This window comes from Amblyomma americanum, chromosome 5 (genome assembly GCF_052857255.1).
Source record: "Amblyomma americanum isolate KBUSLIRL-KWMA chromosome 5, ASM5285725v1, whole genome shotgun sequence".
NCBI lineage: Eukaryota > Metazoa > Arthropoda > Arachnida > Ixodida > Ixodidae > Amblyomma > Amblyomma americanum.
In genome coordinates, this window is record NC_135501.1 from 68,704,180 (window position 1) to 68,776,268 (window position 72,089).

At 45.8% G+C, this 72,089-nt stretch overlaps 1 long non-coding RNA gene across 1 annotated transcript; it reads left to right on the forward strand.

Annotated features, from left to right (window-relative positions):
- Positions 1-6,823: 6,823 nt before the first annotated feature.
- LOC144134767 (uncharacterized) lies at positions 6,824-34,951 on the forward strand. The gene is made up of 3 exons (XR_013315247.1): positions 6,824-6,971; positions 13,199-13,334; positions 34,833-34,951. It is a non-coding gene; the product is annotated as an uncharacterized LOC144134767 (long non-coding RNA).
- The last annotated feature ends 37,138 nt before the right edge of the window (positions 34,952-72,089 follow it).

Here is a 72,089-nt window from a genome sequence, read left to right on the forward strand (position 1 = left end):
TCAGACGCTGACGCCGTTGCGCTGGTCAGCCGCATCTCCCACTGCTCCAAAGCCGCATTGGGTGGCTTAGTTGGTGTTGTTTATGGTGCACATAGGCGAGATCTATCTTTGCATTCTTCCTATTGGTTCTTTGATTTGTTCTTTATTGTTGTGTGATCAATAGTCGCCACTCCCCAAACACCTTATCATAATGGCATCTTCCTATACCCTTTAAGGTAAATTGTAGTAAACCAATAAAGGAAGAAATTGAAACATTCCTACATGTTCGCGATGTTCCCCGTATGATGAAGGCTCTCGCAGCTGGGAAAGTTATTTCATAGCGCGAGTCACTGCCCCCTTCGTTTCGAAACGTCTCCCGCACACAGAGATGTCTCCCACTGTTTTGCCATTTATTGCTGATTGCTTTGCTGATCTGTTTATCTTTATTTTTGTAGTTTTATTGCCAAATCTTTAGCGAAAATACCTCAGCGTCCATTTGCTACCATTGAACTCAAATATTTGGTAGCTTGCAATATGACTTTGAAGAGGTCAGTGTTTCCCAATCGAAATTTATACTTGTAGCTTGTTATCGAAATTTGCACATGTAGCTTGCAACATGTTTAGCGTCAATACTTTGGCGTCCATTTGCTACCATTGAACTCAGATATTTGGTAGCTTGCACCAATAACTTTGAAGAGGTAAGTGTTTCCCAATCGAAATTTATACTGATAGCTGCGGCGGGTGAATGTCCGCAAACAAAAATGAATTCTTTTCCATAACCTAGCCGCCATTTCGCTTCGTCTTCGCCCTCATGCATGCACATGGCTTTAAGGGCTTGCCGCGGAAATTTATAAAGTATAGTACATGGTTTAAGACTGCCTTGTGGCTCGGTGCCATAATTTATAGGAAGAGAGGCGGAGGGATACGCATTGCTAGAGCATAATTGCTAACCGGAAAGGCTCTCGCAGCTGGGAAAGTTATTTCTTAGCGCTAGTCATTGCCCCCTGCTTTTAAAAACATTTCTCGCTGGTTTGCCAATTTTTGCTTATTGCTTTGCTGCTTTGTTTCTTTAGGTTTTTGTTGTTGCATTGCCACATGTTTAGCGAAAATACCTCAGCGTACATTCGCGACTATTGAACTCAAGTAGTTAGTAGCTTTCACCATGACTTTGTAGAGGTCAGTGTTGCCCAATCGAAATTTATACTTGTAGCTGCGGCGGGTCAATGTCTGCTAGTGAAAAGGTATTCTTTTACATAACGTATTCGCCATTTATGCCCCTTTGCCCTCATGCATGTATATGACATTGAAGGCTGGCTGCAGAAATTTATAAAGCATAATACATGGCGTAAGACTGCTGTGTCGCTCGCTGCCCGAGTTTATCGGGAGGGAGGGGAAGGGGTATGCGTTGCTAGAGCAAAATTGCTTACCGGATTTTGCCAAAATATTCTTATGCATTCGCTATCAGGAAGGAACCAACTCTAAACCAATTACGGGTGTGCTTTCCTGTCACCTAAAGACTACTAAACAGGTTACAAGGCTAACTCTGCTCACTTAACACGCCTGTGATCATCCCTCTCTTACCAAAGCACTCAGCGTGTAAATATGCACACTGTAAGACACAAGGGCGATAGGTATACACGACAGTCCGGGGAATAAGGCATTGTCACCGACAAACGCCGCAGGAAGCGGGAAGCATTGCCCTTTCCTACGGCGAGGATCACCCAACAGCCGCGCTCATTTTCGACAAAGAAGACGCTCGGCCACGCGACAGGAGACAACGTTCGGTCATCTGATGACTCCGGAAGAGTGTCAGCAGAGTGGCATTTACCACGCCCTTCCAAGAGGCATCGACTCGAGCCGCACGCGAGGGGCAAAAATATTGATAAGGCAGCAAGTTCACGGCGTGAGTGTTTACGGCCCCGAAGGTGGACCGCGGAAAGGGGCTAAAAGGAGTAATGCGGCTTCATTCGCGTCACATGGACTTCATCGGGCACCGGCTTTCGAGAGGACCGGACGGTTCCTTGAGAGAGAACCTCTTAGTTCACTGCGCTGAGGTGGCGTAACATCTGGTATGGGCCAAAGTGTCGCGAAGAAGATTCTCAGAGCGCCCTCGCAAACGTATCGGGCTCCTCACCAAGACTTCGTCGCCGGGCGTGTAAATCACCTCTCTGTGGCGGAGGTTGTAACACTCGGCGTCGCGTCTTTTTTGGCGTCGGCTTCGCTAGAGAGCCAGGCGGCGAGCGGCTTCTGCGTCACGAGGAAATTGGTCAGCGTTCACGACAGAAGAGTGAGCAGAATCCGGAAGAAGCATGACGTTCAGCGTGGTCAAGGACTCGCGACCATGCACCAAATGAAACGGAGTCAAGCGTGTCGTTTCGTGGATCGCAGTGTTGCACACGGACTTGATGTAAGGCTGTATGCGGTCTCAATTCCCATGGTTATCGTCGACATACATCGAAATCATATCGGCAATAGTATTATTAGGTCGCTCAGTCAGTCAGTTTGTTTGCGGATGGTAAGCTGTAGTCGCGACGACTGGTGCCACTGATTCGAAGTACCTTGCTCGTGAGTGCCGACGTAAACGCGGTTCCCGTGTTAGTTAATACGACTGCTGGGGCTCCGTGACGGAGCACAATGCTGTGAATTAAGGGATGTGCAACTTCGGCTGTGATAGTCAGTGGCAACTGCAAGTTTTCAGTGTTTTCCTATATCTGTTGATTGTGACTTAGAAACAGTATGGTGCTGTATAACTGTTGCTTTCAAAAAATTTGTCATTGGTGCCTGTTACCGCCCTCCCAATTGCAGCACGGCGTTTTGTGAAGGTATCCATGACTGTCTTAACCAAATAACTGTACAGTTTCCTGGTGCACCTATTTTTTTGCTTGGGGATTTTAACTTCCCAAGCATTGACTGGTCCAATCTTTGCGCTAGTTCTACTACCGCTGAAGCTTCTAACTTTGTCACTGTTTGTTCTGACTTCAGTTTATCTCAGCTTGTCAATCTACCAACACGTGTAACACCGTCGTCATCTTCTCTGATTGATCTAATACTTACATCAGCTCCTGACATCAGTTCTGCATTGTTACACGTACCAGGCTTCAGCGACCATGACATATTACACTTCTCGTTTTCAGTGCCATCTACGCGAGCAAAGCGACAAAAGAAACGTATCCGAGATTACAACAAAGCCAACTTTGACGCTATTAACATGGAGCTCTCCTCATTTCTCGATGACATTTTGCTAATCCACTCGAGGCTTTCGGTTTCCGAACTCTGGTCATCTTTCAAAAGTAAACTTCTCCATCTCAGTGACAAGTATATTCCGCTAAGAACGATCCATCACTCATCCAGTGCCCCCTGGTATAACACCTATCTAAAACGCTTATCCAATAAAAAAAAAAGGCTCTTTCGCCAAGCAAAAATGAGATGTAGTCCTAACCGATGGTGGTCAATATACAATCAGGCAGCACAAAACTACATAAACGCTCTGAAAACAGCTAAATTCAATTTCTTTAACACGACACTTCCTTCCTTAATAAGTACGAATCCAAAACAATTTTGGAACATTGTAAAGAGCTCCAACGATCGAACAATCACCCTGATTGACGAGTGTGGCAAACAGGTCCCTGAAAATTTATGCGCTGCCTTATTGAATAGCACCTTCTCTCTCTCGTTCACTAGTCCCTCAGCCACTCAATGCCCGCTTTTCCCTCACGCTCATTTTTCTCCAATGGACCCCATTGTTTTTGATCCCGCCGGAATCAGAACCATCATTAGTAAACTGAAACGATCATCGTCTTGTGGTGTCGATGGAATCACATCAAAATTCCTTCAGAACACTACTGAATACTGCTCTATTTTATTAAGCTTTATTTTTACCAAATCACTTACCGAGAGCTGTCTACCCAAAGACTGGAAAACAGGGAAAGTTGTTCCTATATACAAATCTAGCCATTCACACAAACCGTCTAACTATCGCCCCATTTCCTTGACATCAATACCCTGCAAAGTACTTGAGCACATAATTTTCACCAACCTCGTCAACTTTCTCGAATTAAACCAGTTTTTTCATCCCTCCCAGCATGGATTCCGCCAATTATACTCATGCGAAACACAGTTACTTATGTTCACCAATGATCTACATTCATTTTTAGACTCGGGGTTCATTACTGATTGTGCGTTTCTAGATTTTTCGAAGGCCTTTGATAAGATTAACCATCAACTTCTTATACTAAAACTCAGTCGCCTTAACATCGATCCTGTAGTACTTAACTGGATAATCGCATTTCTTTCAAACCGCACCCAGTATGTCACAGCTAACGAGACTGACTCCCTTGAGGTACCCGTCCAATCAGGAGTGACTCAGGGATCTGTCTTGGCTCCATTGCTTTTTATTATTTATATTAATGACTTACCCAAGTGTGTTTCTAGCTCTATTTGTCTTTTCGTTGATGACTGTGTAATTTACCGTAAAATAGCTAATGCTTCCGATGTGACTTTACTCCAGACTGACTTAAATAATATCGCTTCTTGGTGCTCCATTTGGCAGATGAAACTGAATGCTACAAAATGCAAAACAATGCGAATTTCCCGCAGTCAATCATCCTGTCCAAGCTATTGTATTAATGATTCTCCACTCGACTCCGTTTCAACTTATAAGTACCTTGGAGTACACATTGCGAATAACCTTTCCTGGAAGTTTCATATTAACTACGTAACAGCCAAAGCCAATCGCATGCTTGGGTATTTGAAACGTAACTTTTCACTAGCGCCGTCTCCACTTAAAAAACAGCTATATACTACCTATGTACGACCCAATCTCGAGTACGCTTCATCCATATGGGACCCTGGCCATGTATCACTGAATAAAACCTTGGAGAGCGTACAAAATCGCTCTGCTCGTTTTATTCTCAATAATTACTACCGCATAGCAAGCGTCACTAACATGAAACTAAGTCTAAATTTGCCCCCTCTCACTGTCCGTCGTAACATTGCTCGTATTTGCCTCTTCCATAAAATTTATCATCATAACCATCAACTCAGGATGCGCCTTATCACAGATGCTGCTCATGTTTCTGCCCGTGTAGATCACTGTTACAAAGTCGCCATACCTCGCCACAACACCACGACATATGCACATTCATTTCTACCAAAAACATCCAGTGACTGGAACCAACTACCTGCTGACCTGGTCGCTATCACTGACAACCACCGATTTCGTACTTGCCTTACTAACATATTTTGAAGCCCTTTTTTATTTTATTTTTAAAACTTGCACTGGCGCTTATCATGTTCTGTATGACTGTTCCTTCATTTTTTATTTATTTTTTTATGTTGATACTGTACTCTGCTGCATTCTGTTCAACCAAACTATGGCGCATTTGTAACCTGCCCGTGTGCTTTGAATACCTGCCGTTTTTGTTCTTTTTTCGTCGTTGTTGTTGTTGCCTTATTTTTTTTTCTCTGTTCCCTTTTATTAACCAAATTGCATAGTGTTCCTTGTATTTCTGCCCCTCCCCTCTACAATGCTTCTGTAAGCCCTGAGGGTAAAATAAATAAATAAATAAATAAATAAATAAATAAATAAATAAATAAATAAATACCGGTTACCCATGGAGGACGCCGGAAATGGGCCGAGGAAGTCTTTGGCGACCTGATGAAATGGGAGGCGCGGGGGGCCGATAGGCTGCAGGAGCCCGGCTGGTTTTGTCACCGGAATCTTCCGGCGCTGACCCTCAGGGCAGTCTCGCCTGTATCGTTGGACAACCACAGCAGCCCTGGACCAGTTCTAATTTTTGCGTATCCTTGGCAACGTGCGGGAAAACCCGAGGTGGCCCGAAGGAAGATGGTCGTGGCACGCACGCAGAACTTCGTCACGAAGCATTGTAGGAAATGCAAGCAGATATACAGTGTCCGTTGGGCCGTAGTTTTTTTTTTTTTGTAGAGGACACCATCGTGTAAGCAAAACGATGACAGTCTGCGTTTTAAGAGTCGAGGTGGAGATAGAGCGTTCCTTCGAGATACTCGACTTCGACATGCGCTCGAGATACTTCCAGCGTCAAGGATATCATCGGGGTCAGCGTACATGGGATGGTACCCTGCACGGCTCCACCAAATGTCCCCGACAAACGCAGCAGGAAGCGGAAAGCACAGCCGTTTACTGGGCGAGGCTTGCCGAACAGCCACGCTCATTTGAGACAAAGAAGACGTTCGGCCACGCGCTAGGAGACAAGATTCGGCCACCAGGTGGCGCCGGTAGTGTGTCTGCAGTGTGCCAATGTATTACAACACAGACATTTGGAAGTTAATTGTAGTTAGACGACATAATGCTTTATTTACATGAAGAGAGAAGTTGACCAGACAAGTAAAAAATTGAGTGAAATGACACATTTCGTTGATGCGGTCAATGTAGGATCTGCAAGGAAGAAAATTTCACTGAACGTATTTAAGTTGCTGTTTATGATATGCTGTTTTCTATATGCGATGTTTCCATGAAGAGAGAAGTTGATTAGAGAAGCAAAAATTGGCTGAAATGACACATGATATTGTTGCGCTTTATGTAGAATCTGCAGTGAAGAAAATTTCACTGAACATACCTAAAGCTGTTGTTTTCTCTTTCGGGCTGCTTCTAGCAGCATTCCACAATGAATGGCACTGACTGCAGCTGTGCCATCGAACCTTGACAATGCGATCTGAAGGCATCTCATTCTTTTGCAAGGTGCATCTAAGACTTCCATATGATCTGAATGCCTGCTGTAGTTGATGGCGGTATGGAACGACGACCGGAGAACAGGCTAACAAAAAGACTCCTTGCTACAATATGCAGCGAGTGCAAGCTGCTGCTAAGCGAGGTACATCCCAGCAGACACAATACGATCGGCCGGCCTCTTCGGCATTCAGTTTTCTCATTCCAGTCTAGAGTTCGGTTCCGCACAACCACTCAAGGGCCAATTCCTTGATACTTTCTAGAGCCAGCTTTTGCAAGACTGAAGGCAAGTGAACTTCACCATAAAAAACATATTTTTGCAATTCGTGCTTCGACATGCTGTAGCTGGCAGTCACACGCGAGAAAAGAAAATGCGTATGAAAAAGGATTGTGAACTGTAACGGACAGCAGTGCCCTGCATCGAAGCTGCCCCACTTGGTCTCTTGATTACGCCAGCATAGCGCATTTCTTTGCTGCTTTCACTCGACTGTTCAGGGCGCAATCCAACACTCGGACAGAGATTGCTTCTAACTGCCTCAGTCATTTCGGAGCTGGCGAAAATATTAAGACGTTTAGTTTACTTACATGGCGTCCGTTATGATTTGAAATGCATTTAATTACGACCCGATTTACTCAAGTGCTTCGCATCGCGGAATTTTCTCGACTTTTCTTACAAAACGGTGAGCCTGCTACATGGTTTATTCATGGTTAAGCATCGTATAGTTATAAAAGACTTTATAAATCAATGTTCTCCTGCCTAAGACGAAATAGCCAGAGAGCTTTTCGTGTATGCTGGCCAATTGATGAATCTCCTTGACTCTTTCCACAGTGCAAAATTTACAACAGTGCATCCACGTGCATAAGGAACCAAGTTTGTGATCCCGTAGTACTTTTTTCTGTTGATGTTGAACTTCACTCTCTTCAGAGTCTAATGTCAGTGTTCTACGTCGTTATATTGTGCAGCCGTTGAAAAACGGGATTGTTACCTTTAGGTAGTCGCTGTGCTCTCGAAGACATATAGAACCCTGGCTTTCGCCGAATCAAGAAAATGAACAAGCTTTATTCATTTTGCGTGTGCAGTATGTGTTGGACATCATCGCAAGTCACCAAGATTCAATCGTACACGCATCTGCAAACAGTTTGCAAAGACAGTGACTCGATAACAATAACATGTCAATTCAAGGTTTTGCATCTTGCCCATAACTGAAAAAGCTCTGAGAGTCTTTGGTGCTCCTAAACTTTCATCTCCACTTTCCTCCGAAACCCGTGCAGCTCCACACTGCTCTGCGGATTGTTCTGGCTACCAGAATAGATACACGACACACGAGTACACTGACGACACCGCCTCTGCATTCGCTGCTGCCAAGAAGGCGCTTGTAGACACCACAGTGCCCATACATCCTGTTCCTGACGCTCGTTTTCTTGTCTCGATGCCGCGATCCCTACAATAGGTGCACTTCGAGAAGCCCGTCTATGGCTGGGGGCCTCTAGGTTTCTTTTCACAGGAGTTTGGATTACCTAAATCGAAATACGGTAGATTCATTGGAGAACTGCTTGCGGTGTACTTGGCCATGAAGCACTTTCGCCGCTTCCTGGAGGGCGGGGAGTTTCACATCGTCATGGGCCATGAGCCCTTGGTGTTTGAATTCCAGGGGAATCACAGCACCTACACTGCACGTGCAATCTTTCAACCGTGCTTTAAATAATAGTTTACAGCGGATTTTCGTCACGTTCAACGGCCGAAAAACGCGGGCACTGACCCAACCTCTCACGTCTCTGCTGCGGCGTTCCAACCACCAGTGAACCATATGCTGGCAACCACCAATGGCAACGAACCACAGCTGCACCGTCTTCGATCCTCTCTAGGTTCCTCTCTTTTCTTTCCTCCACAGCCGCCTCAATGGCTCATTGGTTATGGCATTCGGCTGCTGAACAGAAAGACGCAGGTTTGGTTCCGGCCGCAGTGGTACAATATCGATGGAGGCGAAATGCTAGAGGCCACTGTACTGTGGGATGCAGTGCACGTCACAGAACCCCTGGTGGCCGAAACTACTAAGCCCTTCCTCTAGGCGTGCCACATAGCTTGAGTCGCTTAGGAAACTTAAACGCCTGTGAATCATGAACCATATTTTCCTCTACATTGATATCACTTGGACCGTCAGCTGATGTCCCGCACCCTATATTGGCTATTGCATTCCATCGCACAATTTTGCATAAACTGCGCGACATGAACCTAACCCGGTATTCGTCCGACGGAGAAACCAGTTCACCGCTGGCTTCCTCTGACCAGGCATGAATGCTGAAGTCCGTCGCTGAGCTCGAACCTGTCTTCAACGGAAACATGCCAAAGTTCATCAGCATACGAGCATGCCTGCCCCCTTTTTGGGCCCAAGACACGCAGTTCTGCCACATTCATACAGACTTTGTCAGCCCCCCTGCAGTAACGGAGGGCCTGTTGGCTGCTCATACCCGGAAATTGTAGATAAGCTCATTGCTCAACTGGAGGTTTTTTTCAAGCGCACTGTTTCTGTCTGGCATATGGTTTATGAGGGTTTAATGTCCCAAAGCGACTCAGGCTATGAGAGACGCTGTAGTGAATGGCTCCAAAAATTTCGACCACATTGGGTTTTTTAACGTGCACTGATATCGCACAGTACAGGGACGTCTAGAATTCAGCCACCATCAGAATTCGGGCGCTGCGGCAAGGATCGAAACGCGTTTTCGGGTCAGCAGTCGAGTGCCATAACCACTGAGCCACTCATGTGGCGTGAAATTTAAACTGGATAAATGAAAATATTTGCAGATCTCTCCTCGCCAGCCAGGCTTGCATTTCTTTGCATTCAGTGTGTTTGCTATCGCCAGAAGCGTTCCTTATTGGCGTTGTTTTGCAGTCTTCATCACTTGACGTGAGCGATGAACAACCTTCAAAAATATATATTTTGCTAGGCAGAGATTGAATGGATGGTTACCTCAGATATTTAAAAAACAATAGCTTACAATACTTCACAGTTGCCTCACAAGTAAAAAAAAAATGTGGATTGAATAAAACGTTTGGTTTAGGGCGTTGACCTTTATTGCTTTCACTGCAAAAAGAGTTGCTGCTGCCTGCATGACTGCCTGGGTGCCCGTTTTTGGCTGTTTCCCTGTTCTAACAAGCGACCGCGATCGGCTCTCTCAGTCGGCTCTCTTCATCGCACTTGCCAAAATCCTGGTCGTCCGCCACATCATACGTTGCCAACTTCTGCTAGCCGCTCAACAACGTGGCCGCGTCGTCTTGAAGTGATTGTTCTGATTTTATGTGGTGAAGCTCATCGAAGCCTAGACACGCACTACACGTAAACTAAAACATAGTATTTACCTTGAGCAAAGCTTTCCCATAGTGTTTTCTCTATCTAAGAAAAAGAAACATCAGTCTTTTTCACTATGAAAAGCTTAAAATAACACTTCAGATTCTTAATATACTGTAGCTCTTCAAGGGACTCTAAAGGAGAATATCAAACTAATCAAGACAGATAAAATATAACTCAGAAATACTGCCCACGTTTTTTTCTAAGCTTAATGGTGGCGCTTTATTGAGAAAATAACAAATGAAAGTCATTAAACGCTTTGACATTCAAAGCGCCTGCGAAACATGAATGGTCTTCAACCCATATCTTTGACATCTTTGCAATGAAGGTTTCCGCCCAATCGGAAGCGCCAGTAAAGTCCGGAAACACGATAGACAACCGCAAGTCAGCAGATAGTGGTCTCGGCGGCACTGTCTCGGCGGAATGTGTAAATGCTGGCCGCCTAAGCCCCAATTATTTCTATGGGGGCTCCCCGCCGTATCACGGTAGAAACAGGCTCCGTGGAGGCAATAGAAACTCCGTGAAGTTTTCGCGGGCCGCCGTAGACTTCTAAAGAAAGTGCTGATCGCACTCACGCATGTATACATTGACGCCGATATCGCGAATGTGTGACTTTCAGTGGGTTGTGTACTGTCTGGAAGAGTGAGCATAAGCTTTGAGGGATGTTCAAATTTATGGGAGCAGCTGTCACGGTCAAATGGACTTCATCCAAAGCCACATCTGGCGCAAAAAAACGAATGGTCGTTTCTCATCAAACATCGCACTATGGATTATTCTACCGCGTGTTTTCTTTTTATAAACTATGTGCAATTTTATTTACACCCTTAGCGAAAAAAGGCTCTGCCCTGTCACGTGCATCTGGCGAAGCGGTGGTCCCTGGGCCGCGGTCGGAGCAGCGGCACGTCGGCTGCAGCTGCGGCTAGTCACGTGGTTTGATCTCATAGCCACGCCTCCGGCGCTCCTCCTTGTGAACATCAAACTTAATACGCGCTGACCTTGGCGAATCATTACGTAGTGGAGCTCGCGCTCCAAAAAATTAGGCGCGGAGTGAAGTCCCTAAGCGACAAGCCAAAAATTGCCGCAGCTCAACTCAGCTAAGCCAGGTTATACGGAGCGGAAGCTCTGTTTAACAACTGCGGCTTCGTGCCGCTCTTTGTCATAGGGATCGCTAGAAGCAGCTCGGCGCCTCCATAGCTATGTCGAAGAAATAGTTCCGGCGACCGGTTGTGGTCCCATATCTTTGCGTTGTCTAGGCTGTGGTTGTTGTTGCACGGGCCTGCCGCCTAGCTCAATGTTAAGCCACCTTCACTGTCTCTTGCGGATAGAGGAGTTAGAAGATAGGGGAACGAGGAGAAAGAGAGAAGAAGAGAGGAAGGAGTCGCGCCTCGCAACAGCCATCGTCTAGCCGGCGAAGCGGCTAGGGTGACGACGGCATGCACAACAGATACACCCGGTTGCAAGAGGACCTCCGCCGTCTTTTGATTTCGCAGCCCAATAGGGCCAGGAGCAGACCTCCTGTATAGAAAGAGCTAGTCACTGGTGAACCACGTGACACAGCTAGCGAGAGCCAACGGTCGGAGCGGTGGTCGGCACGGCGGCGGACGTGACTGCAAAGGTCAAAGCTGTGGCGGCGGAGCGCCTCCCGTTCGAAGTCATTTGCGGAACAGATTTTACTTTCAGCTCTACATGCAAGAAGTGGAGCTTCGCTCCAAAACTTTTTGCAGGCTGTTGGAGCTCATGCTTATTTCAACCGCTCAGAGAGGGGACCGAGGAGGACAGGTTCTCTGTGAAGACGGAAAGTGTGGACTCGGCGTGCAGTGAAATGCAGCTTGTATGAGATACGGCGGTCTCTTCTTTCTTGCAAAGCAGACGATTGTTGTAACAAGCGTTCAAAAATATCTTCCCCCCTTTTCTCTCGTCTACCGCGAGCATTTGGGGTAGTGTCGCTCGGAGCGGGAAAATTTTTGGAAGCGTTGGTGCTAAATCTTCTGACTTTTCTGATTCACTAGCAGTCGCTGAACAAGCGGCAGCACAAGGTTTATTAAGAAATGATGTAAGCCTTATTATAAACAAAGTCCTCTCAACTCTGCACTGCGTCCTAGGTCAAGAGCAGTGTAAAAGAAAATATGAATTCGCCTCTCCAAGTAAACAGGTACTGCTCGCAGAGCGTACACACCTGCTGTTACCGTCGCTTTGTTTCGTAATATCTTTGTATCGTAAAAGCAATGCTGAGTTCTGAACAACTTTGGAGTCTTGACACTGCTGTAGAAAATGTATACGGTTGTGGACGAGTGTTTTCTCTTTTTCTTAACGCACTTTTGGTCAGATGCTGTTCTGCAGGAATGAACATCTTGTCTATGGCATAATGTGGCAATCCGAAATTATTTTTCAAGCCTCTCTTTACATGCGACCTTCTGATGCATATTCTTTCAAATGTATTTCTTCAAGACGTTCATATTTCTAGATCCACAAAGAAAAACAAGGAGAGTTTTCTGCCCTGAATTGCTGATCGCGAACATGGCCAACGGAGATGTCTAGGGTGGTGACTTTTGCGATGATGAAACGAATTCGAAACGTAATATGAAATGAATGCTTTATGCGTTATATGCCTATATGCTTCTTATGCTGATATGTTTCATGCTTCACATGCTAAAAAGCAAGATGTGGCTGCTTTTTGCGTAGAATGGTTATTCGGAAGCTTGGATCCCGCCGCATGTGCAGCCGCTGAAGAACGCCACCATCTCACCAATACCTGAGTGCGGTCGATCACGCAACATGTTGCGGAACAGAGCGTAACCGAGACGCCAATCTTTTCAAGAGTAACACACATAAGACTAATTGTCTAGCACATTTTTTTTCATAAATTAACATCAGCGTCTATCGATAAGTTCATAAATTTATGAACGGGCTAGGGTGCATGTGCACACTCATCGTATTTGAGGTTTCTTGTTCCGAAATACGAACGAAAAAGGACGGAAAAGTTTTCGTAATTCTCGCCCTCCACTTGCTGCAGGCATCTGATTAATGTATTTGACAGAAATAATTTTTCCCGCCGCGCATTTAAAAGCAATACCTTGTTGTCGCCGTTCCTCTGCACTTGCGATAGCTTCGGTTTTTTGTTTCAAACAAGCATTAACATAAATTTCTGCAATCTTTCACATTGCAGGTTGTCCATGGCAGCAAACGATTGTTTTCACCATTGCGGGCTCCTGTGGTATCTCTTTATTGCGGTCAAAGCAATAGATCCTGGACCGATGTACACAAAGGTTGCGGATATCTATAGTTACCAGGACCCAAGCAGGGTAAGCCCCACCAATCTAAAGCTATATCTCATTAGATTTAACCTTCTTCTGTGCGGCCTTTAATGGTTATAGCTGTTTGACGCATAGCAAGGCGTTTCCGCTCAGCTAATGCGGCGCAGACCTCTTTACGTCATTAACCACATAACACAAATTGGAGTGCAAGTGCTATATCTCTTCGTAAGGTAAATTTTACTTCGCTGGACACCTTTGGTCTGAGCGACTCTGTTGCCAGCAGAGGCTTTGAAAGAAGAGATAAATGCAGTAATGCCACTCAGGCTCGTTATCGCTGCCACGCATGAATTCTGCCAGGTGAATCAGTATAATCGGTTCGGCGTTTCTCTCCCCGAGCAGCTGCAGCTTAGAAACGAAGTGCTGGGTGAGAGAAAGCTCATCCGGTATTGCCTCTTTAGGCAGCCTGAAAAAAGAAAACTTGACAGATGCTTCAGCTCGCCTTAAGAGTGAAACGCGATTGCGCCTGCTCTTTATACCATCCACGTGATGGTATCACCTCACAGAGCTTCTAGAGGCACCCGTGCGCATTTTAGAAACTTTGCACACCGCTTCCAGGAGGACGAAATAGCGACGTGTCGCTCTCTCACAGCGCTCATGGTGGTCAGTGCGGAGAGTGGAAAGCTTGCGCAACGTCTTTCCCGCACTAACTGCGCGACGGAGCCGTGGCAGCAGGGGAAGCCATTGTGGCGACAGTGACGTGGGGATTTCCGCCTCACCAGCTCTTTGACGCTGTCGCGTTAATAAAAAAAGATAACCCTGGAGGCGCGGATGGTTCAGCTGCTTCCCATTTATTATCCTTTATCATTATTCTCAATAGAAAGATATATATATATATATATATATATATATATATATATATATATATATATATATATATATATATATATATATATATATATATATATATATATATATATATATATATTAATGAAATTAAATTGATATCATTAGACGGTCGGGTTTAAAGCCAATGAAAAATAAATTAAAAGGACGCTTGTCGTGCTGATATTCGCGAGGCTTGATGTTTACAAGACCTTGTTGCCCAGTGCTGCGTTGAAGAGAGAATAGAAGCGAGCATAGAAAGCGTAAACGCTAAGCAGCCACCATCGCCCAGCAGCCGGCTACCGTCGGTCAATTCACTGGGGCATTCTCTACATTAGCCATTTTTATCTCTACAGTGTAAACAAAAGTGTCGCTCAAGTTAAACTAGACTGAAAAATTATGCTGAAGTATTTATGCTGAAAAAAACTGTTAAATCTATATTATTTTGTATCGACATCAAATTTATTGTACTGGATTGCTGGCGTCGCAACTCATGGAGGTGGATAAAGAAGGCTCATGCATTACATAATTAAAGCGAAACGTTTACTACACCAGCCAGCTCGGCTCGTCGCGTGGTCGCACTTCAGTCGTATGACCGTGGCCAACGAACGACTTTGAGCCGCCGTTGCCAAGCAACGCCGCAGCCGCGCTCCAACAGATGGCACCGCAGTCGACGCCGCTGCCGTCGCTGCTCGCTCCGCCAGATGTGTTCCGCTGGGGTAGACGGAGAGGAGGTGTCGCCTCGCGGTATATATATATATATATATATATATATATATATATACTTTTATTTATCAACGTTTCGACCGCGGTGCGGTCTTCTGGTCGAAACGTTGATAAATAAAAGTATCTTTATAGAAGTGAACACTTCTCTTAAATCTTTATTCTGCGGAGCTAACGCAACCTATGTTCGTAACATATATATATATATATATATATATATATATATATATATATATATATATATATATATATATATATATATATATATATGTGTGTGTATATGGTTTGCTTTATGGGCGTTTAACGTCCCAAAGCGACTCAGGCTATGAGAGACGCCGTAGTGATGTGCTCCGGAAACGTCGACCACCTGGGGTTGTGCACTGACATCGCACAGTGCTCGGGCCTCTAGAATTTCGCCTTCATCGAAATTCGACCGCTGCGGCCCGGATCGAACCCACATATTTCGGGCCGGCAGCCGAGCGTCGTAACCCCTTAGCCACCGCGTGTGTATATATATATATATATATATATATATATATATATATATATATATATATATATATATATACATACATTCGCTTTGCCTCAGTGGCTTCTAGTCGTTATGGAGAGCGCGAAAGAGAGGCAACAACGAAAGAACGAAGCAAGAAAGAGACAATGCGCTCAAGAAATGCCAGAAGAAGGTGCCTGCTGCACGACTCGAGAAGCGTCGTAACGAACATGCGGCTGGATGAAGTCATGCCACGTCCCGGTGTGGCTCTTCAACTGCGGAAGAGACCGGTTTGTGTTCTCGAGAACGTCGGAATAAGACGCTGCGTTGACGTGCCCAGGAAACGAAGCTTTCGCCATTCAACTAGGGTTAACCAGAGCTGAATCGCAGCAATTTTTAATATCACAACCAGGCACTTTATTTCGGTTTTAGATATAACGTGAAAGTAATTATTATTAAGAAGTATATATTGTTCAACTAAAGCTAATTGAAAACTGAAATAGCAGGTGCCCTTGGAGCTAGAAAAAGTTACTTTTTCTCAGTGGTTGGGGCTCCGTGGTTTGTGCGCCCGAAATCTCAGCCAAATGGGCTGCCTTCCAAATTGGTTGTTTTTGTTGATACTTCATGTTTCAGTAATCACTGAAAAATGGTCCTTCGAAATTAAGGAAATGAGTACTTTTCCCTGATTCAAGGCCAGGCGGTAAATACAGCATGGCTGTGTGGACTTCTTTATTTTCTTTATTATTCTTTATTCAAGAGTTACCCCGCATTTGCCCGAAGGAGGAGGAGGAGGAAAACTTTTATTTCTATTTACAGTGAGAGGTCGATGGGGCGAGCCGGAAGGGCCCGTCCCTTACAAACACTAGGAGGGAGCCCTAGTCCGGGATCCCTGTAGCTTCCGCAGCGGCTCGGGCTCTAGCTACCAATGCCTGTTGGGCACGGAGTTCGGAGCAGCCGCGCAGGGCAGCTTCCCAGGCCTCTCGAGTGGGGTGGAGGTGGGGTGGGTAGGCAGGATTGGAAGGGCATGCCCACACCATGTGGTAGGTGTCCGAAAACTCCTCCTCACAGTGTGGGCACGCGCCCGAGAAAGAAGAATTGAAGTGCTTAAGTACTGCCGGGCACAGTACAGTATTGGTATAGAGGCGGAGAAGCCAGCGCTCCTCCACCCTGGTGAGGCCTTTACAGGGAGGGGGATAGAGACCATGAAAATTTTGATAAAGAGAGGTGATCTCTTTAAAGGTGATGGCCGGATTGAAATTGAATTCCGGATCAGGCTGCGGATGAGGCGACGCCCGGTGAGTAAGCGCGCGGGCGGCAGCGTCGGCTGCCTCGTTCCCCTCAAGACCCGCATGAGCCGGAGCCCACACGATGGTACGATGGGTCGGAAACCCTGTGTAATCGCATGCGTGGAGAATTTTGAAAGCACGGTCTGGAATGTACCCTTGCTCAATATTGCGGCAGGCGCCCCTGGAGTCCGTAATAATGACTCGGGACTCTGGATCTGCGGCGGCCAGTGCAATGGCGATCTCTTCCGCAAATGTAATGTTTGGGGCACGGAAAGTAAGGCCCTGAACTGTAGTGTTTTGGTGGATGACGGCCGCCGTGTACCAACCCCCATGGTGTGGGCCGGCCGCATCCACATAGAAGACACCTGGCTTGTGGCCATATTGTTGAGAAATAGCCTCCGCCCGCGCGAGACGGCGACCATCATGGGTTTCTGCAGTCATGTTCTTCGGAAGGGGTCGCACCTGGAGTGCAAAGCGCCAGGCTTCAGGGATGCGGACCCGTTCTTCTGTATGTGTTGCGTAGGAATTGTGTAAGCGGGTTAGAAGGCGGCTCCCCGCAGGTGTTTTGCTTAGGCGCAAGTATTGATTGTTAAGATGAGCTTCTCGTAACTCCCCAAAGGTGTTGGTCATCCCCAGACCGAGGAGACGCTTGTTGGACGTCGTTATGGGGAGGTCGAGCGCTCTCTTATAAATCTTCTAATCTTATAATCTCATCGCATTTGCGTAGGTGGAGGTAGGGAGCCGAATATAAAATCCGGCTGGTCACGGATGCATTGGCCAGCCGCAGGGCATCTTTGCATCGTAGTCTCCCCCTTTTATTGGACACCCGGCGGAGCATCCGACCCACCTGGTCCCCCACCTTACGTAACTTGTTTAGGGTAGTGTCTATCTTGCGCCTATGATGAATGAAAAGCCCCAGTACCCGGATCTCCGCGTGTTCAGGTGTCGGTCCGCTAAGTAGGGAAAGGGCAATTTTGGTTGTGCACTTTGAGTTGGGGCGTATGTGCACAAATTCAGATTTGCTCGGGGAGCATTCAAGACCACAGCGACGAGCGTATTCGTCCACTATAGCTGCCGCTTGTTGCAGGTTGGTCTCGATGTCTCCAACCGATTGTTGTGTTGCCCAGAGGGTGATGTCGTCCGCATACAGAGCGTGCTGCACACCGGCGACCTCCGCCAGCTGGGTAGGGAGCTTCATCATGGCCAGATTAAATAGTAATGGCGAGAGGACAGCTCCCTGTGGGGTCCCTCGTGTACCAAGTTGATATGGGCCATATTCTGTGTCTTGTAGCCGGATATAGGATTGGCGATCTGTAAGGAATTGTTTGATATAATTGAAAGTATTGCGCCCACAATGTGTTTGCGACAAGTGGGATAGGATGATCTCGTGGGTCACATTGTCGAAAGCCCCCCGCAGGTCAAGTGCGACGACTACTTTATCATTGCTGGGGTGCTCGACGGGGTCGAGAATCTCCTTGTGAAGTTGCAACAGGACATCTTGTGCGGACCGGTGTGGGCGGAAACCGTACATGGTGTCTGCGAAAATGTTTTGTTGTTCCAGGAAAGCCGACAATCTGTCGCGGACCATAGTCTCCATCAGCTTCCCCACACACGAAGTGAGGGAGATGGGCCGGAGGTTGTCGGTGTTAATGGCTTTACCTGGCTTGGGAATGAAAGTTACTAGTGCCGTTTTCCAATCTATGGGGAGTGGTGTGCTTCCAATCCAGATAGTGTTGAAGTAATCGAGGAGAGTTTCGTAGGCGGGATCTGGGAGGTTGGCAATAAGCTTCACCGTCACCTTGTCCCGGCCTGGTGCTGTACCTCGCTTCATTTTAGCCAGGGCTGCTTTTAGGTCATGGAGCTGGAACGGTTGATCCAAATCCGCGTTCTCGGAACCGGCATACGAGTACGCCTGACCACGGGGATCCTGGTGTATACTCAAATATTGGTCGCGGAGCGCATCGGCCAGTTTGGCCGTGTCTCCAGTGAAGTTATGTATAGCCCTTTGAAGCTGTTTTTGTGTCTCAGTACTGGTTTGTGCCGGATCAATAAGAGCGCGGAAGAGGCGCCACGTACTCCGACTCGACATTTGCCGAGCTGCAGTGTTGCATCGGTGCACCCAATTGGAGTCGGCGAGTTGGGCCGCGTATTGTGCCGCCTGTTGGGTGATATCCGCAATTCGAATTTTGAGTTTCCGATTGTGTTTTTGACGACGCCAGCGGCGGACTAGACTGCGTCGTGCCTCCCAGAGGTGGAGGAGGTGGTTATCCACCGCCGGGCTCGCCTCTGAGAGTTGAACATTTTGCTCGACTGATTTCAAGTGGGATACTAGGTGTTGGGACCACGTTGAGTATCCTTGGTCCATTATCGATTGAGGATTGGTGTAACTGTTCCTAAATTTGGTCCAGTCGGGTAGTTTTGCATTGGCCTGTGGTCTTGTGAGTGGCTTGGTATGGATTGTAGTGGTAATTATGCAGTGGTCACTACCGAGGGATTCCTCGGTGTTCCTCCAATCTGCATAGCGAATATTTTTCGTAAAGGTGAGGTCCGGACACGTATCGCGTGTAACGGAGTTACCTATACGAGTGGGTTGCGCGGGATCCGTGTGAAGAGTAAGGCCCAGTGTGGAAACAAGCTCCGCCAACTTGCGTCCGCGTTTCTCTTCACGTGTGTACCCCCATAAGGTGCTGGGAGCATTAAAGTCCCCAACGATTATGAGGGGATCCCGATTCGCGACCTTCAAAGCCCGGCTGAAGATATCTGCGAATGTAACATTTGGTAGCTTTGGGGGACAGTAAATGTTGAGTATGTGCAATGGGGGTCCTGTTTGCGTAGCGGAAGGATCGTCACCATTACATAGGAGAAAGTAGCGCTAAGATCCAGGTCAACCTGGGAGGCCGTGTAATTTTTATGTACGCAGAGGCAGCTATGCGCATCCTGCTGGTACACCGTGTAACTGGCAAGGGTGGCGCCATTTCCTGGCTCCTGAAGGGCCACCACAGCAGGTAATTCTGGGAACGTTGTAAGGAAAAGGCGTATATCGGCTCGCTTTGTGCGTGCCTTGAATCCGCGACAGTTCCACTGTACAATTTGAATAGGGATCGAATTGCTTCGCGGATGCTTCCTATTTCTAGGGGCGCCCGCCATGATCAAGGGTAGAGTTGTGAGTTTGGAGAGAGGAGGCTTGAGAGCCAGTGGCTCCAAAGAGAGGAGCGTTCTCTGTACTGAGGATGGCACAAGGGACCTCTTCTTCTTCTCCGGCGATTCGACGCCTAGACGCTTTGAGCTGCCGGCCTGCGGAGGTTTTGAGCGGGCCAGCGCGCTTGGGAGCGCGGGTGAGTTGAGCGAACTGAGCGGTTATGAGGTTCGGGATAGATGCCGCAAGGTGGCTAATTTTGTTGAGTGCCGCCGTAAGTGTGGCATTGATTTGCGTTTCCAATGCGGATATTCTGTTGTTAACTTGAGTTTCGAGCGCGCTCACTCTCGCCTCGAGTGCCGTGAGGGCATGCGCAGCCTGTCCTGAAGGGGTTGCGTCGCTTTCCATTGCCTCTGCTGCGGGTGAGGCAGAGGTGTGGTTGGGGGAATTTTGGCGGGCCTCCGCTATTGCGAGGCGCTTTTGAAAATTTGCAACCTGCTCGCGGAGAGCAGATATTTCTTTTTGTTCGGCAGAGATTGGCCGTTGTTGGGATTGGGAAGGGGGAGCGAAGGGAGAAGCTGCCCTGCCGGCGCCGCTCACCTGGGAGTGTTGCTTGACAACGTTTGCCCACGTCTTGGAGCCGCCGTTTTGGGGAGGTCCGAGGGGCTTCGCTGCACCGGCTTGAGGCGGCGGTGGCGCAGCTGGAGGTTTCCCTTGGCTCCCAGTAGAGGAATTCACAGGCTGGTCCATGGCTTGGTCGGCAGCCTTGGCCTTCAGCTTGTCCGGGCGACGCTTGCCACGCTTGCGTCGGTTTCGCTTCGATTTACGCCCGCGCTCAGCCTGCGTGGGCTGGATAGCGCGATATTTAGCAGTACACGCTGGGCCCCCCGTGGCATGGGCCGCGCCGCACACTGAACACTTTGGGTTGCACCGGTGAGGGGCCCGCACCCCCTCAACGAGTAGAGCCTGCTGTCCGCACAGGCCGCACCGGTCCAGCCTCTGGCCGGGGCAGGCGTCCACGCGGTGGCCGACCACACCGCAATGTCGGCAGGCTGGAATGGTTCGCTGGTAAGGCCTAACTTGTACAAGCTCCGAGTCGTAGTGCACGAAACGTGGCTTCTCTGTTCCGGCGAAAGTCAGTCTCGCTTTGTTGGATGTCCCAAATTTTCGCACTTCCACGATGGTGCCGAAGCGCCATTGGAGCCTAGTACGGAGCGAGTCCGTAGTTTCAGAGTTACAGACGGTAATGACGCCGTAGCAGACGTCCTTGTCGTCTTGGCGCAGGTGCCCCACAAGGGGGACCTTCCCGTCGGGTCCATTAAGTTCAAATTCGCCGATGATACGGTCGGCTAGCTCAGGTTTCGCAGTGTGAACAATAATGAGGTTTTGTTCTCTTACCGGTATTATGGTAAGATCTGTTGCGGGTTGCGCGCCCAGGAGAGCCGTGAACGCCCGGCCGTAGCCGGTCTCCTGGAAAGTCTCGTACAACGAGACGCGGGTCCAGGGCTTGATGACGACGGAGTAGTCGTCTGGAGCAGGCTTGGGAATAACAGGCGGTTTCCACTTCGTGAGCAGTCGCCGACTGCGGCCCGCCGCGCGCGGGGCGGGTGACTGCTGGTTTCCGGCGTGAACGCCGGCCGCGTCTACGGACGCCGGCTTTAAGGCTTGGTCTTGCGCTCGGCGCAGCACTGCGGCGTTCAACGCGGCGCTGCGAAATCTTGCCGAATCTGGGCCTCCGGGTGCCGCTGGGGTAACCGTTGCCGAAACTGGGCCTTCGGTTTCCGCTGGGTTAACCGTTGTCCAGTGCATGTTCTCGGCGTCGTAGCCTCGGCAGGAGATTTGCGTAGCAGCCATACTGGCGTCAGTGGCCAGAGGCCCCGATGTGCCGGGTACCGGTTCGGCCGTTAGGCCTAGCCGCGCCACCGGCCCGATCGGGCCATGTGTTGCCCGAAAAGGGGGTTTAACCGGGCCCACCTTGGAAAAAACTGGTGTCCAGATGTTCCCGACAGCTTTCGGTGCACGTTGGGGATGATCTTGCTAGGGTCAGGCGGAAACTTCCGCTGCTCCGGCTGAAAAGTCGCCGGAGCCGACGACCAGCACGTCTGACTCCCCGTGCGAACGCACGCGTTCCCCTGGAATCGAGGACGCTCGTGAAATCCTGCCCGAAGGCGTTATAGCAGAGGGGTTACAGATTGGCAAAAAATACATCTTTACTTGCAGAGCACACTTGCTCCTCGGAAAGCCGGTTCCACTGTTGCACTGTTTTAACAAAAAATGAATTTGCAAACAAGTTCGTCCTGGTACGGTACTCTCTAATTTTACGGGAATGGTCATGTCGTTGAGAAACGTAAAATGGCTGTTTTAAGTAATTATCAAAATCAATCCCCGTTTTTCCGTGAACCATTAAGTACAGCAATTTTAGCCTCAATTTTCTTCTACGGGAAGTGAGTGGTTCCCATTGCAATTCTTTTTTCATTGCTGTACAACTATCCCTTCTCCCGTACCTGCCCAAGACGAACCTTGCTGCTCTGTTATGAATTTGTTCAAGTTTTTCAATTAACACCCGATGTGCAGGGTCCCATACAATACAGGCATATTCAATGATAGGTCGAACACAAGAGAGAAAAGCAGTTTTCTTGAGGTTTGGCTGCGAAGACCTTAAACTCCGCTGTAAGAAATTTAGTGCCCTACCGGCTTTGGTAACCACATGATCCACGTGAGCATTCCAGGAACAGTCATCCGTTAGTATAACACCTACATATCTGTAAGTACATTTCTGTGTGATCAATTCATTACTTATGCGATACTGAGCTTGGACTTTGATTTTTTTTCGTGAAAAACAAAGATGAGCGCATTTCTCCGTATTCAAAGACATTTTCCATTTCAGACACCAATCGTGGATAAGTGTTAAGTCAGTTTGGAGTTGAACGACGTCATTGGCATTGTTAATTTTTCTGTACAAAACGCAGTCATCTGCAAACAGACGTATACTTGAGGAGATACCGAGTGAAATATCATTTATATAGATTAAGAACAGGACTGGCCCCAGGACCGACCCCTGTGGGACCCCTGATGTCACATCAACGTGATCTGAACATACACCATTAAGGACTACACGTTGGCGGCGGCCGAGCAAATAATTTTGAATCCATACTATAACAGCTGTGTCCAGATTCAACATTTTTAGTTTATAGAGAAGGAGTGGGTGTGACACAGTCTCAAACGCTTTCCGGAAATCCAGAAATATGCAGTCTGTTTGGCCCCCGCGCTCAACTTCAGATACAAGTTCGTGATAAAATTCAACAAGTTGAGTAGTACATGATAAACCTTTCCGGAACCCATGTTGTTCCTTCATCAGCAAATCATTCTTTACCAGGTGGTTCATTATTTCTGTGTATAAGATGTGCTCAAAAATTTTGCATGAAACTGATGTTAGAGAAATAGGCCTGTAATTTGATACATCTTTTCTTGATCCGCCTTTGTGAATCGGGACCACATGAGCTATCTTCCAGTCGTGTGGTAAAAGACCTATATCCAAAGATTTTTTATAAATAAGGCATAGATACTGTGAGATAGGATAAGCACAGTTCTTTAGCAACCGGGGTGATATGCCGTCGGGACCACAGGCCTTTGATTCATCTATATCCTCTAGGAGCGCTAGAATCCCTCTTACACTTATTTCGACTGGCGGCATTGCTGGCGCATAACTTGTGTAATGTTGGTGACTGTTGATATGGTTAGGGGAGAAAACAGACTTGAAGTGATTATTAAAACACGTTGCCTTCTCTAAGTCACCTGAGATGACCTGTTGATTATAAACGATTTCACCTACACCAGATGAATCTGTTCCACACTCCCTTAAGTAGCGCCAAAAAAGTTTAGGGTTTTTCTTCATTTTAACGTCCAGCGTTTTAAAGTACTCCTCTTTCGCAGTTTTTAGTTTTTCTTTGTGCTCACGCGTTAGTACAAGTAATCTGCTGAAGTCATCTTCACGTTTTGTTCTCTTAAACTTGAGGTACGCACGCCTTCTTTTCCTTATCATTTTTATCAAACTGGCAGTCACCCACGGCTTTCTGCGTTTCTTCAGTCTAGCTGAATCTATACTTGGCACGTGTGCATCCCTCAGTTCAAAAAGTTTTTGCTCAAATAAACGCCATAATTCATGAATATCGCCCTCATCATAAAAGCACTCAAAAACGGGCAAGTGATTTTGTAATTTTTCGGACATTCTAGCATAGTCACCTTTATCGTAAAAAAAGACTCGCCTTGACTCACATTTCTTTTGTCTACTATGCGATGCTTTTATGCATGCAATGACCGCCTGATGATCACTAATGCCTAGAATAACATGAACAGCATTAACTTGATCCGGAGAGTTGGAAAAGAAAAGATCTAAAACATTTTTATCCCTAGTTGGTTCCTGAACGTACTGTACTAAGCCAAAAGTATCTATGATGCTCTTCATTTCTATATCGATTCCACAACCTGTTGTGGTTACACACATGCCATCACCCCAGTGCAGATCCGGCAGATTGAAATCACCCCCGAGCAATATCGGTTTTTGGGAAACCTCGGAAATGATTTCATAAAGTGATTGCAAAGTGCTCAGATCAGAACCGGGAGGGCGATAAAATGATCCAACAGAGTATGACCGTTTAACGAACTGTTCTGTAACTTAATTCACATCAGCAGCAAACAATTTGCCCAAGGCCCAAAGAAGGCCCAAAGAAGTTGCGCCCACTAAACATATAGCTGAAAAAAAAAAGGTGAGTGGAATTGTAGCTGCTCATTCCTAATAAAACATAATAAAACATGAACCTTTTAATACCGGACTTGTTTCGAAATCCCCGTGGTCAAAAGCAGGATTTGACCCAGTTATTATGCACGACAGAAGCGCTACAAGCTACGATATGCACCCACACAAATTTTCTCCTCCCAAAGGGGACATTAAGCACTAGAACTACTCTTTTACCATTTATGTCCAAAGGTTTGCTCTAAGAATTGTCAAAAACTAATTGAAACGTGCACTGCCAAAAAAAAATCCAAACGCAAAGTATTGCAGGAAGGGCAATTACAAAAAGATATTCAACGCATTATATTTTTGATCCGGGCTGTGAAGTTTTCTTGGACGAGGTTGGAGATACATTCTTTCTTGGTTTGGTTTTTGGTTTATGAGGATTTAGCGTCGCAAGGCGACGCAGGTTATGAGGGACAGCATAGTGAAGGGCTCCGGAACTTTCGACCACCTGGGGCTCTTTAACATGCACTCACACCGCACAGTACACGGGCCTCAAGAATTTTGCCTGCATCGAAATTTGACCGTCGCGTGCTTGATCGAACCCACGTCTTTCGGTCCATCAGCCCAGCGCCATAATCACTGAGCCACCGTGGCCGCTCATTATTTCTCTTCATTAGTAAAGTATATTAGATGGCAAGCTATAATAAAGCTTGATTTGCACAGTCATGTGCAGCACTTTCGAGAAAACCTGCCCATATAATACTATAAGAGTATTCCTGATGAGCTAGGTAGTCCGTCTCTTGCAACAATTTTTTGTGTGGGAATGAACTAATATTCATGGTAACTGTTTAATTTTTAGAAATTCCTTTTAAAAACTTGCGAAGAAATTTATTTCAAAAACTCTGGGCGATACGTCGGCGGGATCTGCTGAGCTGGATTCTACACAAAGACTGGCATATGTACCTCATAGGAATCAATGATGGGCCGAATAATTAATTTAAAATAACTAATATTCTAGCTGTTAATTGATTTATTTCCAAAATCATGGCCACCAACGTGGAAGGTTGGCTCTGTTTTGCAATTTTGTTAATGGGTAATGTATTTCGAATGATCGAGCTTCCAAAATATTCCCTATAAGCTAATTTATTTATTTGGCTTCTCCGCGATTCATATTTATGAACTGGCGAATATTGCTCTTCTTATGCATCAAATTACATGTGTATTTGGGGCATTTGATGATGTAAGCGAACTTAAATTCAATTCTTCAAAGACAACACCCTGAAAGACGCCTAATTAAGCACGCCGTAATAAGGTTATACGAGAACGTTCCTGTATTAAAAAAAATTAATTAGTATCAGTATACCTAAATTAGTTTCCATTTTATAGAAAAATAACTCAAGTATAATTAGGCAATTTTTTACGGGACATCAGGAGCCTTTCCTTCAGCGTTTTTTTTAGTTTCCACTGAAATAAAGCTGTAGCCAAAGCCTTTCTATGCTAGCGACATTGTTATTTAGATTTATATTGCTGTTTAGTTATATATTTACAAATATGCACAATTCTGTCAAAGCGAAAAAATATGAAATATCAATAGGTGACATTAGAGTTCAAACAATTTGACATATTTGACTCAGTCCTAAAGAAATAGCATAGCTCTTAAGTTCAGTTCCTTCTGAATTCAGCGGTATAAGGTAAATAACAATTGCACCCTAAAATCATAACGAAAACTTACGTATGGCTAGTAATGTTGCTAATAAAACTGCGAAGTTGAGAAAATCACATTTCAAACGCGCTCCCCACCGATTCGGAGATTGTAGAGGCCTCATAAAACGGCGGAATGCGAACGCTTTAAGAGGATTTCACGATAGCAAGTAACACCAGGATGTAGGGAAGGATGCCAGCTTTCGGACAGGATTGAGGTGGCGGCCATCGGGGCGCTGTTGGTGGAACCTACGGATGCGAATTTCGGCCAAAGTTAGCTCCAAAGTCACCATTTTTGCGCTTCGTAGGCGTGAAATATATCGATGTTATAGCAGTTGTAGGACGAATGACACCTTCAAAACGTCGTATATAGGTACTTTAGAGTACACTGAATACTAATATGCGTTGTGAAGGTACGCGTTGTGAAATGCTCAAACGTTTGAACAGAAATATTTCGAAAGTTTAAATTCAACTGGAGACCTCTGAAAAACATGATGCGAATTTTTAAGCGCGCGGGCCGTACTGAAGTGGAAGCATTCAGTTTGTGGAATCAATTACACGGGCAGCGAAATAGAACCTCTTTTTAGGCGTTGTTGATAAATATAATTGCTGAAACCTAAGCTGCTTGAGGTGCCACCAAAGCTAATTTGCCTTTGAGCGACAGTTATTCTACTTAGAAAGTTAAGCCGATGTTGTTTCTAGCCTATCACGTATTGGTCCTCGGAAATGAGAGCGAACCTCAGACAGCTTCAACAGTCTCACGGTAACCACTATATAAAAGCGGTAGGGGAGGTCCACAGAGAAGCGGCATGAAATTATTCGATGCAGTTCATAAATAAATATGGCAGGTGGGGTAGCCAATTGGAACTCCAAGTCAAGTTCGTACACATTGTAGCACAATGATGCGTTATGCCGCTCTCGTTGACGACAGGCACCATCCGAGTAGCTCCTGCTATAGCATCACTATAGTACACAGATTCGCTATTCTGTATTACGCATTAGCGTAGCATTGGCAAAGGAAGCATGTGGCGCTGTAGAACGAGCTGCTTCACTGCGTCCGTGACTGCATATCCTGCTAACTCCCAGGGAAAAAATTGGATGGCGAGGAGCTTGAGCGCCGCCCTCCCTCCCCCGACACTCTAGAAAATAATGAGCAGTATCTCACTGCTCAAGAGTTACCTCCAGGCTTGACATCCTTTTTGCTTTTAAAGTTCAAAGCCGCAGTTCAGAGCCAAGCCGAAGGACAGGCAGCAGTGATGAATAAATACGGTCCTGCATCACTCCCACTTTTCAGAGCGAGACCTCTATTCCTGGGAGTACAAATTCCAATTTAGATTTGGATGCGACAATTGCCTCCAATGCCCCACAATGTCGAACCGAACTTAACGGAGTGGTGACATGGCCTAAGCTATTGTTTATGACAACGTGATCATATGAATATGACTATTGGGTACATGACCTTCACCTTTGACTTTGACCCTTGACCTTGATATTTAATTTCAGACAGTGGAGACCATGCTTAAAAGAGCTTTCGCTCGTATAACTATAGGTTCAAGCGGCGATGAAGCGAAGCCATTTTTTTTGTTCTGCGGGAACACATTGTGTTATCACAAGTTAACTCTTCTAAACGCATATATGTTTCTAGATTTGAATCAGTTCAGTCTTGCTCACTAGTAGCTTTTTAAACAAAATTTCAGCTAGTTTGGAAACCGCTTACGCCTGCCTTTCTGTTCGATGACCACTATGTTATGACGAATTAGCGCGGGCTTAGAGGTCACTTTTAGGAAGAACGCATTGAAACAGGATGGTAGATCTCTTTATCCCTTTATTCGCAGGCATTGTTCACCACACATTATTTCGAATAAGATTGTTTTCATTTTATTCATTCATTTATTTAATACTGCCAGCCTTGGTAGGCCAAGGCAGGAGGGGCAATGCAATGAGATACAAGGCAAGTAAACATTTAGCACACAAATTAAAAGATAAACAAACTAAACACAACACATGCATGATTCGAACAAATATAGGCAAATTGAACACAATATCTCTCCAGAACTGGACATATATCATTCAAAAGACTTTTTAAAAAACTGGCAATGCTCTCAGTGCTTAACGGTTCAGTCAAACGAAGCTGGTTCCACTCCGGTATTGTTCGGGGAAAATAACAATAATTATACAAGTCGGTTTTGGCACGATAAGGTGTTAAAGAGTGGGCTTGACGATGTCTCAATTAATCGCGTCACTAGCGGTTTGAGGTAAGTGTCCGGGCTCAGTGATAACTTATTTTTCAACAAGAAGAGAAAATTTAGTCGCAAAAGCTTTTTTCGAGTTTCCAGTGTCTGTATGACATTAACATTAACTAAAGTTGTAGAAGAAGCAGTAGTACGGAATTTATAAAAGATAAAACGAACTGTTTTACGCTGAATCATTTCTAACGCATCGATATTATATTTAGTGAAATGATCCTACACAGTACCGGAATATTCTAATTTCGGTCTAATGATTGATGTATAAGCTAGAACTTGGTAGCGGAAGGGGCTCGTTTTAATTTGTATCTAAGAGAACAGTTTACGTAAGGCTGATGCACAAATGTTAAAAATGTGAGCATTCCAACTTAAGGTATTAGTTATTGTTACACCAAGGTACTTGTACTGCGTTACTTCTGGTAGGCACCATGATGATTGGAGGTAATAACATAGACCGTATTTTAATAATTATTCTAATGTAAACTTTTTTTTCAGCATTTAGTTTCACAGCGGGTCTGCAACGCCAATTGTTAATGCTTTTGCGGTTAGAGCTAAGCACTACTTGGTCCTCCGGAGTTTTAATTTCTGTGAATAAAAAGCAGTTTTCCGCGAACATTCTAATTTGAGCTCCTTCTTTGATAACGTTAACAATATCGTTTATATAGATAAGAAATAATAGAGTTATAGCATATCGTTACCGTGTTTGCGTTACCGTTTATCGTGTTATCGGAGACCGGATTTTTCGGTTAGCGCGGCGCACGCCAGAATACGTTTTAGCTTGCGTCTCTCCCGTAACAAGTTACCGTAAAGCTAAAACGAGTGATGATTATGGCAGATGGCCAGCTTTTAATGATAAAAAAATACGGATGCATTGCAATCATTTCTATGAAGTGAAATGCTACACTTTAATAATCCTTTTCTCTGCATTTAAAGACGTACCGACTACACTTCAGTTAACAGCCGACTCAGCGGCTTTTCAAATGTGCCCGTGAAGCTACACACCTTTGCCTACCCTGGCCGGTAGAAAGTTTCACTTCGTAGACCTCAGTAAGCTTGCATACACTGCGCAAATTGCGTTGCGAGTGCTGTAAAAAAAGCACAACGACACCTGTTTGCCGTGCCGCATCGTCGCTTCTTTATGTGTTTGGATGTGAACACTGCGGCGCCATCTAGTGGCAGTAAGTTAAAGCGCGCCAACTCCAGGCCCGAGAAACTTTGTGTTTTCTGCTATTTCTGATCAATATACCAAGAGAATTACTAGTCTTTTTTTTCGAATAAAAAAGTCATAAAAATAGAGAAAAACGTTAAATCGGGCACAAAACTGAAGGGCTGCAGTGTATTTTTTGCTATTTGGCTATGTGCACGACTATAGTAAGGCTTAGCTGCTAAAAAATGCAAATAATCTCAAAAACATGGCCTTGTTGTTACTCAAACCTCAACGTATGAGTGAGAGTTTGCAAATTAAAAGCGAATGCCTTCATGTATAGCGAGAAATGGTGCCGAAGAACGCGGAGGCGGTGCTGTATTTGGTCCGAAGCGGCCGTGCAGGGCGCCGCCATGTTTGTTTACGAGCGAACGCTAACTCTTCGCAACGCTAAAAGAGATTGCGTAAAGTGCTTGCGGACCGGTAAGTGGCGACGCATGCGCAGACGTCGCTTTCCGGGCCCGGTAAACGGTAACGTAAACACGGTAACGATATGCTATAACTCTCTAATTACGGGACAAGGACGCTTCCTTGAGGGACTCCAGATGTTACCGGGAGGGAGCGTGAGGAGTTAACAAGACAACGTATCGGGTTCTGTTAGTGAGGTATACGGTAATCCATTTGATTAATATAGAAGGAGTACCAGCGAATTTGAGTTTACAAATTGTTTTGTTATGTGAAGCAAGATGAAACGATTTCGTAAAATCTAAAAAAAGTTATTTCTAATAGAACTTTAAAATCTATTTGGCCTGATCTATCGAGAATTTCTGCGAAGCTGTGCACAACTGAAGTTAGTTGAGTTACAGTTCAGTAACCTTTCCTAAAGTCATGCTGAAGTGGAATTAGAAAACCTTTGTTATATAGAAATTCAGTTACGTAATTGGCAATGTTGTGTTCTAAAATTTTACAACATGATGACAGCAATGAAATGTGGCGAGGTTTCTGGAGGAGGCTGGACTTGCCTTTTTTGAGCACAGGGGCTATACGAGCCGCTCGCCAGTCAGACTGAAGGTTAGCCGACGAAATGGACGCTCGGAATATAACGACAAAGAACATTGATAACATTTCAGCGTAACGATGCAGGAATATATCGCGGATGTATCTGGTCCTGGAAATGATCGTAGTTTAAAGTTCAGAAGCATTGCACAGACAGAATGTAAATACACCAAGTCACACTCTTTATCGTTTTGTTGTTGGAGGACATTGCTTTGCGCGTGTCTGACGAGTGGAAAAAACACTATGAAAATGTTCATTAAAATGATTCGCAATCACTTGCTTGTAATCAAGGTGGACGCATGAGCGAACAGCAGTGTGAGCTGGTGCTCAACCCTACAGATGGTTTGGTTGTTTGAACGGCACTTCGTGCGACAGACGCCCGATCAGAACTGGCGGATGCCTCCATCAGCGGATTTCCGCTCACTTCTCTGCTAAAAGCGTTTTGAAAATCTACTGCGTCTTATTTTTAGTGTGATGTAGCGCTATTGTTTTTGTCAACCCTCCGTTCAATACGCAGCGGGAAAGAAATATTACGCGCCGAAGCGAATTGCTCTTTGGCAGCATTTTGGTTTCATTTTCCGCGTGCAAAGTTGAAAGAGGAGCACTTTCACGAGGGCTGCCCATGCAGGAGTGCATACAATATTTTAAGCTTACCTTGAAGCCGTGCATGTTACTGTCAATGAACAAGTAATTCGTTAAAACTGTACCGACAAAGAGCCTCAGAATTTTACACGAGGAGATTTAAACGAGCAGCGTATCTGAACGGTACACCGCATTTAAAGAACGGATCTTCAACACTCGGTCGCAATTTTTTAACTCACTGCCTCTATTATATCGAATGAGCCCTCAGGATATATTGGGTACGGAATTGATATTTGGTATTTTACTACACTTCAGCCTAAAGCTTCAAGTGGTCCTGTGTAGCCACTAACCTCTATATGATTACTCTATTCAACTTACCATTATTTCTAATCAGGGAAAATGTCACCCCTGAAACGGCATCCTCCGTAGTGTTTGCAACTTTTAACGTCTTGCTGCTTAATCGTAATATAACGCTTTCAACATAACTAGTCTGCCCAGCAGTTAGGAATCATTCTTATAGAGAGCCCGGGGCTGCTCACTGCCTGGAACCATTGCGGTGCTCCCAAAAAGCAATAAAAGGCTTATATGGGAGTACCAAAATGGTAGCCTGTCCTTTAGCACACTCCAGGTTAGAGGCATGGCAAGTCTTGCCAAGTTCCTGAGTATATTTTTATCACAAAATATACCGTATGCTTACTTTTGGCAACATAGCTTATTCCCACTGCCAAGCCTAGTAATATTATGCAGCTAGAATTCGGAGGTGGCTTTTAAACGCAGCACCAAAGTGTTGAGGTTAGTTAAAACCTCAGTGAAAATTTGTGCAACTGCTGGAGCTTTGTATTCCATGAAGAGGAAATCTGTTTCCGTGCCCAGCATAAAGTATTTAGTATCTTTAGTGGTCGAAAGTTGCCCCGAGGCTTGGGCATAAGGGAGTGCGCTAGAGTAAAGCTTGCTCTCTTACTACTGATCTCAAGTATACAGTGAAACTATAAATTCACAACTGCGCCCGATGGTGCTGTTGCATAAAGAGTTTGAGTGAAGACACCTCGGATGGATATTAGATGGATAGTAGGTTGTAATTGTTTACGGATTGTGTCCACTCGTGAAGATGTACTGCAGCACTGACCGGTGACATAGTCGCCTGGTATTTATTTATTTAGAATATTATCAAGCCAAAAGCCAAAAGGAGGAGTACACTAAATGACAGAAATCTGGGAATAAACATAAATACATCGCAAAAAACTTGAAGAATCGCAGCAGTATAAGATTGACATCAGGCATAAATTATTGGTGTTAAGAACAAATTTGCAAATGTTGAGACTAGGACAGGTTAGCTTCAGTCGAAAGTGCGGCTCCAGAAACGTCACTGTAATAAATACGGACTAATAGGGCAAGCAGAAAACTCGGCCATTAGCATGTATAAGGTATCAGAGTATATCGTGTATCAAGATACTGCCGACGAATCTAGTGAGGTAAGTACATTTTGTGCTCGTGATCAAGACACGGTAGTTTGATTGTGGGTGATTTAGTATTCATGCATGCAGCACATCATTCCTCTAATATTTTTGTGAAAGAGGTAAGGTGAGATAGCTCTCGTGTGCTATCACAGGACGAATACTCACCAGCCACCAAAGTTTCTTCTTCACATACTTGTAGCGGATTGTTTTGATAATATCATGAATTTGAGAACTAATTACGATGTGGTTGTTTTGTACATTTAGATGTATTTAACTGCCATGGACCGTGAGAAATCCCACAAACGTCCTGCTGTGCTCTTTTGTACCCTGTCACCCTTAAAATGTCTTTTCCGGAGTGCCATTGCGACTTACAGGTTTCTGCTTTTAATGCTAGCAACGTAGCTGCGGACTTGTTGCGTATTACAGCATGTAAACTAGAAGCTCTCATAAGATTATATTGCAAGCTATCCCCGCTCTCTGAGGGGAGTGTCTCCTAACTAGAACCCATGTAGGTACTCTGGAAGAGGCGCCACATGAACGCGTATTACAGTGGATTTTTTTTTACCTTTCCCTTAAGTACCGAAACGCAGTTAAAGTTTTTGTCCTGCTTCAGTACTTTTTTTTAAAGCCACAGAATTGCAACCCATCGTTCCCACAGTTCTTGTGCCATCGTCTGCATCACTGGTAGCGTAAATGAATTGCTTATTTAGTATATCGCGCGACCTTGCACTGCCAATTCTTTCAAACCGCCACCAGGTTCCCTATAACATATTCATCATCGCAAGTTCTGTTCCGCCCTGCCTTCTGTCGCCTTTCTCATGTTTGAGAAAATTGGGGATCTCACATCTGAGCACTGCTTGAAGGTTTCCATATTGAAACTCCAACCTATTGACCGCATTTGTACTTAATATATTGGTGGCGGATAAAACGTAAAGTACGGCTTCGGCTCTCCACAACAAAATTCAGGACAGCCTTTTCACCTGAAAAAAAAATAGTTCCGCCTGCTCGTCTACAACTGTTCCAACTTCAGCTAACTGCGACTGTCGGACTTTTGTACGAGTAAGATCAGTAATCTCATCTCTGCAGCTTCGTTTTGACGTTTCCTGCCTGTGTTTGCTTTTCTTTTGGATGTGCTCTCCAATTATAATAGATTCTGCCACGTGCATCTTTGTCCTTCATTTGCGTAATGACACCAATAACTCGGTCGACTGTAACGTCTAAAACTGCTGAGTTGTTTTATAAAAAATATGGCCTAAACTTTTGCCCAGTTTGGTTAGAGATTATGTTGAAGAAAAATGCTGCGTTCTTTAATGAATAATCAAACAGCGGTGGTTCCTGCTTCTTCAACTGAAGACATGATATTAAGATTGTTTTTTCCTCAATTTCGACCGAAGTTTTATGCCCTTGGCAGAAAGTCTTAGGTGGCACATGTCACATCATACATTCCCAATTATTTATTATGTTAAGTACACTTTGCCGCTAGCATATAACTCACCGACAGAAGAATCCATTTTTGAGCACTGCGTTGGCACCAAATTTTTGCTCATTGTTTAAACTTCAACAAAGGTTTCAAGTGTGCAGTGTACCTACCGGAACTGTGCTCTTTCGACATGCGCTGATTTTTCACTGTCCCTGACATTCCAAGTTCACGTTCAGTGTGAAGGCATTCAAGGTTTCCTGCGTGATCACCAGTTCAAGAGAACACCACTGCGGAAACTTCGCTTGATATCCGCCCTTGGGAAACGTGCCGCCAGCCTGTTAGAAATGCTTTCTCCAGTTTTTTCCCTTCCGCGTCGCCTAGCTGACTAGCATCGACAACTGCAGGAGGTGTCTGCTTGATCGAACAAACAGTCCTTCATGTATTGGGAACGAAGACATTCTGAACACAAAACGAATTCTAGCTTCTATTGTCTCTTACGCACTCTTTCACAGAGGTGCCAGAAATACAGGTTATATTGCTGATCTTTAGAACGAAAGAAAGGCGTTTATGTTAAAGTTGCATTGATAGTAAAAAAAAATTGCATTGTTGGTTGTTAAATAAATTTTGGCAAATTTGTTGTAGGGGTTTTGAAAAAGTTCATGTTATTCTTACTCTTCTTTTGCAGGTCCTAGAAAACTCCACACCTCTTATTCTCTACCGAACATCTGCGGGATGGAACAACAGAGCATCGCTCTGCATGAAATCTGTTTTTATCTCGAAGGATGAAAACGGCACACTTAGGACAATACAATATTACACACAGAAGCCTCAGTGAGTTTTGGTGTGTGTCCAGTAACCATGCTATCAGGAACAGGAAATTTGTTCGCAAATTATTTTTCTTCAAGCGTTATATTATTCCCACTGTCCATAAAATAAATTCATAGGTTAAAGAGAGCACTCTTATTACAATATTTCCAGAGTGTGATTTGGATGCATTATACTGTTGTATTATTTTTCTCCTTAAGTTGTTTTAACGCGAAGCGGGGTACGCATTTTTCGATATATAGTTTTCTAAAGCAGATGAGAAAGTTTTTGTTCAGGACTACGGCAGAACAGGTTCGTGAACAAGTAATCCTAAGATCACTGTAAATTATGTCCTTTATACTCTAGACCTTTATACTTTTTACTTTTCTTTATAGTTTAGACCACCAAACATCGTTGCTTCTTGGCGAATAATGTTCAACCTAGTGTATGCATTTCCTTACGAGTGTTTGATAAAGTGTGTCTGATTAGAAAGGAAGAATCATTTAATGAACCGTTCGACACAGCTCGCGATGAGCCAATGTCTTGGCATTAAAAGCAGCAAGTATTCTTAAGTGGCCTGCGTAACTTTTTTGAACCACAGTTCTACCTTGAGTGCGTAATGCCTCAGTCATGCCTTAGAGTTTGGCCTCTTAGACTCCTAGCAAAGGAACATCGTTAGCAAATCAGATGCTAGGCACCTACTATCTAAAATATTTTTTTCGCCAACCACTAACATTCTAGTTCTTGGAATGTCTTTAGAAAACACGCGGTAAATAAATGTGCAATGGTAGTACCTCCCTGCCTCACACCCTATCGATGTCCCTTTGCCCGATTATGATGGTTGAGTAGCGGCTCAAGGTATATTCGAGAAACACTAAATACATATCTTCTACACCCGGATATGCAATGCCTGCGTGACTGCGCAGATTTCGATTGAATCTGATGCTTTCACGCATTGTATGAAAGCTTTTATACAGGTTAGTCATATTGCAAGCATTTTTGCATCAACTGATCGATGGTGTGAATTTGTTTTGTTTCAAAAGTCAGCCTAGACTTTCCTTGGCACAAGTCTATGATTCTACTTATACTATGGGAATTTACGTTACAAACTACCTTTTAGGCATCGAACAGAGGCTTATTGTTACATACTATCATGAACAATATGAGCAGGAACACGGGAGTGCGTACCAGATAGCCTCGAACCCCCCTTGTGGCGATGCACGGCGGCCGCTTTTCGCAACATTGTGGAAAGTTGCCTGTTCCTGAAAAATTGAAGAGTGCACCTGCCTTTGTACTTTACATCTAAAAGCGGCTGCGACGTATCGCTACAGGTAGGGTTAGAGGCTATCAGGCACGCGCTCTCATGTTCCTGCTCATATTGCTCATAATAGTACCTTTTGTAGTCTTTAGCGGTTCCCTTCTGATAGGATAAGGTAAAAAATTACGGAGGGCCCTTACGACTACTTATGTGCTTTTAATGCGAAATAATTGTTTTGCTTTCTTATAATTTGAATTTTTATTCTTTTAAATTTTTTATCTCCTTCTAATGACGCACGTGCTCATTAAGATAGTCACTAACCAACGCATATATTAGGTTCACCTTTGTTAGCGAAGAAGCAACATGGTTTGGTGGCCTATGGGTTGCGTCCCCACGTCGCATTCTGAAAGTCCTTTGTTCCATTCGCAGTACCTTCGGAGCAAATTTTATTTTCTTTGGATCGTGACGTGAGTTTTTGGACCCCACTTTTGCGAACAATGAGTTTTCTTGCTGATGAGCCACATATTGCATTCGCGTTAATAAGGAAGGAATTACTCTGAGGAGCCCGTCAAGCGCAGGCATGAGGTACAAAGAAAAGCTACACTGATTTCATAGGAGCTAGTCAGTTTAAGAAAAAAAAATGTCCTAGACTGCGGTTCAAACCCGGCAGCATCGCCTATCAGAGGTAGTTGCTCTAGCTACTCAGCCCATCAAGAACGGTTCAAAATGCCCGGCCAAGGTGAACTGATCAAAACCTATATGCTAGAAATAAATTAGTCCAACTTCTCCGAGTGAAATTCCCCCAAGAGGACATGAAATAAGCGTTCTTAAATTCCTCTAAATATTTCTAAAATTTGCTAAAAATGCTGGTCTCAGTCTATGCCAAATGTCACATTGCTCAAGCTTGCAGAAATGGTCGAAGAACGCTTACTCTATCTTAATCTAAAAGAAAGAAGTCAATGAGTTGGAAAGCTACAGACTAATCGGCGTACTCTTCGTTTCTTACAAAGCATTTGCTAAAGCATTGCCTAACAAAATCATTGCAACATTACACGTGAACCAACAGAAGGACTAAGTAGGCTTTGATAAGGGTTCTGTGACAATAGACACATTGTCACAATAAGCCAGCTGATAAATGAACAGGTTATAACCAACTCATTTATATAGCCTATAGTCGAGGAAATTTTTGTGTCCAGACTTCAGCTCTCGCGCAAACATTAGGAATTCAGACTGCAGGAAAGGCCAAAGTAAATGCACTGGAAGATATCGCCATGCGCTACATAGCCGCCATAATCCTTTAGAGAAGAATCCCAGTAGAGAATGGTATCATTCACGGTGACACGATCTTTTCAGTGCTACTCACCGTTTGTTTGCAGGAGCTCTTGAGACATATGGACTGGGAAAGTTGGGGGGGGGGACAAAATTAATGAAGAATACCTGATCTACCTGTGACACGCTAATGACACTTCCTTGTGAGTAGCTCAAGGGAATAATTGCAAAGTATGATGAAGGACCTTAATCGGCAAACCAGAACCGTCAGTTTAAAAATTAACATACGTAAAGCAAGAGTAATGATATAAAGTGTCAGAAGAAAATAGTTTACGATAGGCAGTCAAGCATTCAAGTTGTAAGGGTCACTTAGGACAGGTAGTGAGCACTGTTGTTGACCAGGAGAGTGAAATAACTGAGAGTCAGAATGCTGCGGACTGCGTTCAGCAGGTACACTCCAGATGACAGATGGAACATTACCAGCATTGCTCAAGAAAAAAGTGAACACAGCTGCATCATATCGCTGCTCACTTATGGAAGAGAAACATGCAGGCCAATGAAAATGTTTAAACTTAAATTCAGGACGGCAAAGTGGCCGATGAAAATGAAAATTATAGGTGTATCGTTAGGAACAGGAAGAGAGTATAGTGGTTACGGTAGAAACGTGAGATGGTCATGCAGTGTTGTAGACGAAACCAAGGACAAGAAAGAAGAAACGTCAGGACGCATAAAGCGAATGCAAAATGGACGATTGTCGTTAACGGTAAAAAACTGAAGTTTAAGTGAAGACAAACGTATCAGGCGTCGGCAAAAAGTAAGCTGGGCAGATGAGATTGGGACGTTTGTGGAGATGGCAGCACCTAGCACATGACAGGGTAATTACAGTGATATGATAAATCTCTTCGTCTTGATGTGCGCCTAAATAATTTGCTTCTGATGGTGGTGAAAAATTTTTGGCATGTTCTAGGACGTGAGGATTTGCGCTAAAAGTGCGCGTTGATAAGCCTTTGTTATGTGTGTTTAGAACCTTTATTAATTTCTTCATCCCTTAAAAGGTGAATGCCCAATTCCTTTACAACACTACCGAGGTAACTGCCTGCCTTTATATTTCGGCTGCTTTATATATCTGTAGAATTGGGCTGTTAAACATCTCTCTCATTGTTGTCTAAAGCGAGGTTACCCCTCATGTAGCTTGGCATAGGCATCTAAAGTTTGCCTATGCCTTGTTTTCTTCCTGCTCTTGTTGCTTACAACTTCCTCAGTTCTGTCCATAATAGAGTTCCTTACGTCGGCAGCTTTACGCTTATTAATAATCTTTTACTGTTTCGGTACTTTCATTGAAATTAAAGGGGAGAAGCTTTTAGACATTGGAGTTTCTAACTGATATCTTTTGCGCCCTGAGTGAGCTCGCCGTTATCCTTTCTTACTAGCCTACCGCCGTACATCAATTGCGCACACCGTAATGACATTATTAAGATTATCATTCATATCCTGGACACTAACACCATGACCTTCTGGTAAACCTGAATCCCTGATCTCAAGAGATACCATCATCTTCACTGCTTTTCATCTTCCAACTGGCTCTCTGATCTCTCTTGCCAGTTTCGTTGCGTTCTCTATTCTAGTCAAGGCTTAAATGAGAAGTCAGTAATCAGCGATCATAGCATTTCCTCTAAGCGAGCACCACCATAACTTGAATGATGCCAGGAGGCGCACACAACATGAAATCTACGTATGCCTTTTGGTTCGAAGAGAACCCATTCGGAATAAAAAAACTATTGCGTTCTGCGATCACTTCTGCTAACTATTAATCTATTCCTTAAAACCTAAGCCACAGAATCTAACTGTCTGCCTGCCTTTCTGTTTTTCTCTACCTTGCCATTCAAGCTGCTCGCTAGGGCAGTGTACTGTGTTTTTACTGCATTTTATCATGTACGTAGTGGTGTAGAACCTTCTTTTTCTACTTGTTTTCCGAAATACTAATAACGGTAGTTTGCATTTAATTATTTATTTACCCACAACACCATGTATGGAATTGAAGCTGGGAGGGGGGGAGGTGAAAGAAAAAAGTACAAGAAAATACAATACTTTGTGCATGAGCAAGAAAGCAAGAATCATCACAAATTTCCTGCAAAGGTTTCATTACTTATATTAGTAATAACCAGTGATGAGAGACCATTCCAATTGTGCACAGTTTTCTGAAAGAATGAATTTTTAAACCGCCCAGTTTTGCAGTTTGCAGTTTCTACCATTCCGTCCATGGTGGACACGCTCCTATCTATAGTAACAAAATATATTTTCCGCGCTGAGTACCTACTTGATTGCGATAAACATTATGGAACGGTTCAAGATCTCTATTTTTTAGGTCGTGTCTCAAGAGGCGCCCGTTTCAGTCCCTATTTCACATTCGTTATTCCGACTTCTTGGTCGTGCCTGCCAGAAACATGACGGGCTGCTAGGTTTTGGACTTTTTTTTATCTTGTTTCTATCTAGATTTGGCGTTTGGCCTCATATACTACCCCCGTTTTCAAGAATCAATCTAATGTAAGTTTTATAGGGACGTATTTGGTTTCAAGCGAGAATGGCCTTCTATTTCGTTGTAAAAATCCCAGCTATTTATTGTTTCACAATTGCTCTATGTTGCCAGCAATATCGTTATGTACCACGAATGTCGTGCCCAGCCCCTATCGGTCCACTAAAGCAATGAAGCTTAGGATGTAGTCGTGAGCAAAAGTGGTATACTCCACTCGGCGCGTGGTGGAGCGAGCGAAAACTGCCTCGGAATGCCATCTACGGGTGACGTCTGAGGTCGAGACAGACAATGAAGAATTTTTCCTAATCTGCAGGCATGTCGCTTGACTCGTTTGGTTGTAACGCACCGCAGCACGCCGAAATGCCGAGCATAGCCGCTGCAGCATCGATCTAGGGATCTTCTGCTGAGTTTTCTTTTTGTTCTCGTTGCGCTTTTGGTATATAAGTGCTGGCGCGCGCCGCTCGATGACTGCATAAAATTCAATTTTATTCTGTATGAAAGCGAACTCAAAAGGGAGAATGATGAGCCGCTTTTATTGTTACATTCATCCAGCCAAAAGGTCGAGCAAAGATTGTAATCTTACAAGTCATTGCGGTCTGTCACAAATACCGTTCAAGTTATCACCTACTTCCACAGGCAGGTTTTGCGTACGAGCGCATGAAGTGCGGCAGTCGGCGCTCATCCGATATTTCGAACGCAGAATGAAAAAAATAGAAAGGAAGAAATCAGTCAAGGTCCCCTAGATCCCCGCAGTAGCGACGTTGCTCGTCATTTCGGCGTGCTGCAGGGCTGTTGGGCGGGTTGGTATGCGTTCATTTTGGGTGGAAAAAACAGCGCAAAAGGGACGGATAAGGTTATCACGTTAAGTATTGGTACGCTTATTTCAAATGCTTGTCTGTTGGTATGAAGAGAGAATTCGCAAATTCCGCGGCGTCACAAATTCGACCATTGCTGTGCTTTGGAGCAGCATTCGGCTCATGTGACCTTCACTTTCAAGATGTCTTTACAAAAGTTTCTACTGGATCATATTATCAAGTCAAAATTTCTATATCTAAATATCATAAAATGTAGTCTACTCAACGGACAACTTTTCTATCGAAATGTTGAAATAAATAACCTGACGTCTCTTTCGCTTGGTTGTGTTATGGTTAAGATTAAAATAACGCACATAGTGTATTCTCTTGTGTTTTCAGGAGACCTTTTGTTCAGTTCATGTAAGTATAGAAATCAGTCTTTATAAACTACAATCTTGTAGTCGCGCACTTAGAAAAGAAGGCATATGGGTGCAATCAAAATGTCCGTTTCCTTAGGACGAATAAATCTTGTCTGGCCTAATAAATATTTTATAGGCAAGACATTGTTTATTTGATTCCCAGTCTGTAACATCCCAGTGTCTGGCCAAATAAATATTTTATAGGCAAGACATTATTTATTTGATTCCCATTCTGTAACATCCCAGTGTCTGGCCTAATAACTATTTTATAGGCAAGACATTATTTATTTGATTCCCATTCTGTAACATCCCGAAAGGGCTAGCAGCATTTTAAAGAACAAATATAAAAATTTAGCAACTACGACAAAAAAAATCCAGTACGCGTTTTTTCAAACCAGACTGCGCACAGCTCTTCTCAGCAATATATGAGTCACTGGGAACTCTCTACTTAATGATGACCATGATGAATGAGTATTTCATACAATCAGGGAGGGCAGATAACTCACCCGCAGGCAGTAGGCAATCGACAAGATACATCAGTCCCGTGCCGATTTCGCTTGTTTTCCACCATGTTTCACTGGAAGACAATAAACATTTACTTTGTAAAATAAAAAGTGATGTGGCCGCCCGGTATGATGAAATTAAGGCCGATCCAAATAACTATGTGTCCTGGTTATTAAAGAAATGTTGTCGCACATAATATTAACTAAATTTTCGACACTGGTATCTTTCCTGACCAATTCAAAGTAGCAAAGGTTGTGCCTGTATACAAATCAGGAGACAGAAATGCCCTTACAAACTACCAACCAATACCAGTATTACCTGTTTTATCGAAAGTTTTTTAGTAGGATAATAATGACTGCATAGCAAATTTTATAGAGAAACATAGTATTAAATCTAGCTCACAGTTCGGATTTTAAAGTGCGAAATCCACTGAACAAGCACTACTTCCCGCGAAGGAGAAAATCATACAAGGTAGTAAAATCAGGACTATAGATTAAGACTGCTTCTTGACCTGCAAAAAGCATTTGACTCGGTTACCCACAACAACTACTTCATAAACTTAAATGCTATGGAGTATGTGCTGGTTCACTAAAATTAATAAAGTTAATAACATAAATTAATAAAATTAATAAAATCTTGACACGCCCTTTCATTTTACAAATGTGAAAAATTACTCCTGTACTTAGTTGAGCGTAACTAATCGAGTACCGCGAGGGTTAATACTAGGGCCAACGCTATTTTTTCGTACATACACGACATTAATGCAATTGCCTACCCTTCCGTTATAGTTAAGTTTGCAGGCGGCACCGATGTATTTTTCTACACAGCCGAAACGCGAAATAGAAGAAATGACTAATTGCTATCTACACACTTTTTCTGAATGGCGAAATGAAAACTGTCTACAATTAAACGCCTTTAAAACTAAATATATCACGTTTTCTTCTGAAAATAAATGTGACCACCACGTGATGCAATTTATGCATAAAACAAAGGAGCATTCACCAAATAACCGAGCAGAAATTCCTAGTAGTTTGTTTCCAAAAACTCAGGCACGGACATGTCATGTAGAGCACTTGGCCGCTGATATAAGCAGCTCGATCGGATACATTAGTAAAATTTCGACAACGATACCTTTCTGGTTAAAAAAATCTCACCATTAAAGTCTAATTTATTCAAAGCTTTGCTATTGTTCGCTACTTTGGGGCACGACTACTCGTCATGACTATAATAAATTTATGGTATTACAAACACAAGTGCTACGTATTTTTAAAAATTATTAAGAAAACATACGCGATTCTTCTTCATCATCTGTGGATCATTGAAGGATGGAAAGTGGGAGGACACGGGCTTGTCTATTGGAGGGATATCCTCCACGCCCGCTGCCAGCGTGTCATACAAGGAGGTGGGGGAGGGGAAGAAAATTGAAAAGTGAGGGTAGGCGCGCAGCCGCAATGACCATGCCAGTTGGCATGTGCTGCCCCCTCAGGCCTAGAGGCGGCCAGAGAGGCCGGTAGCCTCCAGGAAGGAGAGTAGGTGCCGGAAGGCCTTGGCAGGATGGTGGCCGCCGGGGAACAGAAGGTGTTCCACTGAACAGCTGGGGAGGCCCAAGGAGCGATAACTCGCCTCCATGATTGTCCTGGCGGGAACGAAGGCAGGGCACTCACATAGGAGATGCTGGGGTGTCTCCGCTAGGTCATTGCAGATTGAGCACCCAAGGGAGGCAGTGAGGCCATGGCGAATGAGGCGGGAACCGGTGTTGGCGCAGCCCACCCTGAGTCTCAGGAGGAGGCCGCGCTTCTTGCTATCCAAGCCAACAAATGGAAGTGGGTGTGGTGGTTGGCCATTAGCCAGCGTGGGATCTGGGTAGTCAAGAAGGAGGTGCCGATACACTATGCTCCTGGCCAGGTGCAAGGGGCAGAAGTCCTTGGAGAAAGGAGTTCCAGGGGAGTGTGCCGATTTGGCCAGGGAGTCAGCATCCTCGTTGCCCTGGACTCCGATGTGGGCCGGCACCCAAGTCAGCTGGATGCGGGTTCTCCTAGAGCAAATTGCGTCAAGGCGCCAAGAGAGCCTGCGGGCGATGGGAGGGCCCTTTAAGGGCCCCTTGAGGAGCTGGAATGCTGCCATGGAATCAGTATAGATGGCTGCCTCCTTGACCACAGGGCGCTCGCTCAGGATGTCCGCAGCTAAATGAATGGCGGCCAGCTCGGCTGTTGTGGACGAGGCCACAAATGGGAGTCTGGCCTGTCTGCTCACGAGAAGTGATGGGGAAGTGCAGGTTGCAGCCGCAGACGGGCAAGGTCCTTGTAGGACGGAGCCATCCGTGAACACATACGCGATGTACGCACTAGGGAGATATTTGTAAACACGACATGGTCATGAAAACCAAATAAACTTGTAAAAAATAATTCAACATATACGCGTCACACACGTGGACAAAGATCTCGGCGTATCAGATGATCACCAGTACGGTTTCAGGCAGCACACAAGAAGGCTTCCGAAGGTTAGAACCATTTACGTTAAACTGTCATTGACCTACCAAGCAACCACTGTTCTAAGTAAACAGGAAGGCATAATAAATAGGACAGATAGCGCTGCTAAATTAAAAAAAAAAGTGTTGACCTTTTCTTGTGACAACCACATGCGTTATGTACGTTTTTTATAATATGGGAATTTTCTTTCTGATTTACTGTTTTTTTGTTTTTATACACAGTGTGTACTGCTGCATCTGTGATCACTGAATGCCTGTAACGCGTTAAAATTCTTACGAAATTTGTGAGGGCATATAATTTTTGTCAGCTGTGTATATGTGCAGTATTCCTTCTTTTCTTTTCCTGGTATATCTTAAGTTATTTTTGTTGCATATCGAATGGTAAACCGAAATATCTATGTCAAGTGCCCCCTTTTGCTACGCTCTACGAACAAAACGGGGGCAGAGGCCTCGTGAGGCTGTATTAGCCTTCAGTCTCTGTGTACGCAGGAAAATCCCTGAAATAAAATGCTTTGATACGATCTGATCTGATAAAACTTTAGAATTGCAGCGCACAATTCCGAATAATGCGATACCGTCGGGCGTGATGACAACCATTAGAGTAGGATGTGGTCACCCATAATGTAAGCAAGAATAAGTGTCGAGCGTTAAGTCACAATGCATAATGTTAAACACACACAAAACTTCGAGACATTGCGCTCGTCTGTCTCCTATTGAAGTACGAACTGTGTGCCTGAAACGAAAAGAAAGTATAATAGACACAAGATTTATCATAAGAACAAGCACAAACGTTCGTTAGCTTTTCCAGAGAGACGGTTACGACCCAAAAACCCCTCATGCTTTCTCTCTCTACCTAAACATGCGCTTCTTTAATAAGTTTGTATCTGTTCGTATCGCCTGATGTATTTCTTAGCCATGGAAGCTTTGATCCTAATTCTGTAAGAAGTAGTTTGTAACAAGTATAAAGAGGAACTAAAATCTCGTAACACTGAGGATGAGCTTGGGAGAGATGGAAGAGTTGTAATGAAGAGAGTTTTATCTCATTTATGACAAAAGGAACGCTTCTTCACACAAAGAAACATTAATTGATAGAATCTTTTTACAGCTCAACACACACGTACCATAAAAATTGTGCATAAGAATTTGGAAAAAGTGTTGTACTCGCACAGCTTTAGATTCAGGGTGCTTCAGACCCCAAAATGCCCAACCCTTGGAGCCAGTTTCACAGTAAATACGCATGTAGTGCAAAAGAGTATCAAACTCAAGGAAGAGTATAACGTCCCTTTAGTTTCGAGGGTAATCGTCTGATACCTATATTAACAGTATTAATTCTTGACGTCTGAAAATAGCGTATCAACATGACGTTAACATACAACCTTATAGACATCATGCGACATTGTTATGAAATATGAATGGTAAAGAAGAATCAGAAGAAATTCAAATCTATTTCTAAAGGTCTTGAAAAAAAAGCCAAAAAATGCTTTAAATTGAAATCGGCAAATTCGGAATTGCTTGTGGTCAGTAATAAATATTACAGCCATCAAGCACAGTTGTGAAGAAATGACAGGAATGTAATTATAGGGAGGGCACATAAGAATGAACAAAACAAAAAAATGTTGAATATAACAAAAACAACATTTAGGTTCGTTCTTTACGCTGTATCAACTTAGCACTCTGAAAACAATGTTTTGAAGAGCAGAGCACACATGAGGGATTGTTGAGAAACAAAATCTCTCTCTAAACCAAGTGCTGCAGATTATATGTACTCCTTCAGAATAACATTAAGCTCCAATGAGTCGCTTGTCGCCCGATCATGGCGTTAGAGAGGTTTTGTGACCTCAAAAACAATGAATCGGATCTCAACAAAATGCTCCACCAAGTGCAAAACACCCCAATCGGACAGCCAGCGTCTGTAATCTTGCAACGCAGGTATAAGCAGCGACTGGAATTAGGCGATAGAGCTGTTAATTGCAGGTAACACTACCTTCCACCAGTACAGACTGCAATCTTTGACGTGCCGTAGACTTAAACAGAAGGTGTGAACAAGTAGGAGCGGAAGTGGTGATGCGAGGATTCTTTGTATAAAAGCTTCTCTATTGAGCCTTGTGCAATAGGCATTTAAAGGATCAGAGGGGGGAGGGGGGGTGACGGTTAGAAGCAGCAGCGCAACGTGAAAGCAAATGATGAGGAGTGGCAACAAGACTTAGTACGGCACACCACTGCGTTTAATTTGTGAAATAGACGTGCTACACAAGAGAGGTCAGGGAATGGAGAAAAGTACAAAGAAAATGCACAAAATGCTGGCTATACTCCTAGACAGGGTCGCTGAGAGGTTTGAGTCATTATGACGTGTTGATAAGTAAACACATGTTCAAAAACACATCACATGTCACAGAAAGAATGTGAATAATTAGAAGCAATATTTAGAGCTCGTTTAAGTTCCTATTTAAGAATATGACGCCATAGCGTTAATGGCTTCCATCAGCGGATGGCGGTCCTCATTGCACGTTACTTCGCAGACACGGACAATACTCTTTACCACGCAGGTTCCGAACTCGAAAACTTTATACTACCAACGCGACAACTCTTTCGGCAGCCCGGTATATCAGATCGGGGGGATTTTCCGGGGCCCGCGCCACGCCGCCACCAGTATGCGGCGTCAAGCAGAGGGTATTGTGCTCGAGCTCCCTTCCTGCCGTTGAGTTCGGCGAATTTGGACATGGGGAGGATTCCCTGAAAACCACCGCTAAGGTGAATGAGCCCTCTGGAAGAAACGCGGCTGCAGGAATGTCCGAAGCAACGACGATAATAGTGTCCCCACGTGTTCGAACAGGCCATCCGGTGCAGCGACGATAGTAGCGTCCGCACGTGTCCGAACATGCCATCGGGTCGACGAACGAAGTATTGTCCTATTCAGTCACGCTGGCGTTGAACAATTGCCCGAGGGCCGCGCCTTCGACAGACGTTCCGCGTTCCGGTCATCAGTACAAGATTTTTAAACCCCTGCTGGGAGACAGCCCGCATTCCTGTGTCACGCAGGCGCCTTCCATTTCAACATGGGCGAAGTCCGGACTCACGTGCACGCCCACCTGGAGGCCGCGTGGACGACAACGTGACCAGGTCCTGTTCCCTTTCCCTCGAACAAGCTGCGAGAGAACATCAGGACCGCCCTGCCGTGGGTGGTACCATCAGTGCCATCGTGTGATTGGACATCATTCTTCGAACTGTATTCTCCAGCCAGGGATCTGTGGAATACGAAGAATATTTAACGAGCTGCTGGTATGGTACCAAGAGAGAGAGCCCCCTCTTGAGAGACATCCTTTGCTGGGAGAGACTCCCGACAGCTAAGAAGCCCTCTTTACTGAGAGGCACTCTCAGTTGCCCTTAATTTTACATTATGTAAATAGCCTTTGTATAAAGTTTTCCAAGTTTTCTTCCCCCGATCGTCATCGTCTCTTCTCCTGGCCAGTCACGCTACCTGAATCCCAATCCCAACAACTGAATGGCAGATGTGGGACGTCCACACGAACTTACCGGCTCCAACGGACCTCGGCAGATGCGGGACTTACGGGCGTCAGCTATAGCTTGGCAGAGTGAGTGCCCAATGTTTTCCGTTCATTTCGCCTGACCGTACTAGAAGACCAGATGCTAGGTGCGGATTCGTGTTGTCTGGGAAACTGGATTTAGGTAAACTGTTTGTCCACTTCAAGCTAGGGCTTTTCTTTTAGTGGGCTTGCAAACGCATGATGGTACTCCCGATGGTGAAGTTAAAAGTGCTAGAGCTGCTAGAAATTTGTCAGCAGCTGAGGATTTCGCTATGTTCTGCGAAAATAAAAAAAGAAAATCTCGAGGTTATGCGGCAAGAGGAGGTGACTACCGAGGATGTCGACGAGGCTTGAGAATTGATTGTTGGACGCAAAGAAAAGCAGAAAAGATGGGAGTCGTTCGAGCAGACAGGAAAAGAAGAGCTTCGGTTGGCTCAAGAGAGACGGGAGGTCCGTGAGGCAGAGGAAAAAGCGATAGAACATGCTCGAAAAATGAAGGAGCTCGAAATCGCGTCCAACAAAGGGAATATGGCGCGTATTAGCCCTGTAGCTTCCGTAGAGGAGCAAGGGAGGCAGAGATTGCAGGATCTCGTCTCACCATATGCGTGGTAGGCGATATTGCACTCTTTTTGGTAAATTTCGAACGTGCATGCGGGAAGGTGCACATCGACAAGAGCGCTTGGTCGGAGAAGTTACTTCCTCTCCTCCCGTGCGAGGCGTCCGAAGTGGTGGCTCGCCTTTCACAGGAAGAGTGTGATGACTACGAGAAGGTAAAGAGCGCACTGCTTAGAAAGTACTGGCTTTCTGCTGAAGCCTTTAGGCAGCGATTCAGGCAGGCAAAGAAAGACGGAGATTCGCATACTGACTTCGCGTGCCGGCTTAAAGCCAACTTAAACGAACGACTTACGACCGCTGAGGGGCACGGAAGTCATGACAAGGGACTGGAGTGCATCGCACTAGAGCAGTACTGTAGCGCGATTCCAGAAGATCTGAGGATATGGCTGCAAGATAGGCTAACAGATATAGACCTAGACAAAGCGGCACAGCTCGCATACGAGTATTACGTTCACCGAAACCTCCAAAGCAAAGCAGAGTACGATAAGAAGTTAGGAACGGGAGAAACCTATTTAAAGAGAATCCCCGACCGAAGAGTGCCACCAGCACGCCGGGATCACCGAGCAAAGGATGCTTGATCAAAAAGAGGAGGTTGCGAAAAAAAGATTAAGTCACCCAAATCTCCCGATTCGCCGAAACAGCAGGCACCTGGAGCTCGCGCGTTTGAAGCGAGAAATCCCATTGTCTGCTATAATTGCAACAAAGAGGGTCACATCTCATGGAACTGCAAACAGCAAAAGATGGTGTTCGCGTGCATGCGAGAACCGGAGGAAAACCTTATATTGCTGGAGCCATACATGCGGGACGTGGTGATAAATGGCAAGAAGTTCAGAGCACTGCGGGATTCAGCGGCTACCATGGATGTTGCTCACCCGTCCTGTGTTTCCTCCACAGACTACACCGGCGAATGCGCCTAGATTAAGAAGGTCGCCGAAAAACAGAGTGCATGCTTGCCTATAGCGAAGGTGACTCTATAGGGGTGTTTTGGCAGGCTAGACACGGAAGCGGCAGATAGCGCAAACTTGCCGACACACTTGCCTTACCTGTATTCGAACAAATCCGAGAAGCTGCTAAAACAGAAAGGTCTGTCTTTCACCTCGGGCTTGGCTTGCATGGCGCTAACACGTTCTCGAGCGCGTGGGCTCGCAAAGAAACTCGACACCGCTCCTATAAATGAGCAGGCACCGAACCATTCTCCCGACCAGCCGGGGGATCCTTGCAGGAAAACTGATCCGTCTAAACCACATGAGAATGACCATGAAGGTGTTCCCGAACCAGCGGTAGCTCATGAAATCCAAGGAACGGCCGATTCCGCTGAAAATTTGGCAACAGGAACCAACGCGAAGGGTTCGACATCAACTCCTGCTTCGACTTGATGGGAGGAGTTGACTAAGGTTGATAGGAAAGCACTCATTGCAGAGCTACAGAGCAGGTAAGTGACCCATCATTAAGAGCTCTAATGAATAATGTGAGAGAGGGAGTCGCCAGAAAGAACATCAGCTTTCATGAAAAATCAGGCCTTCAGTACCGGAAATACTGCGACGGAAAGGGACGCGCATATGAGCAACTCCTCGTGCCTGAGAAGTACCAGCGGCAGCTTCTAGAGCTCGCACAGGGAAATGCTTGGAAAGATGTGGAACAGCTTGTTAGATCTTGCGACACCTGCCAGCGGGTCGGCAAGTAGATGGATAAATGGAAAGCGTCCGTGACACTGCTTCCCATCATTAGAGAGCCCTTTCGGCGTCTTGTAATAAATACTGTCGGCCCGCTGCCAGCTTCCAACTCTGGCTGTCGCTACATTCTGACCTCACTGTGCGTGGAAACCGAATTTCCCGAGGCCATTCCCTTAAAGGCGGTGTTTTCAAACACGCCACGAAAAACAACCGTCATCTAAAACGATATTCAGCTGCCCAGCGAACAGCCGATCAGCAGCAAACCGTACCGTGTCTCTCCAAGACAAAAGGAAATCATTGAGACGGATATGCGCCGTATGTGCGAACATGGCGTCATAGTGCCCTGCGAAAGTGACTATATGTCACCAATCATTATTTTAGAGATTCCAGGCAAAGATCCGAGACCTTGCATGGACTACCGGAGACTGAATTCAATCACAGTGGACCATACTTAACCCATTCAGAACATCGAGGAGGGGGTTGAAACAGTCGCTAAATCAGAATATATATCCACACTGGATTTAGTTCGTGGTTACTGGCAGGTTCCACTCAGTGAGCGCGCCAGCAGGTGCGCAGCAATCGTGTCCCCCGCGGGCGCGTTTCGCCCTGTAACGTTGAGATTCGGCTTGAAAAATGCTCTTTACTGTTTTTCAAAGTTAATGGACCAATTGCTGCGCGGGCTTGCAGATTTCGCTCTCCGCTACCTTGACGACGTGGGCGTTTTTTCACAAAACTGGAAGGAGCACAATGAACACCTGCGTATTGTGTTGAGCCGACTGTTTGAGGCTGGTTTAACGGTAAGGGCGGGAAAATGCTACCTGCGGTGCGCCGAAGTGAACTATCCTAGGCACGGGGTTGGTCGAGGCCAACGCAGCCCTGCAGAACTTAAAAACGCTGCCGTGGTGGAGTGCCGTCGTCCAACCACAAAATCGGAACTCGTGGCTTATCTTGGCCTAGCAGCCTATTATCAGCATTATGTAGAGGGCTACTCTGATTTATCCAGCCCCCTCATCGACGCACTGAGAAAAAGAGAGCCTACCAATTTTCTTGGGACGAAAAGAAATAGAAGGCATTTCAGAGCCTGAGAACGGCCCTAAGCGAGCGCCCAATACTGGCAGCGCCAGATTTTTTGAAACCCTTAAATCACACAATGTGATGCCAGCGACCGCGGGTTAGGCGCTATTCTTTGCCAGGAAACGATGGCAGGCACACACGGCCTGTCCTTTACTTGAGCGGCATGCTCAGCACGCGGGAAGAGGCGTATAGCACGTCTGAAAAAGAATGCACATGCCTAGTTTGGGCTATTGACAAACTGGCATGCTGCGTCTCCGGGCCCAGATTCACATTAGAAACGGACCATTGCCCTTTGACTTGGCTGCAAAATATGTCGCCTAAAAATGGTCGTCTACTGAGGTGGAGCCTGGCACTCCAGCACCACAGCTTCGAGGTTCGCTACAAGAAAGGCAAGCTCCATACAAATGCCCACGGTCTAAGCCGAGCCTTTTAGCTGGTAAAGATTTTACTAAAAGGAGATGCCCCTAAAGTTTTAGTTTTGGAGAATAATTTCATATTCTCTTCCTAATGGAGAGCGTATATCTCCCGCTTTCTTTGCGGTAATGTCCATAATCAGGTAACATACCTAGGAGTACGTTTTCCTTAATTCGGCCAAGGATAAGTAAGAGCGATTGGTGCAACGTACTTGACTCTGAGGTATTGGGGCGGGCAAAATTGAACGCCACGTCTGCCAAAACCAGTCACATATTCCCGTACGGCGTGCCCTATAAGCACCAACCTGATTTCATTTAGCGAATTTTTTTTCCTTCCAAGTGCACCTCGAGCGGGAGCACACGCCTTGGTCAGGTGCTAAGTCTAAACTCCTCGTCGGGAGACACCATGTGTTCATTCAGGCAAAACATTTTATCTCTTCGAGTTTTAGTTGAAGGTTTTTAGCTAAGTGCAGTTTTGGCCTTGTGTTTTGGTCTGGCGGGAAGAGTGGGTTCTGAGGGCACTTGCTTTTGTCAGGTGTGGTTTGGCGTCTGTGATCCTTTTTGGATAGCATTGCACAGAATGTCCCAAAACGGCCATCTAACGAGGGGAAGCGATGCCGAGCTTCGGCACTGAAGGTCATATGAAGACTCCTTGAGCGCATCTGGTTCCTGGCACACCCAGTCAGCCGAGCTACTTGCGAGCAGTTCATCGTCAGGGCGCAATATCTGGCGGCGGGGGTGCTGTTGTGCTCGCGCTCCCTTTCGCCTGTGAGTTCGGCGAATTTGGACATTGGGAGGATTCCCTGGAAACCACCGCGAAGGTGAATGAGCCCTCTGGAAGAAACGTGGCTGCAGGAACATCGGGTACAGGGACGATAATTGCGTCCCCACGTGTTTCAACATGCTATTTGGTCGACGAATGGAGTGTTGCCCTCTTCAGTCACGCTGGGGTTGAACAATTGCCCGAGGGCCGCGCCCTCGACAGAGGTTCTGCGTTCCGGTCATCCGTACAAGATCTTTCAAGCCCTGCTGGGAGACATCCCGCATTCCTGTATCACGCAGGCGCCTTCCGGTTCCACATGGGCGCAGTCCGGACCCACGTGCGCGCCCACCTGGAGGCCGCGTGGACAACGTGACCGGGTCCTGTTTCCTTTCCCTCGACCGAGCTGCGAAAGAACAGCAGGACCGCCCAGCCGTGGGTTGTACCATCATTTCTATCGTGTGATTGGACATCATTCTTCGAACTGTATTCACCAGCTAGGGATCTGTGGAATACGAAGAGTATTTAACGAGCTGCTGGTTTGGTACCAGAAGAGACCCCCCCTCTTGATGGATACCCTTTGCTGGGAGAGACTCCCGACTGCTAAGAAGTTCTCTTTACTGAGAGGCACTCTCAGTTTCCCTTACTTGAACTTTATGTAAATAGTCCTTGGTAAAGTTTTTCAAGTTTTCTTCCTTCGATCGTCATCGTCTCTTCTCCTGCCCCGTCACACTACCTGAATCCCAATAATATGTAGCGTCGCGCTCTACAACTTGTTTAATTATCGCTTCCATATTTAGAAGCTCTCTGATTACGCACTTACTAATGAGCTGGCAGTCTTAAGGTGCCACTTGACATCCACACACGAGATACATTCAAATCTAGAAATACAAAAATTATAGCAATAAGAATAAATATGTTTTGTTTTTAATAATAATGTCAAGGCGTTTATTTGAAGCACAGGTCGGTTGGTCTTGGTTGACCGGCGACAGGACGGGCACACTCACAGGCGTCGTTCGAAAAACCCAGCTGCACTTCGTCTGCTTCTTCGTTGTCCCGCTTGAACTCGTCCGCTTCTTCGCTGCGCTGCGCCTGTCGGTCCCATTACAATTACTCTCCCTCCGAAAAAGGAGCCATCCTGGCGACTTACGGAGAGGAGAGGATTGGCGGGTCATAGTAAGGCTTGAGGCGCTCAACGTGCACAGTTTCGCGCCCCCGGCGACGGTGGTCCGAAGAGGGAACGAGCGGCTCAACGATATAAGTCACCGGAGAAGTTTAGTGGACAACCCGGCAAGGTCCGTGAAAGCGAGACAGTAGTTTCGTGGCGAGGCCGGGAGTGGAGGAAGGCACCCAGAGCCAAACGAGGGTGCCAGATGGGTATGACGCTGGAGGGTCCGGGGAATCCCGACGGTGCTTCTGATCCCATTGTTGCTGTGTGGTGAAAGAGCGGGCAAGTTGCCGGCATTCTTCGGCATACAGGTGAGCTTCGGAGAATAAGGTGGTCTCGGAAGGGTCAGGGTGATAAGGAAGGATGGTGTCCATGGTGGATGTAGGCTCCCGGCCATATAAGAGGAAGAAAGGAGAAAACCCCGTTGTTGTCTGAGTAGCTGTGTTATAAGCGTACGTGACGAACGGGAGCACTTGATCCCAGTTGGAGTGGGCGGTGTCAATGTACATGGCGAGCATGTCACTCAGAGTGCGGTTGAACCGCTCAGTCATGCCGTTGGTCTGGGGGTGATAGGCGCTGGTGTAGCGATGAACGATTTGGCATTGCTTGAGCAGGGCCTCGACGGCGTCCGAGAGAAAAACACGGCCGCGGTCACTTAGAAGTTCTTTCGGGGCGCCGTGACGAAGAACAAGACTGTAGAATGAAGTGAGCGACATCGTTTGCGGTAGCAGATTTGAGAGCCGACGTTTCGACGTAACGGGTGAGGTGGTCAACGGCAATGATGATCCACCGATTATTAGCCGAAGTAGTTGGAAGCGGGCCATAAAGATCAATGCCGACGCGGTCAAAGGGAAGGCCAGGGCAAGGTAACGGCTGCAAAGGAGCGGCGGCGGAGTGGGGAGGTTTCTTGCGACGTTGGCAGGCGGTGCATGACCGAATGTACTGACGTGTATAGCGGTACATACCTCGCCAGTAGAATCGCTGACGAAGGCGAGCATATGTTTTCAGTACACCGGCGTGGCCGCATTGGGGAGCGGCGTGAAAAGAGGCACAGATTGTAGCACGGAGGTGTCGAGGGATGACCAACAGCCACTTCCGGCCGTCGGGGAGGTAATTACGCCGGTATAAGAGGCCATCACGAACGGCAAAGTGGTGGGCTTGGCGGCGAAGGGTGGGGTCGAATGATGCGGCGAGGGAGTGTGCAGGAAGTTTAGCAGCGAGGTGATCCAAGGATCCTTCAGTTGTTCGGAGAGCATATCAGGGATGCTGAACGAAGAGAATTCGTAGGCACAGACGAGGGCAGAGGTTGACTCGCATTGGAGTGGTGAACGAGAAAGGGCGTCGGCGTCCGAGTGCTTGCGGCCGGAGCGATAAATGACGTGTATATCAAACTCCTGGAGACGTAAAGCCCAGCGGGCGAGTCGGCCAGAAGGATCTTTGAGGGAGGATAGCCAGCATAGGGCGTGGTGGTCTGTGACGACATAGAAGGGCCGGTCATAAATGTGAGGGCGGAACTTGGCAATTGCCCAAATGATGGCGAGACATTCTTTTTCTGTGACAGAATAGTTTGATTCCGCCTTGGTGAGGGCGCGGCTGGCGTAAGCGACGACGCATTCCGGATACCCAGGCTTTCGCTGGGCAAGAACTGCGCCCAAGCCCACATCGCTCGCGTCAGTGTGAACTTCTGTCGGACGGGCGGGATCAAAATGGCGAAGGATGGGGGGGAGAGACCAGCAGGCGGCGTAAAGTGCTGAACGCGGTATCGCAGGCGGGGGACCAAGACGAAAGGTTCGGGCTGCCGGCAAGAAGCTGCGGTAAAGGGGCGATGATACTGGCGAAATTTCGGATGAAGCGGCGAAAATATGAGCATAAGCCTATAAAACTGCGAAGTTCTTTTAAGGTGGTTGGTTTGGGGAAGTCAGCGACGGCGCAAAGTTTGGCAGGGTCAGGAAGAACGCCGTCTTTGGAGATACATGGCCTAATATTGTGAGCTGCGTTGCACCGAAGTAACATTTTTTCAAGTTTAGTTGGAGGCCGGCGTCAGTAAGGCTAGTGAGTACGCGCTGAAGGCGGTGCAGATGGGAAGGAAAATCTTTGGAAAAACGACAATGTCATCTAGGTAACACAGACAAGTTTCCCATTTGAGGCCACTGAGAATAGTGTCCATCATCCTTTCGAATGTGGCTGGAGCATTGCAGAGGCCGAATGGCATCACATTGAACTCATACAAGCCGTCTGGGGTGACGAAAGCGGTTTTCGGCCTGTCGTTCGCTGCCATCGGGACCTGCCAGTAGCCGGAGCGTAAGTCGAGGGATGAAAAATACTCCGCTCCCTGCAAGCAATCCAGTGCGTCGTCGATTCGGGGTAGAGGATAAACATCCTTGCGTGTGATCTTGTTGAGACGGTGGTAGTCCACACAGAACCTGATGGAGCCATCTTTTTTCGTCACCAAGACAACAGGAGAGGCCCAAGGGCTGCGAGAAGGCTGTATTATGCCGCGCCGAAGCATGTCAACATTGTCACGGATGACGCGGCGCTCGCTCGGCGAGACTCGGTACGGTCGCTGACGCAAGGGAGCGTGGGTACCAGTATCAATTGTGTGAGAGACGGCCAATGCGCGCCCCAAGGAGGGCTGGGAAAGGTCGAAAGAGTTGCGGACGCGGCAGAGAAGTTCCAAGATTTGGTCACGGTAAGCAGACGGAATGTCGGGAGCGATTTTACGACGAAAGACGTCGATGGAAATCGGATCGGGCGCTGTCGCACAACAGGCTAAGGCAGTAACTGGGGAGCAGGCACGGGTATCGGAGAACTCGGAAGCAAGAGCAGGGTCCAGTTCTTCAATAAAGCCGAGGCATTCGCCGCGAAGAACAAACGACGGGGAAGAAAATGGGTTGGTGACATAGATGGCGCAGTGGCCATCGGAAATCGAGACAACGGTGAATGGAATGAGGAGGCGCTGATGGCGAGTGGCTGCTGTGGTAGGTGTGAAAAGAACAGGGCCGCTGAGGAAAGAGTCGGGGCGGAGCGGGACGAGGGCTGAAGAGGAGGGAGGTATGTCGGTGTCGGCAGCTACAAGAAGCTTAGCGGAGCGCACAGGTAGGTCACACAACGAAACATCACACAGGGGAGAAAGCTCAAGTTCCGCACGGGCACAATCAATCACTGCACGGTGGGTCGAGAGGAAATCGCAGCCGAGGATGACATCGTGAGAGCAGGCGGTCAGCACAACAAACTCGATGGTATAGGCGACGTCGTTGATAGAAACGCGGACCGTGCAGGCTGCGATGGGGTGGATGCGCTGAGAGGTGGCCGTACGTAGTGAAAAGTCAGACAGCGGCGTTGTCACCTTAAGAAGTTTGCGGCGAAGAGCATCACTAATTACTGACACTGCAGCACCCGTGTCGACGAGCGCGAGAACGGGGACGCCTTCAACAGACACCTCAATCACGTTTGCAGGAGAACACGGAGGACTTAAAAAGTTGGCAAAACACGCAGTTCTTGCCTCCTGAACTACGGCAGTCAGTTTTCCTCTGGGAGAGGGTCCGGGCGGCGGAGCATCGGAGAAATGGAACGTCGACGAGGGGAAGGCGAGCGGCGAGTAGGGTACTGGGAGCGATGTGTAGAGGAGGCAGAAGAGACATTAGGCAAGGGCGGCCCGGAATCGTAGCGGAAATTGCGCAGGAAATCGCCAGAACGAGGAGATCGCTGACGGCAAAAGCGTGCGACATGGCCCGGAAGACCGCAGGAATAGCATATCGGTCGATTGTCCTCGGTACGCCAGGGGTTCGTAGGGTTTCGGCGGGGTCGACGAACCGGGACCTGCGGCGGGGGTATAGACGGCGGTGGAGCATAAAAGGCCGGGCTGCTAGGGTAGGCGGCAGAGGTGGGCGAGCGCCGTGTGCCGGTGACTGCTTCAGCATAGGTGAGCGGCGCTGCCACAGGAGGAGGTGGGGGACTGGATGGCAGAACTGCAGCGACCTGCTCCTGAATAGCACGACGGATAGTGGGCGTGAGAGATGGCGGCAGGTCGTGCGGAGGGCAGACGGGGTCGGGAATGTGATGCAGCAGAGAAAGCTGGCGAGCGATCTCTTCGCGGATGAAGTCTTTAACCTGCTGCATGAACAGGGACTGCTCAGCAGACGAGCCACCAAGGGCCAAGCCAGCAAGACCCCCCGCAGGCGCGCCGGACTGCCGCGTAGATGCGCGTTGCTTGCGGAGTTCGTCGAAGCTTTGGCACAGCTGGATGACGGTAGCGACGGAGGTGGGGTTCTTCGCCAGCAGCATCTGGAAAGCGTCATCGGCTATGCCTTTAAGTATGTGGTTGACTTTATCCCCTTCGGACATGGAGGGGTTGACACGCTTGCACAGGTCAACGATGTCCTCGATGTAGCTTGTGAACGTCTCGGAAGGGAGCTGAGATCGAGCACGAAGACGTTGCTCGGCGCGAAGCTTCCGGACGGCGGGGAGGCCGAAAACGTCGGCGAAGCTCGTTTTAAAGGACGACTAGGTGGGAAGATCGGCCTCATGGTTGCGAAACCATAGGTTGGCAACGTCCGTTAGATAGAAGAGGACGTTGCTAAGTTTCACGGAATCGTCCCACCGATTGTAAGTGCTGATGCGCTCATAGGAGGCCAGCCAATCGTCGACGTCATGGTCATCGGTGCCACTAAATGGTGAAGGGTCACGCTGGCGCTGCACCCCGGGACAGAGTACGGTGGCAGGGATGGGCTGCGATGGTTCACTCGGACCTTCCGGCATGGTGGCGGAGACGAGGAGCGTTCCACTTCGAAGTTCCAGGATGAGGACTGGGACGGGAACCGAGGCACCTCCACCAAGTGTCAAGGTGTTTATTTGAAGCACAGGTCGGTTGGTCTTGGTGGACCGGCGACACGACGGGCACACTCACAGGCGTCGTTCGAAAAACCCAGCTGCACTTCGAAGGAAGGAAGGAAGGAAGGCCTCAAACGTTGCTGGCACATACCCACTACGGGGGAGTGGCCGTCTGCTTCTTCGTTGTCCCGCTTGAACTCGTCCGCTTCTTCGCTGCGCTGCGCCTGTCGGTCCCATTACAATAATAATAATTGGCTTTTGGGGAAAGGAAATGGCGCAGTATCTGTCCCATATATCTTTGTACACCTGAACCACGCCGTAATGAAAGGGATAAAGGAGGGAGTGAAAAAAAGAATAGGTGCCGTAGTGGAGGGCTCCGGAATAATTTCGACCACCTGGGGATCTTTAACGTGCACTGACAACGCACAGCACACGGGCGCCTCGCGTTTTTCCTCCATAAAAACGCAGCCACCACGGTCGGGTTTGAACCCAGGAACTCCGGATCCGTTGTCGAGCGCCCTAACCACTGAGCCACCACGGCGGGGCAGTGTTTTGTTTTTGCAATCGCAAAATAAATGGGCCAGCCCAAGATTTTAACATATGGTATTTGGGTTAGTTGATATACCACATTAGAAGAAGACAGGGCAGCACAGCGGGACTGAGAAACGGGGCACAGAGGACGAGCGCGTGAGGCTATGCGGCGCAATGCCTGGCAGCGTACATGGATTGATTTATTTGGAAAAGTTTATGCAGCTTTTTACTAAGAATGAGTGGTCGGGTCCTTAGCACACAAATGCGTTCCCTTCAATTGGCGTCTTGGCCCTACGCAGTAGCCGTAGCAGAATCTGAGGATATAGCTGGAAAGTGCCACGTCGTAACCTTCGGCGGTATGGTAAACGCCAGGACATATCAGATCATTGGTAACAGTTAGCACCATAAATTAAAAAAATAGTATACAGAAGACATCAAGAACACGTAGAGGAAACATTCATGTAAACTCAGGATATATGAATTCCCACTTGCGTCACTTTTTGAAAAGCAGAAATTATAAGGCGACCCGTTAGCAACCATTGACATACAGATATCACGAACATGTTCACAAAAATTAGCAGTGGCTTAGCTCGCCAAGATATACGTGGCGTGAGCTACGCTGAGCCGCTGAGGATAAATTGTTGCTGAGTAGCAATTTCGCTCTCCTTCTCCATGGCTATATCACACTGGCAAACGCCCCGCTATATGTATACCCCCACGGATACAGCTGCTCATGCGCACGAAATCAGAGGCGCTATCAAACGGCTCCGGCGAGGCGTCAGACTTGGCCACTCAGCAATGGAGGCGCACAGCTGTGTACGCGCCGGCGCCAGTGCGTCTGCCGTGGCTATGACAGCTGAGGTGTGCGGGGCGGCGGCGGAGTGAGCAGCGGCGGCGGCTCCGGCGCGCAAGCTGTGCGCCGTGTGACGTCATTGCTCCTCGTGCATGCGCAGCACGGCTCTCCAAAAGCCACGCGACACTGCTCAACCTCGGCCATTGTGGCTCATACAAAATCTCGGCCCGACTTGGTTTATAACTGAAAGTCCATACGGACGCAGTCTTCGTAAAAACCCTTATATAAAGCACGTGAAGGGAAACGCAGATGCACAGATACTTTAGAATACTGTCACGTAGTGGTGACGGCAGACTAAGCGGTGAGGCCGACAGCCAGAAGTTCATCTAAAAGAAAACTTTCTCGGGCTGACGCGTGCACAGAATGAACTGAATTTCTCGGCGGCGGCAAAAGCTACAAGCGTGCTCGGTGGTCGTCGAACAGAAACCCCGCCGCTCTTCACAATGCTCAATTTAAAGCTGATAGCGTACTTTCGAGATAAAGAGTGCAAAGTTACTAGAACTTTCGGGAATAAGGTAGAATCAGCTCCGCTTGAACGCGATCAGTCGGGATAATTCTGGTCGCGTCTTGCATGCACAAAAAATCTGCGGCGGCGTGGCATCACCTTTGAAGAATGAACAGACAAACGCTACAAAGATTCCTGGCAATACAAATTATCAAAAATCACAAGTTGAACCATGATATACGTCAGAAAAAAAAACAACCAAACTAGAATTATAGGTAGCTTTCATGCCAAACAACCAGTGCTAAATTTTGATTTCAATTAGTTATTGGCATCTTGAGCGAAAACACTGGACAGAGGTAAAGAGAGCATATTCTATATCGCAGCCCACGCATGCTAATACATGTGTAAATATTTGGGTGATAAAAATTGCGCACAGTGCAGGAATAACGTATGAAAGGCACGCTATTGGACCTCTGACGTTGGAAATGATACGTCAAATGAAGGTTGTAAGAAACGTTGAACAAATAAAGACTAATTTACTGGCACTTGGAAGGTGCTGAATACAACAAAACTTATTGTGACACTCAGAAAACAATAAAGAATAAAGTGTCCCTGCCTGTACCGCTAAGTAAAACGGGCTTCGTTGCAGTGGACAAAAATTATTGTGACTCTAAAAAGAATGAAAAATAAAGTGTCCCTGCCCGTACTACTAAGTACATAAGGAATACTAATACATCGCGGCGGAGGAAGAAAGGAAGAAGCGTCTTTTCAAACAGAGGGTTCTTAGAAGGTAACGGCCGCGGCTGCTAAAAGTTCCATACATGACTGCGCCAGCGAATGTGCGGAAAGCAAGCATAAACCTTAGGGAGGAGCCTATTTTCTTCTCTTCCCTCTGCTGGTGTCACTGCACTGTTTGTCGAAGCATGGGATTCGGTACTTTCGACATAATTGAACCAGCAGCTACCGGTGTCAAAAGAGTTTACCATAAACCGAGCTGGCACATGGGTTCATGTATGCGACAAAAAATGACCACAAGGTATGCGTGCGGTTTTCTTTGACTCTTGTTTACTACGAATCATAGTTGCCCTAAGGCCACATTTTCTGCAATTTAACACCTGCTTCAAAGAAGCCACTATCTCATGGTAATGAATACTAGCGGTCAAATCTTACCTCTAATAAGAGGCATCAAAAAAGTTGCAGTGAAACAATCCAGAAGGGCCTTGGTGTAACAGGAAATTTTAATGCCAATTTCAGGCAATTTCTGTTATCTTCAATTTGAAAAATCAATTATATGTTTGTGGATACGTCTTCGCAATTTCAAGCCACGTGGTTTTTTTCGATATGAGTCGTTTTCGATGGTGCTGAACTGTACTATCTCTAGGCAATTCAGGGCTTACGGGTAGGATGAACTCGTAGAGCGTCAATAACTTGCTTACCTAACTTTCTTCTGGTGAGCATGCACCGTCCGGTACACAAGTGCCTGCTAAACGCTTCAAATAAAACTTTAAACAATAATATTTTTGAAATCACAGCACAATACTGAAACACTTTATGGCCATATTAAAGCTCTAAATTTGTACCTGAAAGCGGTATGGGTAGTCCTCTCTTTCCTGAGATCAACGTTCTGGTTACCAATTGAACTTTCTCTTTTTATTGTACTTATCAGCATTTGCATGTTCTTTCGCTTTCAGCAACGTAACATTCAAGATGATGGCAAACCTCACGACTAGTGAACAGCCCTTTATTGATGTCGAACCACAAGAAAAATTACCTCCAGGCAAGATATTACATGGCACCCTTGAAAAGCATGCAATGGCATTGGTATTGCAAACGGAGAGGCTTGTATACTCAGCGCTGTGCTCATTACAATATTTTGTGCTGCCATTGGCATTGCCTAAATTAAACCCAAGCTTACGATGTCCATCGAAATCTTGGCTAGTTTTACAGCTGCCTACATATAACCAAGGATTCCCCAGTATGCTTCCTGAATGTTATCCTGCTGAACATCTCAATATGCTGTGAAACGAAAGCAGCATTTTATTATCTTTATAGAGGAAAGGCTTTGCGTCTTTCAGATTCTCTGCATTTATTCGTACATTCGTAATTCATATGATTGAGCGAAGCCCTAACTTTGTTCCTTCTGAGATAATGAGAGAGTCAAGAAAGATTAACTTTGGCAAAACTGGTCTTTTAAACGGGCATCTTCGTTCTATGTTTTCTATTGAAATATTCTCTCCTTTTAGATGGCCATGAATATCGAGGACATTGCCAAATATTTTTCAGTCGCGTGTTTATTGAGCGATGGCATGTACTATAAGGAAAGAAAGATGACTTCAACGCTTCAGATTTTCATAAACCTAGTGTAGGCAACTATTTGCCTCAAGAACGTATTTTCTTACTAAAACCCTAATGTTTCGTCCTCTTTCCACGCAAAAAAGGTACTGAAATCATAAAATGTACGCTTGAGCAAGCGCGTGTCCCTCGTCTAGTAAACGTATACAGCAGCATATGAAAGAACTTCTTTACGAAACATGGTTTTTGCAAAGAATCTCTTATTCAGCAAAGGTTACGTAGCTTTAATGATATCATCACGGATACTCATATGTCTTCCGCTAGAAAAACTAGTAATAGAGAAAAAAATAGCTTGAGCCCCTAAATAACTACAGCTAATGAAATCAAATCATGACCTAAAGTCTCATTAATCTTTAACAGGAAAACAATGTTATGTGCTAAGTCAGTTGTCTTGGTAAAGTCAGTCTTGGCCAATGTTATGTGCTAAGATCCTGCAGCACTCTTTGTAATGAAGAGTGTACCCGTGCGGGATAAAGTTTCCACTTTGGTTTAAAATATTCTAGTGCACCCACTCATATCAAACTTCAACTTTATGCCTTTATCAATAAACAATGGCCCAGCACGAATGTAATCATATTTTGGGAAGCTTCGTAAGCGCATGTTTTCCATGATATACTTGTTTCTTTCAGCGCTTTCGAGAGCATGCCACCGCGCTGTCCTCCGTGAACGCGGCAGGGTAGGGGATACAAGCAGAGCAGTCCTTGCGCGAACCGGAAGCTATCATTAAACTTTGCCTCACTAAACTAGACACATTATATTTAAATTATGGTGATGGTACAGTTCCTCTTTTTGATGGAAGTCTTCAGCAAGAGCAGCTTCCACGAGTAGTCTTAATTCATTGGAGTCCTCTTTCACCACATATTTCCGGACATCTTAATTAGGCGGGTGCACCCTGTAATGTAAATGCTGGCTTGCAGTTATTCCTTACAAAAAGCTGATAGTCTACATCGATGATCAGGGTTAGTACGAGCATGAAATACTTTGAAGCAACAGCGTTGGGCTTTGGAGGAGAGCACACACATTAGGATATTCCCACTGAAGCATCTGTCATGTTCGTTTTGCTACTGAATGAGCCACCACTGTCGCCCTTGAATTTTTCACAACTGGCAGTCGGCATCGCATCCCTGTCTTTCTCGCGATGACGAATCATTTTCCTATGGTGAACAGCGTTTCGGAACCTTTCGCTGCTTTACGTGCTCTACTTGCGGCGGAGTTGAGCCGTTTTCTTTTTTTCCATGCTGTGCAAAGCGCCAACCGTTCTTCGCTGCTGTCACTGTTACACGGTCGATACGGCTCTCCCGCTCATTACTGACCTTAGGACTCAGTCGCGGCAACGAACGAATCGGTTAGAGATGTTAAATACCAAGATTTCGAAGATACTGCGCAATCGGTAGGCAGTTAAAATACGAGTCCCATGTAATGGCTCTGGGTCGAGTGATCTAATGCATCCGTAAAGAAAGGTGGTCCAGCTGTCGCGCTGCTGCTAAGAACCTTGCTTGAGCGTATAATATGGTAAAGATACTATTCGCTCAATACCGTATAGACAGAAAGTTACGAGGAGTTTATTATACATGATTGGATGGAAGGCCTTCATCTTTTCCCTCACTTTCGGCTTCAGGTGACGCGCTGGTTTCGAACGATGGTCAATTTAGATTGCCGAAAATAACAGAAAAAATTATTTTGCGCTTAAAATGTTATTGATCTCAAGCGCCTCGAACGTTCACAAATAACGTGCAAGAACATTCTTGCAGGCTAGTTTCATACTTTGAGAAATAAGTTTTGGCCTAACAAGACGAGGACACAAGAAGCAAAGTGGACAGGACACAGCGCTATCTTCAACTTCTCTGGTAGGAACCTTGCGATAGCATGCTGCCATGATCTCATAGTTATTGTTTAAGAACAGGAATCTTGGCAGCATCCAAGCGCAAGGTTCCTACAAGAGAAGTTGAAGTTAGCGCTGTGCCCAGTCTACTTTGTTTCTTGTGTCCTAGTCTTGTTCAAGGAGAAGGTTAACTATTTATTTACAACATAAATAAAGCGAGAAGAAGCAAAGCAAGGAGAAAACTATTTACATGACAAAACCGTTGATCAGACGAATTCTGCCCTCGTTCAACCCAGAGCGCTTTTTTTTTAAACCCTCCGTCTCCGCACTCCGACAAGCGACAGACCTCACCAATCAGTGGTTAAAGAAAGGAATATAAGGTTTCCGCCAACTAATCACAGCTTGGGGAAAGAGTGCTGATTAAACAATTGGGAAAGGAGAGGTTTGCAATCAAACACACAAATAGCACAAACGCGACCACCCTCTCCCACGGCACCCACGGCCCAGCCGTTACCGCTTTCCTATCTCTTTCGCACACGCGACAAACATATGCCGACGAAATGATCCCTAAAGTGTTTGCAGAACACACCGCAAGATAAGAAGACAGTCGTTACGGGAATAGTGGGTTTCCGGTCACTCGGCTAATACTCAGCCGTATCTCGTGCGCCCCCGAAACCTCGTCAACACCTTGACAACGAACACATGTCGACAGCTGCACATTGTTAGGCTCCTCAAGACTGGTTATGCCCGTGATGGCGCGGAGTAAACGAAGACGTCCGCCGCAAGCAGGGGAGGCCGGGACGCGACGGGTCCCTTTGTTGGCGCCTTCCGACCCCACTGGAGCGGCCTTCCTTGCGAACACAAGACCAACAAATTCGCGGAGAGGTCAGCAAATTCCACACCTGCCTCCAAACATCTCAAACCGGGAATGAAAAACAGCCTTAGTACACCGGTTATAATGGGCATACTTTTAAGCCTTGTTTTTTCTTAGTGCTTGCACATTGTTTTTGAAAACTGAAGATATTGAAATGTTGAAGATTTACTCGATAGTTACATAATAAGTTGCTAACCCACATGTGCATAAAAACCTATTTTAGAGTAGTAAAGATTTTTTGAGACTTGCTTGAGGTACATATGTTTCAAAATGAACTGGTTAAATAAAATAACCCTTTACAGTGGCAGTCATTTGCGTGATTATCGAACGCTGGTTAAAGAAACACTGATGATATAAAAAATTTTCCTCCCACTGAACAATAAATAATTATAACAGTAATGAAGGTTAAGGCCACACTCAGAACAACCTGTCCGGAAGTTTTCTTACGATGACAGGGTTAAAGCAATTCGCTCTATTTTCACAGTCGCAAGTACGTGGTTTTCGTACTGGAGTGCCGACGACACACGAGTACTCTTTGCGGATGAAAGCTGCATTTTAATGGGACATTACATCGTCACCGGCGGTGAGACTCTGCTTTCTCTGCTTGTTATGAAATGAACCCAAGCATAGTGTACTTGATCCTAAATGTCGGAGAGCAATGACTTTGCTGAATGGGGGTGATTTCACCAGGTAACAAGCAAAAAAAAATACGATGGCACGATCAAATGCGATTTCATGGCTGGCGGACCAGGCGCTAGCGTTCCGTCCTGTGCCCCTGTTTGCTTCGTGTTCTATTCTCTTTATAATTTTTCTATGAAGAAGTGAGTACAATACGTTGCTTAAGATCGATAGTAAATGAGCTGTTATACAATAAAAACACCATAAAAGGTAGCGTGCAAAACAAAGCTCATTTTTTTACATAACAATTGTAGTAAAAGTTGGAATATATCAACCCTTTCCTGGAGATTGTCAAAATTGTGTTTTATTTTAAGCTACCAATTTCAATTTCTGGTTATAAGTACATTTAGCACCCTCGCAATGTAGTCTATCGGCGTTAAATATAGAAGCAAACGTTACAAATTATTTTTTCATTTCAGCAGGTTCACAAAGCGCTGTTGAATGAATAAAGACTAATAAGCTATTAGTTTTTAGTTTGGATTCCCAATATTTACGAGAATAAGAATAGAAGTATAGCATATATTTTCACTTTGGAATATTTTTTACAAGGATAAATTTCGTAAAATATTATTCGTAGACATAGAAAAATGGATAGCCCTATTGCACTGCACAAAAGAAGCAGATTATTCCAATCTCGTTTCCAGCAACATTTTAGAGTAATGAGGTATACAACTTGCAGCAATAGCAAAACTGCAAATCAACCAAAACACGTCTTTCCTCATTTCGTCTTCTCTGTCAACTTACTTGCATTTTGTTCTTGTCACAGAAAAGTGGCTTCGCAATCAGCTGAAGCCCTAATGCATTCCCTTCAAGGTGATACAGAGGGATAATAATATGGCGGTAGTGTGTTAGAAATTCCCAAAATCCTGTGTGCACCAAGAGGATCAAAAGAAGCAATTGCTTAATTTTCGAAAGAAACACTTAACAAAAAATTTTATATAAAGTTCCACTTATTTTTTTGCGATAAATTTTTGAGACACATGTATGAGAACCAAAGTATGACCAAAGTATATTCAAAAAATAAAATTAACAACATTGCTCATTTCATTGGATGAGACGCGGCTTTCAAATGAACAAGAATTACAGAAATACCGTTGTTTCGAAAGTCAAAGTATTTATTCGGGAGGTGTACCTGCCACGTACTGCCGAGGGTTTATCATCATTAGACGGAAAAATATAACAGCCTCCACATTCGCGCTGTTGAAGTCGCTGTTGAGCGCCCATGGGCCCACTGCGCGATGCCTTGCAAAGGGCGCACATCATGTTCATCTGATAAGCCGTGACCGCTCACGCTTACTAGATTTCTTTACAACTCTATTTATTTAATTACTATAGACACACTGCAGCTATATAGTTATCAACGAACACTATTCTTTGAGTGGTCAGGAGCGTTTTTACGACCGGCTTCCATCTGGCAGGCTTTTTTTATACGAATGAACGATAGCAACCATTCAGACAGGATTATCAATGCTGTTTTTTCAGTTTAGGATTGCAGAAGGCCTTGTATGGTGTCGAACAATAAGCCGATACACTCTTGACTCTCCATAGCTTCTCATGCTTTCTTCGTTTAACGTCTGCGCGGCAGGCAGTGTAGTTGAATCAACTGATACTTCTATAGGCTGTCCAAAGAGCACTGATGTTATGCTCAAACGGACAGTCAATTTTTAAAAAATTCAAACAATGAAAAGAGCTGCATTTATTTTTGCTCCTTTTGTGCAAGTGTGCGGAACGGTTAAATATTATAGCTGTTCTCAAATGTATAGCTTGTTTTTTCATGAAGGCGTAATTCAAAGAAAGGAGGCCTTGCATTGGTATCCAACGAAAACACACAAAAACAAAAGAATATCTCGAAAGTACTTTTCCTCCACTCTTCGGAAGCAACAAAAAACGGCATTGGCGTTTCTTTCAAAATAAAATTTTAAATACATAAATGTACTTGCATCTCTAGCAACCCATATTTACTTTCACTAAACCTGTATAATTTTTCGATTCTCATCAACTAATTCCCCAGCAGCCGCTAATTGAGCATTCATTACGTTATTTATTCTTCTCAAAATCTAAGGATTAAGACCCTAAGATAAATTCCCTGCTGTTTTAAACACTGTGTTTTTCTGAACGCATTTTGCAGTTACATGGGTCTCTTTTTCAGGACGGACATTTTGCATGTTGTGGATCAAGGAATATAACCTTCAGAATCCACCTGGCCACTGCAACTTTATGCTAATTTCTTTCTGCGGCAAGCCGGTATACAATGCCTATCAAAACGAGAAAACATTATGTGACATATACGAGAAAATGCCAGATGTATGGCGCCACTAGTTGCCTCGCAGAATGCAGTCTGCCAGAGCAAGTGGACTGCCTGTCTCTGATATTTATTTAAAGTTATTTCAGCAGGTTCCTTGCCGCGCGGAATTCCTGAATACCACCTTCGCTCCAGTAGATGCGGCTGAAGTTTGGTTGACGAAAATAAATTATGTTATAAATAGAGGTGTTTTTTCGGATAAAACGAATATATAAAACCAATCTTTCTACAAAAGTAGATAAAAACAATGGACAGAGCAACCGAGAAACACGCACACGATTTAGACTAGCAATACAGACGCGATGCTAAAGTACATGCTGACGATTGCACAAAAAAGTAATAATACCTAAGGTATCAAATAAATATTTCCTTTAGTAACTAATTGTTAACCGTAGCTTATCAAGCCTTTTTCAGCCTATAAAATACAGCGTTCTTGCACGCTGCTTTTCTAATTTTTTTTTGTGCTACTGATGGGGTGGTACAGATACAGGTAGTATCCTGAATGAACCAGGTAGGACCACAACAATGACCCAAATCCGTGTTTAGGCATGGTCGTAGTGAGGACACCACTAATGACCGCAAATCAGGAAATTCTTGTCTCTTCAAACGTCACCCCCGTGGGCCTGCCTGCAGTCCGAACCATCACTTAAAGATTCCTAGCCCATGATTTCAGCAGTGGAAGGAACAACTGACCAGCAATATCCTGGCAGGACAAGAAGCACTCGCCCAGTGAGTTCGTTCAGCAGCCATGTCCAGTGGAGTCCTGTAATGAGAAAGCCACCCACTCGACTACTAAAACGATATTAATAATCACGTTTGTTCTAAAAAATGGTTCTCGTCCTCCTGCTCAAGGCATACGTATTGCAAAGGATCCTGGTTCACAAGACTATAAATGCCAAAATCTGCTTTTTCTAAATCAGCTTGGCAGATGCAGTGAAACCTATAATTTTCATGAAAACTGATCACTCTTTTGGAAATGACTTTTTTTTAGCTGAATGTGTTCCATTTTGAAGCAGCGCAGATACCGCGAAACAAGGCAGATACGATAACAACCTTACCGCTGTCCTTTTCAGTATAAATTTGCTGAAATACCTCGAGACCTCTCAAAAGCTTGGAAGATTCTGCAACTAATTTAACGAATACAAACTTCCCATTTCCTCGGCTCTTCACTCTTCATGATGTCACCCTGTTTTTAACAAGAAAGGAGCGCTTCCATAGGCACGTACCAGCTCTAATACATATGTGTCCAGTAACGCGGACACGCGTTCTTGCCTGGGCAGGTAAGGTACGAGCTTAAGAGGATCTGGGACTGCTTTGCCCTTACGGGTGCCGTAACTCCAAAGTAGCAACAGTTTCGAGTCGCGTATGTCCGCATTGGGTGTCCATTCTGCAAGTCGCAGATTACTGAGGCCGATATCCACCATGTGCTATTTATTCGTCTGGCACCTTAGAAGACAAGAACATGGCACTTTGCGGCAGAGGGTCTTTCGCCAAATTATCTTTCGTGACAAAGTCCTTGGACGTCTCGAACTCAGCCCTTAACTTCTTTAGATTGGGCAACTTTTCCAGTTATTTAGCCATCATTGTCAAGCATCCATTGCGCAGCCCCTTTATGCCCCGGGCGATAGCCATCCTTGAAAAGAAACCTTGTGTGAAAGCAACTTTACTTACTTAAGTTTCCCATCTAATACTAGGCTCTCTGTAGAAAATGTGTTTTTAAATAAAGGAACTGGTGGGACAATCCGGAAAGCTGACTCTATTACTGAAGGGAACATGTCCTTGGAAACATAACACTGCCGCGTGTATGCGCAATATGTGAGGACCATACATATTCATACTGCGCGCTGCAGACAAGTGATCTGCACTGTATGGGCAGAATTTATCGATGACTACAATCTAAGGGTTGCATTCCTAATGATTGTGAATCATAGGAAAGCGGCTATGACGGAATGCGATATTGGCTAATGTAACCGGATCGGCAACCAGTGGCAGTTAAAATTCATCATGCCGCACTTCTACTCATCACGTAGAGACAATGTATTCGCTTGCACTCACCATTTTTCTGGAGTTAAGCTAAGGTCTCTTCTATCCTTACCTTTCTATCTATTTCCCACTATCCTTTTGCATTACAGGAAAGAGCTTACTTTGTTTACGCCAACTTTCGTTCCTGTCAATTTTTCCTTTTTTATTGCTACAGTGCGCCTGCAGCATAAAGTATTATTTAAAATAAAGGTCTGCACTGGACTCTCTAAGAAAGTCCAGGAACATCCGGTGGTGCGGCCCAAGAATCTCTTGCACATCTGGCGAATGATCTACACTCCTGGTGGATGGTCTGGTGGACGGTCTGCACTAGGGCAGGAGCTGCACCCTTACAGCACCGAAGAGGGGCAAGTCAAAAGCAAGTGTTTATTGTCCGCCTCGCTGACAGGAGCGGGACAGAAGTAGCAGGAGTGACCGAAAGGGGTATGAAACTGTGGCACCCGCGACCAGGTTACCGCTGGAGTGAGCGCGACACGGAGGAGTAACCTTCGAAGCAAGACCTCTTCCCAGCGTGCAAGGCCACCAGGGAGGTCGGTGCCACGCGGGAGGGGAAGTGCGCACCTGGAACTTCGGAGGTTTCCTTTTTCTTGAAGTAGTATTGTCACTGGACAGGTTGGGGTCGCTTGAAGGTGACATGGAGGAGTTGATCTGTGACTTGCTCCGTCCACCAAAGCTTTTATGGGGGGGCGCATCTAGACGAATTCATCGTGCACACACCGTGAGGAAGAATGTATCAGTTATGTACGAAATTAGCTCTGCTGATAGGTCGGCGTTGAGAACGCACCGAAGACTACAGACGTCGCCTGAGGAGTCTGTGAGGATGTCAAGGTGGCTTCTTTAATGGCAACAGTGGAAATAGGAAGCTTAATGCGCCCCGAATGGCGAACAGCTCTGCCTGTGTCGATAGCCAGGCAGGGGAGCATGCGTATTAGCATGTTCCAGTTAGTGGTAATAATGCAGAGGAAGTGATAGCCGTGGTCACATGATCATCACTCACACTAACGCCGACATCAGCCACGTGCCGCTGAAGCAGAGTTTCAATCATAGACGAGATTCCATCCATCCCCACACTAGACTCACTCAGGTGGTCAACGGATCGCGAGTGTATGCGAGTCATAGGTCGATTCTCTGTAACCTGCTGGCAAAGCCACGTTGCTCGTGGCGGGCAGGCAACTATATGTAACAAAGAGCTGTCTTTCGTATTCCTTGCGAGTGCTGCGTCTTCGTGGATATTGTGGCATTTTGTGCACCGTATTTGGTGACGCTGACGAAGCAGTTTGTCGAACATGTTTTATCTGCGCCTTAGCCTGGAGAGTTCGAATTGTTGTAATTTGTGGGAGGCTTGAAATAACATTCAGTGCGGCGCGATTGATCGATTCCAAGCGATCCAACTCTGCGCGGGTCATCTTCTGTAATTGGGCTTGGTAAATAAATCCTGGCTGTAGCACAGAACGTGTGCGGAGGCGGGCGATGGTGGACGTGGCACCATCTGACTTCTGTGAAATACGGCGGATGGGATACAGCGTTTTGGACGCCTTGTGGCATGCTGTGTGAAACCAGGGGCTTGTAGAGCCGGAATCATTCAGGACAAGGCCGAGGAGTCGGAGAGCGGTGACTTCTAGAATTCTATTTCCGTTCATAAAAAGGCTGATAATGGTGCTGTTATATGCACGGCACCCTCATGCGTTCGCGATGAGGATGAACAGACCATATTGTAATGTCATGCACATAATGATGGCGTGCAGGTCAGCACTGTCGCTCAAGCCCCATGCTGAGGGTAGCAGACAAACCTTGAAAAGTAGTGAAGCTAGGCCGAAAGCACCCCACATTTTCTTTGTTGAAGCGCATGGGGAATTCTTGATATCTAACAAAGGTGTGAAGAAATGTGCGGCTTAACT